This window comes from Pinus tabuliformis, chromosome 1_2 (assembly GCF_031772625.1).
Source record: "Pinus tabuliformis cultivar Carrire ecotype Pingquan chromosome 1_2, CPIR1, whole genome shotgun sequence".
NCBI classification, from domain to species: domain Eukaryota; kingdom Viridiplantae; phylum Streptophyta; class Pinopsida; order Pinales; family Pinaceae; genus Pinus; species Pinus tabuliformis.
In genome coordinates, this window is record NC_142298.1 from 494,043,634 (window position 1) to 494,115,722 (window position 72,089).

General features: G+C 37.8%; 1 pseudogene; it reads right to left on the reverse strand.

Moving 5' to 3' along the window:
* Window positions 1-15,848: 15,848 nt before the first annotated feature.
* Window positions 15,849-43,523, reverse strand: LOC149206482 (UDP-rhamnose/UDP-galactose transporter 5-like; annotated as a pseudogene).
* Window positions 43,524-72,089: the final 28,566 nt, after the last annotated feature.

The following is a 72,089-nucleotide window of genomic DNA, read 5'->3' on the forward strand; positions in this document are numbered from 1 at the left end:
GCATTTTGACTTGAAACCGTACGGGCCTTCTTCGAATTAGACTTTACAGTTTTCGTGCTGGTCATTCCTATCACGCCGTCCCCGGCATGAGAGTCCTTGTTTGATTTAGGAGAGGGAGGAATCGAAAATTCTGGTCTAGGAGCATCAGGGATTTTATTGTATAGCATGCTAGACTGAGTATAGATTAAGTCTAAATATTGCGCACGAGCAATGACTTGCTCTTCAGTGACGACTCCTCCCTTTGCCACATCTTCTGTAATAGAAGGTAACAATTACTTAATAAACCATTCAGCCAATAGCTGATCAGGAACATATGTTTTTACCATTCTGCGATGACGTCGCCACTCATGAATATGATCGGATATGTGAGTGGTCGTCGTTTGCTTGAAATTGGTAAGAAGCTTTGTTCCCGTTTCGTACCTTATAGGTAACTGAAAATGGGTTAAAAAGGTTGTGGCTAGGGTACTAAAGTTATCAAACAAAGCTCTAGGTAGTTCGATATACCATTTTTCCGCGGGACTAGTTAGTGTTCGCTGAAAAAGGCGAAGCTTGATCAAATCATCGTTTAGAGTGTTAGATGAACACCACAGGTGAAAGGTCATCACATGATTCGATGAGTCTTCACCCAAATTTCCATTAAATTTAGGAATATCTGATGGAAGTTTATGAGGAATTGCTGGCCACCAAGGGGCGTAAGCGATTGGATCGTTTGTTAGCCGATTTAGATCTGGTAACTCTAAAGTTGGCACGAAGGGCAACTGTTGATTTAGGTTCGGCGAAGCATACCGAGGATAAGATGGGATTGCCTGAGCAGTGGGTCTTTGCATACCAGCATAGTGCATTTGATGCTGATAATTTTGGTAAGGTTGATGGGCATAACCATTATGAAATGGTTGATGTTGACCATTTTGAATATACGATTGCCCATTACTTGCAAAGACTTGGTGCTCAGATCCTTGGTAAACTTGTTGGAATTGTGGTTGTTGATATTGTACCAGCCATGGTTGTGAGACCATGTGTTGTTGTCCAATACTGGCTGTTTAACCAAGATGAGGGGTAATGGTACCCGTTTGAGCCTGGGTCACTCCAGTTAAGGAGCCACTAAACGATGATTGTGGTGGCGTCATAGAGACAAGGGGCTGTTGGATTGTGACCTGAGAGACTTGAGGTTGGCATACATCAGGTAACGCTTGTACTTGTGACACCGTCACAATATCTGGTGTAGTGGGGATATTTGACATAGGCAGACTTTGTTGCGTTGAGTATACAACTCTTGGTTGTTGAGGCAGTATTGGTATCCAACCACTGGATGTAATTCCAGCATAACCTGAATTCTGTTGCGAACTCTCGTATGTTTGACCTCCCAGAGGAGACAATGAAAGGGCATATTGCCCCCCATACGGTGGTAATCTAGTGCTTAAGGGAATGACTTGCCTTTGAGGACTAGACTGCCCAAATTGACACTGCGAAGGATCAATTTGCTGAGACTCAACATAAGAGATTCCAGATATTATTCTGGATGAACAAACGGGAACAGACCATACTGTCAAAACAACCCCTAGATGGATTCCATCCAGCGATTGAGAGCTAGTTGCGACAGATGGTACATCGGCGAACATTGTCGGAGTAGCAACAGGAAGTTCTACCACTACTGTGTCAGATGACACAGTCCTAGATGTTGACGGTTGTTTAGACATATCTAGTCTATCCAAAAGATTTCCTAGTGATTCTATAAGAACTTCCGATAACGGTAGACTAATTTCCAATGAAGAAGGATATAGATTGATGCCAACTCCAAAATGCGATGGAGTACTAGATGGTGGATCCTCCACAATCTCTTCTATAGCAATCAAACCAGGTGGAAGAGGTAGACGGTCAGGTCCGTAAAATATTTCCGGTGCCGAAGAAGGTATAGATTCTGCAGTGACAGATGTTTTGGGAATAACACCTTCCAAATCAGTCGTAGATGGAACCGGTTCAGGTATACTAGGATCAGTTCTGATGTCCTCTAGTTGCTGCAGAAATTCTTCTGTAACGGCAGGGATACCAGAAATGTTTGGAGTAACCGGAGTCTCCGAGGGTGTCGGAACACTTGTTCCAACTAGACTAGGGGACTTTGAACCGTTTAAACGAGTTCGCTTTGTCCGGAATAGTTTTGATTCTGGAGACAAAGACTGTTGACTCGTAAGTCTCCGCAAACAACGGGGTTTTAATTTACTTTCCTCAAAGATTGCAGATCACTTGATCAACTAAAAATAAACGGGAAATTTTTTCTGAATTAAATGAATTTTAGATGCTTTGACACAACTTGCTTTTTCAATTTTTAAGAGTCATGAAAAAAAAAAAAGATGACTCTAGTCGCCTTCGATTTTTAATGAGCCTGAAGTAAGAAGTGCTCAAATGGACCTTTTCCTTTAAGGAGTCTGAAAAGGAATGAAAGAGACTACTCTGGAAATCTAGACAGAGGGATTACCAAATCAATCGCAAAATTGTAGAATAATTTTTATGGTACGGCAGTAAATCTTCCCGAATGCTGTGTTCAGTGCATTGCAATCGGTAGGGCGGCAGACATGGCTTCCTATGGATAAAGGATATAGCCTATTGTGGTCTCCCAATATATACTCGACAATACATGGGAGCACAAGTCTGTATTGGCACTTGTCGTCTCAAAGAGAAGGAATCACCCAACCAATGGTGAAAGCGACAGTTACCAGGCTTTGCGACGTCGGAATACGTCTCTAGCCTAGACTTCTAGATGTTGTGCGTTAGGTTCCAAAGCGTTTTTAGGTTCATTAAATTTATTTTACAGTTGATCTTTCTTAAGAAATTTTCCTTTCACGTTCACCGCGTGATATAGATGTACAATTCCTAAAATGCAATCGAAGATGATAAACAATCATTTAATCTTCTTTCTGCAATGAAAATCCTAGCTACTAAAGAAAGAGAGATGATATTCTTTCAAACATAGAGCAGAGAGCACACGCTATATGCACAATCCTAAATCAAACCAACAAGAAGTCTAAATGCAAATGCACATGCATGTATTTGTTTTTAGCTTTCTTAATGTGTGAATGACAAGAAGAATGCTAATCACAAATCTAAATTATCTTTTCAAAGCAACAGTACTAGCAAGTTTCTCTTCAAAAACGAAAGGAAGATTATGACGACACTTTGCTATTTTGAATTGAAAACTACTTTCAACACTTGAAAAACTACTAATTCAAATCAAATATAAGAGTAACTGTATAATCGACCATCAAGAACAATAGAATTCTTTTCTTTGACTGAAAACGACACTTGCGACACTTTCAAATCAAAAGATGACAGTTTGATTATGCTACATTTTTGTAAAAGAGAACTATAAATGGCACACAATACATAAAAACATTCACAATTCTTTGTAGTATGGAGGGGAATCATGCAAAAGAAGGGAGTTTCTATAGTGGTATACTGATCACAGATAGCAAAACTCCTGAATAAAGCTGAAGAGAGTGAACACAGAAACCAAAATCTCAGGGCAGAAGAGGTCTTGTCTGATCAGCGCACCTGCAAAACAGGAAAAGTGCGATGCAGCACACCTACTACACATGGGAGGTGCGATGCATCCAAATTCCCAAGAGGAGAAGGTGAAATGGTCCAGAGACGAGACTTCAACTGGGTTCCAAGTCACAGTTTGCATCTTAGTTCAGGGATTTAGGCTGAGCAAGTGATGTTTAGTAAATATAAATCACAGGGGTTGATCTAATGAGGTTACTAGAGCCACCACTAGGGAAATTAGAAGGTTTTCAAATCGATTGTTCAGTTTATAAACAAAACCCGGAGATAGACTGAAGCAGCATTGATCTACTTTGCACTTGCATATCAAATGTAGTTCGAAGGCTAGCTGGCTTGACTTTAGGCTCCAACTATAAGTTTATAAAACAAATAAATATAGACAAGCAAACAATCTATTCGCTCCCCAGTGGAGTCGCCATTTTGTTATCGGGAAATCTAGTGTCCACTCGGAGCTGCTAGTCCCACTAAGACTGGTAGCTATCTTAGAAACAAACAAACTAAAACTACTTTCGCTTTCCTTTATGAGAAGTAGACAAGATGGGAACAAAGGACACCAACCTCAGTCTTGCGTTTATTTCCTTGCTTTGTTCCTCTCCGTTCTGACAGATGCTTGCCGCTTTTCCTTCGTCTACACAGCTTCAAAGAGCACCTGTGGAATCAAAGCAACATAATATTATCGAAGAATAGACATCTATAATCATAAACAATATAGGACCAAATATATATTGACCACACAAATGCATATATCATCAAACATACAAGAATGTGGAGGAAAACTTGAATAGCTTTATTAATATCAAGAATAGCAAAGAGGATTACAACCAATTGTTCTGACCCAGCATCATCCTCCTAGCATGAAATCCCTTATTCACCTCATGAAAAGCTTAGATCACCCAACACTATGATATTCCACCAAGAAACCAGCAGCACTTCCTTGCAAGATACAAAATTCCAGCCTCTAGATCTCTTGGATGAGGGATCCATATATAGATGATTGCAAGGGGGTGATTCAGCTTCTGGGATTTTGATTAGTGTCTTCTCTCTGATAGTTCTTGATTCCACTTGGAGATTGATGATCTCTTACTCATCCCTGGGTGAATTCAAAGAGGCAAGTGTCATAGGAGAAGTTTCTGGAAGATTCTATGATCATCCACCTCGCAAACTGTCTCTGCCATTTGTCCACTCTCGCCCATCGCACCCTACAGAAGGGCTTTTCAGTATGCATCGCACCCTTCACTCTAGGCAGGTGGGATGCATCGCAACCTTAGCACTAAGCAACCTGTATTGATCTGAATTTGAAACTACTTGAAATTTCTTTGCAAGGTATTCAATTCAGAATTAAACATGTTTAAAAGATTTCCATGTCTTGCAGAAAGAAAAGACATGAAATTTGCAGCTGTTCATGACCCATTTAAGCATAGAAGAGTTATTTCCTTTTACTGTTTAACACATTAAAACGAATTTGATCTGCAGAATAAATCAACCACAAATGCAAAAGAAGTTGATAAAGCAGTTCACCCCCTCCAGGGCTACGTTTGCTAGGTCCAATGCTCCCAACCGGGCTTGTCCTTGTTTTTATTAAATGCTCAAATTGAAAATACAGCTGAATAGAAGCATATACAGGAGAAATAGATGGTAAAAATGGATTCAGAACACTTGAATCCTTCAGGATTGACTATTGGATCACCTCCAACGGATACCTGCAACCCTATACAGTCTTCACAAAACTGGGCCCTGTTGGCTCCTAGAACTTTCACGGCTCCAAAACCTTTGCAAATGACCTCAGATGGCTGTAAGACCTACACCAATGGCTTTAGAAGGTCGAAATTACCCAAAAAAAATAAAAAATAAAATAAAATAAAATAAAATAAAATAAAAATAAAAATAAAAATAAAAAAAAATTCATCCAAAACTGACTTTCCTAGCCAAAGTTATGGCCATTTAATGTTTCTCCAGTTTGCCCCTAGAAAAACTCCAGCTAACTTTAGTTAACTCCAGATAGCTCCACCAATTATGGTGGGTCCGCCAAATTTGACGCTCCTGCCAAAATTCTGCCAGCTTAACTGTAGTTACATTTAATGTTTGGGTGGTTGCCTCGGATTTCGTGCAGGCGGAATATTCTTTTTTTAATTTTTTTTTGAAAAATTAAAATTTCTAATGTTATGGACAAATTCTTCTTTTTGCCATAACTTCCTCATACGGCGACCGTTTTTCGAACCGTTTGCGGCACCGGAATCGGGAAGACGAGCACTTTTCAATCATTCAACTTTGAACTAGTTCTAATCAATTTAAATTTTGAGCATTTTACGACACTTAGGACATGAGCACCTGATCACGCCTCCCCATTGGGAAGCTTTTGGACCCCAAAAGCCTTCAACTACCTGTTAAAGAGGTGAGGGTACAGCTCCCTCACTCTGTCCACCTCCATCCACTTTGCCTTGTTCGATTTGCTGCCTTTGAAACCAACCTGAACATAATCTACACTGCCCCTCCTTGAAGTGTGTGTCCTTCTGTCAAGGATTGTATCTTCTTTCAGCTCATCTAAGAATTCTGGTGAGAAATCTTCTATAGATGGCAGTTGAACAGCATTTTCATGATCAGCAATCAAAGGAGGTTCATACAAACGTAAGTTCTCCACATTGACAACATAATACATTTGCATGTAGGAAGGCAAATCTAATTGAAAAGCATTATTTCCAACCTTCTTGAGGATTTTGAATGGACCATAACGAATAGGCTTCAGCTTTTTACCTTCTCCTTGCATCCTTTCCTTACTAATGTACAACCATACCTCATCTCCTTCTTGAAACTTGTGATCGACTCTATGCTTGTCGTGTCTTTCCTTGTACTTGCCTTGACTCTTCTCAAGCTGTTCTTGAATTTGCTGATGTATTTGCTGAATTCTTTCAATGAATGAACGAGCTTTGTCAATGTCACTATGTCCCTCAATGGCAACATCTTTCGCAAGAATGAAATCAAGAGGTGATTTTGGCAAGTAACCAAAACAAGCTTCAAACGGTGAGGTGTTTGTGGAAGAGTGCTTGGCACGATTGTAAGCATGTTGTATGTAGTGCAAATTTTCATCCCAAAGCTTGGGATGCTTGCTGCAATAACCTCTCAAGAGGTGCACAATGGTTTTGTTCACAACTTCGGTTTGTCCATCTGTTTGCGGATGGAAAGCAGTACTTTTCTTCAACTTTGTCTCCATCATCTCCCATAGGTTGGACCAAAAATTCCCCACAAATCTGGAATCCCTGTCACTAATAATGGAAGTAGGCAAACCAAAGTGAATCCATACATGATGAAAAAATAATTCATCAGTTTGTTCAGTAGTTGTAGTTTTCTTACAAGGCATAAGTATACACATTTTGCTGAAACGATCAACTACTACATATAAATAATCATGCTGCTTTCGAGATTTTGGCAAACCTCCTACAAAATCCATAGAGATGCTCTCCCATGGTCTAGAAGGTACCGGCAAAGGAGTATACAAACCAAGCTTCCTGTTGCTAGGCTTGCTTGTAGCACATAATGAACAACCTCTTATGAACCTTGAAACAGAATCTACCATGCGAGGCCAATAGCAATACCTCTGTAGATGTGCAACTGTTTTGCTCACACCAAAATGGCCAACAATAAGAGAAGAATGAGCTTGTCTTATGACATTTATCCTCTCCCCCTGTGGTATACACAACTTGCCCAAATGAAACAGCAAATTGTTATGCATGTGATAGTCATTTTCCTCTACATGATTTCCTTTACTCAAGTTAGCATACACATCTTTAAAGTCAACAACAGATGCATATTGTTCTATGTAACTATCATGTACAATGGAATCATTCTTAAGTAAAGTAATAGCACCAATAATAGGCCTTGAAAGCATATCAGCAGCCTTATTCAAAGTACCTTTCTTATACCTTATTACCAAATGGAACTGTTGCAAGAAGCCCATCCATCTGAAGTGTCGTGACTGTTGTAACTTCCTTGGTGATTGCAAGTACTGTAAGGGCTGATGGTCGGTATGTATAACAGTTTCTTTGCCCATCAAGTAGTGTTTCCACTTTTTGATGCTTTGCACCAACGCATACAACTCCTTATCATATGTAGGATAATTTACAACAACACCATTAAAAGTTTCAGAATGAAAAGCAATAGGCTTACCATGTTGTAGAAGAACTGCACCCATAGCATAATCACTAGCATCAGTTTGTATCTCAATGGTTGTCTCAAATCCGGTAATGCAAGGACTGGAGCTGAACTAATCTTCTCTTTCAAAGATTCGAAAGCTTTTTGCTACTTGCCTCCCCATTGGAAAGCATGCTTCACACTTGTCACTGCATGCATAGGAGCTGCTATAGAAGAGAAGTTAGAGATAAACTTCCTCCAATATTGAGCTGCACCCAAAAAACGTCTTACCTCTGTTATGGATTTGGGAGTAGGCCACTTCACAATAGCCTCAATCTTAGCAGGATCAATTCTCAAAGCACCTCCTCCTACTATGTGTCCCAAATAAACCAAAGAATTCTTTCCAAATTCACACTTTGACATTTTAAGAAATAATTGATTCTTCTTCAAAACATCAAGTACTCTAACATGCATGACATGATCTTCTCTAGACTTGCTGAAAATTAAGATGTCATCTAAGTAGACAATAACGAAATCATCAAGAAAAGGATGCAAGACATCATCCATTACCCGCATGAAAGTTGCAGGTGCATTGCACAAACCAAATGGCATCACAAGCCACTCAAAGTGTCCTTGTTTGGTTTTAAAGGCTGTCTTCCAAATGTCACTTTCTTCAATTCTTACTTAATGATATCCACTACGCAAGTCTAGCTTAGTGAAATATCGAGCATCTTTCAGCTGGTCTAGCAAATCATCTATCCTTGGGAGTGGGTAACGATTCTTTACCGTTATCTTGTTCAAGGCCCTGAAATCAACACACATACGCCAAGTGACATCTTTCTTTGGAATCAATACAATCGGTGACCCACATGGCGAAGTACTTGGCCTTATGAAACCCTTGTACAACAAGTCCTTGATTTGCTTCTTTATTTCAACATTCTCCATAATAGACATGCGGTACATGCCCATGTTTGGAAGAGGACAATCTGGATGCAAATGGATTTCATGCTGAATCTCCCTCTTAGGAGGCAAACCTGTTGGCTCCTGAAACATCTCATGATATGCATCAACTACATCATACAGATCTGATTTAAGTTTTGGATCACAATTGTCAAATGACTCATGATTTACATCAACCTTGGGCTTAATCATAAGAAGAACAAAATTCTTACTTGAATTGACCAGCCTTTTTACCTGTCCTGCATTCACCATCGCTATATTTGTCTTCTTGCGATGAGCTCTACCAATGAACTCTTTGCCATCTTTGAACAAATGATATTTGTTTTCATGGTGATGAAAGATAGCTTTCCTGTCAAACAAGTAAGGACTTCCCAAAACAATTCCTGCTATATCAAAAGGTACCACATCAAGTTCAACTGTGTCAATAAAATGTGCAGTAATTGCAAAGCGCAATGTGCACTTTCTTGAAACTTGTAAATTTGCATCCTTGCAAATCCATCGAAGTGGATATGGCTTCGGATGTGGAACGGTCTCAAGTTTAAGCTGCGTGACCAAGTCCTCTGATATAAGGTTTGCTTGTGACCCACTATCAAAAAGTGTGTCAATTTTAGTATGTTTTGAAATCACCCTCACATGAAACAATTCAATTCTTTCTTCCTCATTAGGAGCTTGTACATGGCAGTTTGAGGTACTAGTGCTAGCTTGAGTTTCAATTTCTTTTCCCTTCAAGTTTTTCAAACCCATGGCTGCAATTTTGGTTTCATCACCTGAATCTTCCCCTAAATCTTGTGGTGTAGATGTAGTAGCAGCAGTTTTCTGTTTCCCTTTGGATTTGTTAAATTGAGGTCTTTTTTCAAGATATAATTTCCAACAGTTTTTCTCCTCATGGCCTGGTTTAGAACAGTGTTTACAGATCACTTTCTCACTCTCCTGTTTGGAAGATGCATTCTTTTTTCTCTTTCCCTTGGAGGTTTTCTCTTTGTTTTTCCCCTTGGGGGGCTTGTTTCTACCCACTTCAAATGTGTTTTTTCCCCTTGCCTCTAAATGGGTAGCTTGGAGACAAACCTCATACAGGCTAGTAGGGTTAAACATCAAGATGGTGTGTCTAAGGTAGCTATGCAAGCCACCAATGTATTTCAGCAAGGTTTCCTGAGTCTACAAATCTACCCCTAACAAGAGAGCTCTTCTCCTAAATTCTTGGGTGTAGTCTTGGACACTCTGACGCTTAAGTTGTCTGAAATTTTGCCAATTCATAATGGCCTTCTACATGTGAGCAAGAGGATAAAACTATTTTTTAATGGCTAACAAAAATTCAGGCCATGTTAAGGTAACCTTACCAAATTTCTTGATCTCCTCTTTAGTCTTGGCCTCCCACCAGACCAATGCTGCTCCATCCATTCTCAAAGAAGCCAACTGAATCTTTGTGGCATCATCATGCATATTTTGGATCCTCAAGTAAACTTCCAACTGCCTAATCCAGTTGTCAAGCTTTTCTGCATTCACTTCACCATTAAACATAGGTAATTCAAATTTTACATCAAGCTTCAAAGAAGGAATTTTTCCAGAGGATCTATGCTTATGAACAGAAGAAGACGAAGATGAAGAGGAAGAAGGTGAAGATGGGGGTGGTGGATCACCATTTCCTCCATGTCCTTTCTTGGAATGATCATCATCCTTCTTACCTCCTGAAGAGCCCTCTCCTTCATGTGGATGTTTGGACCCTTCTCCAGCCAATTTCTCATTTCTTTCTTGGTACAATATCCTCACCATTTCAGTGAGGTCCAAGAAAGCCTTTTTGAAGACTCTTTCTTCTTCTCTTGGATCTGTCTCTGTAGGAATTTCTCCTTCATGTTCAGATATTGTTGAAGCTTCTGTTGAGACTCTTGAGGGTGAAATTGAAGGTGGAGGTGATGGCTCTCTGGCCTTCCTTGACTGAGGATTCTCTCGTTCTCTAGTCAATTGTCCTTCCCTTCTTTTAAGTTTCAACCTAGTAAGCATCAATACTTTGCAAGACAGTTAGAAGATCTTTGCGCAAAAACCCTGGGCTCTGATACCAACTTGATCTGAATTTGAAACTACTTGAAATTTGTTTGCAAGGTATTCAATTCAGAATTAAACATGTTTAAAAGATTTCCATGTCTTGCAGAAAGAAAACACATGAAATTTGTAGCTGTTCATGACCCATTTAAGCATAGCAGAGTTATTTCCTTTTACTGTTTAACACATTAAAATGAATTTGATCTACAAAATAAATTGACCACAAATGCAAAAGAAGTTGATAACGCAGTTTACCCCCTCCAGGGCTACGTCTGCTAGGTCCAAAGCTCCCAACCGGGCTTGTCCTTGTTTTTATTAAATGCTCAAATTGAAAATACAGCTGAATAGAAGCATCTACAGGAGAAATAGATGGTAAAAATGGATTCATAACACTTGAATCCTTCAGGATTGACTATTGGATCACCTCCAATGGATACCTGCAACCGTATACAGTCTTCACAAAACTGGACCCTGGTGGCTCCTAGAACTTTCACGGCTCCAAAACCTCTGCAAATGACCTCAGATGGCTGTAAGACCTGCACCAATGGATTTAGAAGGTCGAAATTACCCAAAAAAAAAAAAAATTCGTCCAAAACCGACTTTCCTAGCCAAAGTTATGGCCATTTAAAGTTTCTTCAGTTTGCCCCTAGAAAAACTCCAGCTAACTTTAGTTAACTCTAGATGGCTCCGCCAATTATTGTGGGTCCGCCAAATTTGGCGCTCCTGCCAAAATTCCTCCAACTTTACTGCAGTTACATTTAATGTTTGGGTGGTTGCCTCGGATTTCGTGTAGGCAGAATATTCCTTTTTTAATTTTTTTTTGAAAAATTAAAATTTCTAATGTTATGGACAAATTCTTCTTTTTGCCATAAATTCCTCATACGGCGACCATTTTTCGAACCGTTTGCGGCGCCAGAATCAGAAAGACGAGAAATTTCTAGTCATTCAACTTTGAACCAGTTCTAAGCACTTTAAATTTTGAGCATTTTACGACACTTAGGACATGAGCACCTGATCATGTATGGTCCCGTTTTGAGCAGTTTTGAGTAGTTTCCTGTGGAGAACTTCTGAGAGATGATGTAATCAGCTAACCTTGTTCCTCTAGGGTATGGAAAAACACTTTTAGGGACTTAGGAGCCCTTGGTTTATGGACATGTTTGTTTGGGGTTGCAGTACCCAAAAATGTCTATAGCAATCCCAATCATCAATGCATGACCATATCAACCACACAAATCATAACCTCATGCATGGAAACAACCATTAATCCATTGTACACATTGGCACATGAAGCCATCAACATGCATAATAAATGCCTAATCAACTACACATACGCATGAATGCATATCGTCGAGAATAAGCAATGAATTCTTGTAACCAACCTACAAGTTTGATACATGTAATCAAACATAAAAGAATTCAGCCTAACATACAAGGATGTAATCAAGATGCACATAATCATGTACCCAATCATATACTCCTAACGACGCATTTCATAAAATCAACATCAAGTTCCTCATGCTAACCTTACTACGATCATTATAAACATGTTGCAATGCAACAAGCACATGGAATGCAAGTGTAAGAGACACACATAAAACTCACATGCATGCATGACTAAGAATCTTCACCCAAGGATAGTGCAACCATGCTCTGATACTAATCTGTAACATCCCCTCCTCCCAGGTCCATCCAAGCATCCAACAAGCCAGGAAAACATGTGATGAGAGAGGTCACTATAAGGGATTCAATCTACTTGGTGACCTTAAGGAAATCAAATCCATAGAACTCATCAAACAAACCCATCCACATCAGCAATTACACCGCTAGGAGACATGTCAACCACCCAGACATCAGGTCCCTAGCTTCCACTGATGTTTTAAGCCTCTTAACCCAAAGTCACTCTTATGGTATAAGCAAGATAGTGACCAACAACTCAAAGTCACTCTCATAATCCTCTGTGCTAGCGACTGTGGAATTTTCTCAGTAGACCTATTCCAGTGACCACGAGATTTGAGCAACTTTTGTAGCCCGGAATCCTGACCTCTACCCAGAACTTGCTACAACCTTCAAAATCCATCAAAGACATGATAACAATGACTAATTCTGAGCATCCCCAACTAGGACTGACATTCTGTCAAACACTTGGCATTAATGCAATCTACAGGTCTAGGATACAAGACAGAGCATACATGAATGAAAGAACTTATGAAACATAGCCAGAAGGATCACCTCCTTCTCCATTGAACTATTATATCCTCAATTAGGTCTTGCATCCATCCATTTAACAATTACAAGTAAATACATGAAATAACCATGACATGACCCAATCATTTAACAATGCTTATAACCAACATAAAATCATATAAATATCAGAGATATGAAGACCATTTAATCCACATATAAACCAGTGCAAAAGTAAGAGAACTTAGCTTTTATTAGTCATAGAAAAATCTAACTATGTTTGAGACTTCCATGTACCACCTGACCATAGACATGGCTAAACCCTCTCTCTCTTTCAGCGAGTCATGCATGTTCCATATTCATGAATGTGGGATCTCATAAAACAACGAATCCAAGAACAACCAAGGGAATCCAGAGGTTAAACCACCTCCACCCTCACCAAACTATGATCACACCAAAACCAGTGGCCTGATCACAACCGAATCGAACTTGGGAAGCCATCTGGAATCTATCACTATCCTTGAGTATTTTTTTATCTCCTTGTCTCTCAGGTTTTACCACAATCCAATCCTAGATCACTAGGCCCTAAACCAAGACTAGTCTCTCAGGATTTACCGCAATCCAAACCCAGGTCACTAGGCCCTAAATTGAGACTCCTCCCTTGGGCTTTACTATGTATCCTGCCAAGGCTGGTCAAGGTATTCCTAGGCCTTTGGGAGTGAAACTTGAGACCACCTCTGCCCCATATTCCAAAATCCATTCAGCAAACCAAAGCTCAAAGGCTGAAATAAACATCCCAACATCATGGCATCTAGAAAAAGGCAAGGCTAGGATAAAAACGATTTCCAGAACCTGGAAAAACCATTCCATTGTCAGCAAGAGAAACATACACAACCATGCAAATACATGCATGTACAAACCAACTAGGAAATCACACATGCAAAAGGTTAACTACAATTATTCCTGCTGAAGTTTCTTGATCCTACTCTTCTGCCTTGATCCTTCCTTTCCTTCCTTTCCCTTTTCTTGCTTTTCCTTCCTTGATCCTAGCTATTGTGCTCCAAGAAAAATCTGAGTGACGAAGAGTGGGAGAGAGAGAGAGAATAATGATACTAATCCAAACTTGAACTGAAAAAATGTTAGGAAAATATTTCCAACTGATCCTCAGAAGCTTTTTTATGAATGAGGCATCTAATTCTTCATTTTCCATTATTTTCCTTCAATTTCCTCGTCACATGCAACCTGTGAACTTTCACCTTAATTTTCTCCTATTTTCCTTTATTTTCATAAATAAATGGGCCAAAAATTCATTTTTTTCTTTTAGTGCCTTTGTCTTAGCCTTTGCCAATTTTCCTTAGCCAAAACACACATCCAGTGATCCTCACTAGGATATATTTGTGCAACATTCATCTTGGAATAAGTGTCCCATAACCGTGGTCTTATTTTTTCTTTATTAACTTTTATTACATGAAATTTTCACCAGGGCTGTTATAGTAGGACTGGCTCTCTTTCCCTGCCAAATGTGAATAAATTATAGATGAAAGAGCATGTAGTGCTAGATGAAGCTATTCCATTACCTAGCCTCACAAATTCTCACCACAATTCATGGATCCCATTGCATCCTAAAACTGGAGGCACTCCATTTCTCATCCCCAGCTCATGGAACTGAGAGTTAGAGGTGCCAAAGATCCTAGAATTTATGATTCAGTGACTTTGTTTAGAGAATGTGGACATTCGTGGCCAAAGGATTCCACATTCACTGATCCCTTTTCGAAGGCACAAAGGCGAAGAATTGAATCGTGCAAATGATGACAAGAATATTTTATGGGGTCACAAGGAAGAAGAGGACGTTGGTTTAAGTAAAAAAATGGAACACAAGCATTCAACCTTTTGGACCTAGAAAACTATGAAGATTCTCTCTCATATTGGGATGCACCACTTCAACTACATATTCTTTGTTGACGTGAATGTCATCCATGGTCTCTCACCTTCCATAAATGGGTTAAGACTCAATGTTAATTTGAGAAGGAAGGAGAGAAGAGATGGAGTTGTATACATAAGGATAAAAATTTGTTGATGAGGATGAGAATTATCATATTGGGAGTTGTAGGTTCAAGGGTTATGTAGAGCATCAAGTAGGAAGAATGCCCAGTGGGGTTTTGAAAATCCTAGCCAGTTCATCTCAGGGAACTCCAACTACAGGGGTTATTCTTAGATTTACCAACGTCACATATAGCAACAGTTCCCCTTTTCAATCGCAGAGGGGTAGGGATGATCTTGTCAATTTCATCTTTGAAAAATTACCAAAAGTGATATTACCACTATTTCCATCCCTTTATCGAGAAACCTTAGTAAACATTCATTCATAGCATAATTGAATTATTTCCTTAATGATTCTCTTATGATCTCAAATTGAATCATTCTTCCCTTATTTATATAATTGTCTAAGAACTACATCTCACAAATGATTCTTATGTGCTTATTAGATATAGGTATTTTGATAAATTAGCAGAAAATGAATTGGCAAGAACATATTATGTCAAAACAAGATTCACGAGAGAAGCACGTACACATACACTTTCCTACAATTCTGAGAAAAGAGACTCGAATCTCTAATACTAACTGAGAAGTGACAAACATACAATAAATAATGAGTGTTTTTCAAGAAAAAGATGATGATGTAGAAGCCTTTCTTGCATGAAATAAAACTGCAAGGATGACGAATTAAAGATTTTATGTTTTACTTCCTCTATCTTTGAAAGGGTAGCAAACTTATACAAATTCATGCTCTTACAATAAATTTGTGGAGAAATTGTTACTATACCACATGGCACATTTTCAATAATCTCTTAAATGTAATGCCAACCAAGACAAATATCTATAGCAACAACAAATGAAGCCCAAATGAATCCAACAAGAAATGTGTATCATTGGGCAAACCTAAGTTATCAGGTGTAGAATCAACCTAAGCAGTAACATATTCTAATTTGCTAAATTTTGCCAAGCCCTCCATCTTTGGAATCCCCAAATTTAAGGTTCCTTTCACTAGAAATTAGATACATATGTTTTTCTTTACCGCCAGGATTTAACCCTTATTTGCGAAAAAAGATGAATTCCAATACAAGGACAAAGATAGTCTTCATATGACCAAGAACTTGAAATCAGATTGTTGTGAACTGGTTAATGCAGATGAATTGGCTAAGATTGATGCCAACTGCGATCAAGCATGAGATTGTAAGGAAGAGTTGAACAATGATGGCACACAAGATTAGTTATAGAACTCTAATTAACCTAATGATGGAGGAATATCATGTGCCCAAGTTTTTAAGCTTATGATTTCACTTATGTAACAAATAAAAAAAAATACTACACTTAGAAAAATAAGATAGGAATTATTCCCTTTCCATCTTACCGTAGAAGTTGTGGAATAATCATAAAGATCCACTCTTTTCTCTACGATCCAATAATCAAGAAAATGACCTAAAATGAGCAAGGTAGCTAATTGCAATGGCGCAGAATGTCCAAGAATATGAAAAGAACCCAATGTGTATTTGATTTGAAGGTAGTGAACATACTATGTATACAAAAACAGAAAAGAGCTTTGTATCACAAAATAACAAAACATTTACTAGCCTAATCAACAAAATTGGAGTACCTCAAATGCAAACAACAACAAAATATTGTATGTCTTTGACATTAATGAAACATAGAAAAGTGTTGTCAAAGGATGATTTAAAACATGCATATTGTTGCATAGAATTTCTCCATATTGTAATCACAACAACTACAAATCCTTTAGTATTGACAATGACATCTGTGATAGTACATATTGCTACACCAACTAGCACTACTATTATACTTAACTTGGTATCTCTTGAATAACGAATATTTTGAAAGAGAACTTCAAAAAAGAAGGATACATGTATCATGCTCAACTTTTCTATCTGCACAACAAATAGAATCTCGTATAAGAAACTAAATCTTAACAAAAACAAGGCATTACATTCAAAACAACAAAATATATTTATCATGCTCAAAACTGCAATACAAAGTGAACCTCATAATTTTTTTTAGATATTTAAATAATAAAATTCAATCTGAGAAAGAGATTGTAATGAACGAGTTATGAACCATTCAATAGACTCCGCCTACAGGAAGCATGCTTATCTAAGGCCCCTAATGTTTTATTAAATAGGATACATGCCAATTTGCAAGAAGCCATATGAATGTGGGATTGGAATAACATTGCATTAAAATACTCCCAAAAAATTAATAGTTCAACTTATGTCATTTAATAATATGATTAAATTATTTAAGCAAAGTCTTTCGGTAGAAATCACATAAGAGAATTTTTTGTCCGACACGTTTCGAACCAACACACAAGTAGAATAAGAAAAGTATTAATTAGATTAAAATTAAAGAAGAATTTAAAATAGTATTTAATTAAATTTAAATTAATAAAAAATTAAAAATAGAATTAAGATTGAAATTAGATAATTAACATAGTATATATTAAAAGTTTAAAATAAAAAGGAATTAATATAAGGGGGTTGGGGATAGAGGGAAGAGAATAGGAAAAAACAAGGGGTTGGGAATAAGGTAACAAAGAGGACCGAGTGAAAGGTGAAGGGGGAGGGTAACTGAGAATGGGTAGGCCTAACATAAAAGTTAGGAGGATTAGGAATAGAGGACAAAAAATCAATAATGGTTTTCCAAGAATTGTTCAATTGATGTCCATGTTCTCTATTAAAGTTGTTAGGATGCTTTTCAATTTCTATAGCTTCCGTAATGATGTGGTTTGAGTTGAAACATGTAGAGGTGAAGACTTTGGTTTTCACAAAAAAAATAAATGCTTAGTATTGTAGGAGTGTTCATTGATAACGGATTTAGTGATTCAGTTATGGTAGGTGTCATGCATATGCTCTTTAAGACAGGCTTTGAAGGATCTTCCAATTTGTCCTATGTAAGACATTCCACAGGAGCAAGGGATCTTGTAACAGCCTTGGTTAAAATTCTATGTAAAAATATATAAGACCACGGTCATGGGACACATATTCCAAGCTGAGTGGTGGGAAAATCATCCTAGTGGGTGTTTATTTGATTTACTATGGCTAATGATATTGGAAAAGATAATGGAAAAGGATTTGGAGAGGAAAATAGTCATCAAATGGAATTTTATTTATGAAAATAATGGAAATTAAGAGAAAAGGAAGGTGAAACGTCATAGGTTGCATGTGAGGAGGAAAATGAAGGAAAATAATGGAAAATGAAGAAAATAGAGGCCTCATTGATAAAAAGGCTTATGAGGGTCAATGGGTAGGGTTTGGTTAGTGTAACCTTTTGTTCGTTCAGTATTGGAGCTCTCTCATCATTCTCTCTCTCATACTCTTAGATACCTAGAGTTTTCTTGGAGGACTTTTGGAGGGTGTGGTAGACTTGGATTTTGGATCAATAAGGAAAAGGAAGAGCAGGAAAGCACAAGAGGACATCATGATCATCGGCTACAGTGGGTTTTTCTTGCAGGTATCGAGTTGCATGTATATTTTCCTCACTAGTTTTGGAATTTATGACACATGAACATGGTTTATTAGTTATGATCTATCATTGGCATGGAGGATTTCCTGGATTGACAATGGATTTTCCTACCCTTTCCATTTCATGGATAGCCACGATGTTGTGGGTTTAGTTTTTTGGTTTTCTGGTTTTTTCTCATGTATCCTTTAGCTTGGGTTGAGTTATTAGTTCTTGGAGACCTGGTTGGACAAACACTCTGGAAGCCCTGTAACATCATGGGTTGAGTTACTAGTCCTGATAGACTTAGTTGGACAAACAATCTGGAAGCCCTAGGAGGGTTGAGTTAATAGTCGTAGAAGCCTTGTTTAGATAAACACTCTGGAAGCCCGGCGAAAATTGTGGGTTGAGATACTAGTCCTGGAAGCCTTAGTTAGAAAAAATGTTATGGAATCCATGGAAGGCTTGGATATAGACCAATATGATGATGGTTTTGTGATGTACGACTGTGCTGTGGAATCAATGTTTGATGGGTTGAGGTTTTTGGCCTATGGAAGTGCTAGATGGTTTCGGATCGATGTGTTCTATGAGATCCCACATTCATGCTTGGAATATGGCACGAGGGTGAATGACTGAAGAGAGATTTGGCTCAGCCATTCTACGGCCGAGTGGAATGTGGTAGTCTCATACCGAGTCGGATTTTGCATCATTAATAAGAGGTTATATCTTCTTATTATCTCGTGAGTATCATATTGTTTTATATGTGGATTATATGGTCATTATTTCCTTACTATTTTTGTTGTTATGATGCTATTTATGAATATGTATTATGACAGTGGCTACGTATGGATCCCATCATGTTTTTACTTCTATATGAATGAAAAATGTATTTATGGCCTAATGGATGAAACTGCAGCTAAATTTCTAAGGAAACAATGCCTCATAGTGAATCTCAGATAAGTATGAGACCCCTATGCTCATATTTGTTATTTAGACCTATAGATTACATATTCATGATATGTTTGATGAAACGACTGTCATGGCTAGTAGGGGTTGAATCAAGTTCTTATTCAAGTGATTGAATTTATACTGTCATTTCCTTGTTATTTTACTATTCTAAATATGTCATTCAATTTTGGGCAGTGACTTGGGTTATGGGCTTGAAAAAGTGGCTCAAATCTCAAGGACACTGGCAAAACGCTATGCAAAATAGTGCTCGGACATTGGCTTGTGGCTTGCAGGCTTGTGAGAGTTTCTAGAGGCCCCTAGATGCTGGCATGCCCATCGCATGAGAGCGTCCATAGGTGAAGTGGTCCAAAAGCTTAGTGGGACCCAAGGGCTAGTTGGAAGAAAGGTTCGATTGGTTCTTGAGGGTCCTAATGCTGATGTTGAATGTCTGTATGGTGTGTTTCCATGGATTCCACTTCATTAACATGACTTAGGAGGTCAAATCATATCATAGTGGCCTGTCGTCCTATGTTTAGCCTCATTGGCTAGTTGCTTGGGTAGATGTGGGAGGAGGGTGCTAAAGAGTGGTACCAGAGCATGGTTCACGCCTTGGACTGGATGGGACGTGTGTTGGTCATGCATTCATGCCAGTTTCATTCCTTATGCTTGTAGCCCATGTTATTGTTGCATTTGCATGGTGTTGATCATGGTTGTAATGAGGTTGCCATGTAGAGGTTGATGGAGTTTTCGTGGGATGTGTTGTCATCACTGTATGGTTGTATGCGATTTGTTATGCATGTCAGTGTCTTCATTTTGCTATGCATGGCTTGTCATGGTGAATTTTTTTATGCATCAGGTCATTGTATGCAATTAGTTCATCTTGGGGCTATTGGTATGTTATGATGCTAATGTATTGAATGAAGTAAAACAGGAGATGTAGAACATCAAAGTGAAGTTGCAACATTATACCTCGAGGCAAGAGAATGTCGTCATACAGGTTTGGATGTTGGGCATGTAGTTATGTTAGTTAATGGATTGCTATATGCATTAGGGTTATATACATTAGGTTTATGTACATGTCTATTGATGTTATGGTTACATACATGATAGATACTAGTTGATTAGTGTAGTCATATGCACATGTGTCACATCGCCATGAGTAATAGTAACCTATGGTTGTATGCATTGCTCCAGTTGTTTTATGTTAGATAACTTGATGATTATGCTATATGTTGTTGATGAGTATGCTATAGGTTTACTTGTTGTGGTTATATGATAGTGATCTTGATGATTAGTTTATACATTTTTTTTGTTATATGCTAGTAACTTGATCATTATGGTTATTACATTAAGATCTTGTTATTATATGTATCATACTAAGTTGTATTGCTCTATGCAATGGTTAGGGTTATGGCATTCAGGTATGAGTTAATACGTTGTGTTATTATGTCGTACTAATCTCAACTGATGGTGCATATGTGATTATTATGTATGAATGATAATTGTGTATGAGTTTATGATGTGAACATGTTAGTTTGTTACTGGATATCATGATCTTATTTGTGCTTGAGATGATGTGTTGTAAAGCTATATCATGATGAATGAATTGATTCTACAGACAAGATAACCTACACTGAGATACATTAAGGTATAGGCTTGCTTATGTCATCTACATTTTGCCTGAATGTTTGATTGTGTCGTCTATTTGGTGTTTGAGTGTTTGCTGTCTCTCCTAGCATCTAGTTGATTTATTTAACATGGTATGTTTGCAAGTTGGATGAATTACATAATATAAGTATGTATTCCAATGATCTTGTTTTAAGATGATTGTACTAATACATATGTGTTGAGACAATTTATATGTACTTGAGTGTAGTAGATGATAGTTGAAGCATTATGTCTAATGACTATGAGTTGACTATGGATTATGAAATGATTGTTAGTATTGGTAAAGGTTGATTTCAAATTTATAGAAATGATTGCATTGATATTTGGAACACGTGGTTGACATGTGTGAGTAGTTGTAGGGAAACATGCTTGGTATTAGCATGAAAAGGTAATAATTGATGTGTTTATATAAATAACAGTTGGGTGATATGAAAATACATATTAAGCCTCGATTGCAACAAGGTAAAAAGGTAAAAGAAAGGAATTGGGCAAGAATTCCTTTGGCTATGTTTGGAAACCCTAATTCCAAACGAATGAGTGCTTTGCATACATGAAGTTTTCTTAACGTTATTCTTGTTTGACATTATGTGGATATGTGATAGATTCACGAACATGTATTTGACAAGTATAACAATCGGTGTCTAGTTATATCTAGATATGGCAAAGGATTGGAGTCTCTTGAAAGATGACATGGATGTGTTTAGTTGCAAGCAACGTGCTTAGCACAATGAGGTAAGGTAACTGGTGCATTGTTATGTTTATTTATACACTGACAATTGCATGTTTATGGTAGTATTATGCAGGTGATTGCATGGAAAAATATAATGCCATGGAATCTTGAAGAAGGATCAGGTTGAGCTTTCCCTAGGAACCATGGGGATTGATTCATGGCATCTATTGTTAGCCTTATGTTTTTTGTATTTTGGTGATTTGTTGTGCTTGATTGCGGTTTTGTTTGCATCTTGCGCATGATCATGCCACTTTGTTTGTGGTGTTGTATTGTTATTGATTTTCATGGTTTTCTTATTTTTTGTTTCTTGTTTTTCCTTTTATGTTTTGATTTTTGAGAATTGGTTGGGAAAAGAGTTAATTTAATGGAACTCAGGGAGAGATGAATGAAACATAGCAGATAATGTAAGACCCGAATGGAGATCATTATATATATAAGGGAAGCTGAAAGAGTATGAGAACCGATTGAGTTGGTTGGGTCCATTGGTGTAAATCGACAATGGTAGGACAGTCATGGGAAAGGTAATTAATAAAGGTTAAGATGAATGGATTTGAGCATCATATGCCTTGGCTATGTTGGGAACTGTTGTTCTCGATGTTGCGCATGTATTACATGCATAAAGGGAGTTTTGTTAACCCAAAACTCATGATATTTGGAAATTATGTTATGATCATTATTATGATGATTTTTATATATGTATACATGTATGTATGTATGTATGTTGTGTCCAACAAGGTCGTCATGGATCATGGTTGTTTAATGCTAATGTTTATATGTATGTACGTGTGTATGTATGTCATTATATGACCAGATCATGATTCTTTTATGATAATGTTTATGTATATGTATCTATGTATCTATGTATATGCCACTATCTGATAGGGTTTTCAGGAATCATTCTTGTGGATGAGTGGTTTCTCACATGGGTGAATGGAATGAAGAGGTTCTTGGTATTACAAAGAATCAAGTGGGAAGAGTAGTCCTAACAAATATATGACGTCAGTGTCATGTGGTTATGAGTTGATATTATGTGATTATATTATGTTTATGTTATGGGAAGGCTATACCAAGGGATACATTAGCGAAATGAAGGCGGTGTTGTCTGCAACATGTCGGAACAAGCATGGATAAGATACTGGAAGCAAGGTTTCTTGGTAGAGACAATGTGGTTTTGGATGTATGGTACTATTGTTGTACATATGGTGCTATGTGCATGTTGCATATGTAGTATTTTGTACATATGATTTTGTGTTTCGATTGTATATATCGTGTTATGTGAATATTTCAAATGCAGTGTTGGGTATAGATGGTGTTATGTACAAGTTGGATATGCATTGTTGTGTACATATTGTACTGTGCACATGATGGATATACAACGATGTGTGTATATGGTGCTCTGTGCATGTTAGATATGTAGTGTTGTGTACAAATGATGCTATGTACATGTTGGATATGTAGTGCTATGTATATATGGTGTTCATGCATGTTGTACATGTGGTGCTATGTAAATATGGTCTTGTGTGCATGATTGTACAAGTGGTGTTGTGTATATGTTGTACAAGTGGCATTGTGTGTACGTGGTGTTGTGTACATGTCATTCCTGTGGTACTATGTACATGTGTCATGTACATGTTGTGCATATGGTACTATGTACAAGTGGTATTATGTACACATTGTACATGTGGTGCGGCGTACATGTGGCATTGTGCAGGTGGTGTTGTGTACATGTGATGTTGTGAACACGTTATGCAGGTGGTTCTTTGTACAGGTGGTACTATATACATGTTGTACATATGGTACTGGTGTACATGTGGTATTGTGTTCATGTCGTGCACGTTGTGTTGCGAGCATGCGGTACTATATATGGGCATTGTGTAGTTGTGGTATCATGACATGTATTGATTGTGTGATACTCTGTGTATCTGCATGTATTGTGTGGTGTTATACATCGGATATAGATGTATGTTGTTGTGTCGTACATCGGATATAGAATTATGTATGTGTTGTGTTTTACAACAGGTGTAGGTTTATTTATGGATTGTGTTGTCTCGTACACTAGGTGTAGGTGTATGAGTTGTATGTTAGGTGTAGGTGCATGTATTGCATGTTGTCTGTGGTTTTATGTGTGTGATGCTACATGGTTGAGGAAAGGGAACTGGGTGTTTTTTCAGGTGTGGCTACTGATTTAGAGTGCGTACAGAATAGGGATGAACGTAGAAGCCAAGGATTGGTCAAAGGATAAGTATCAGTATTTTACTTCAATTTTATTATGCATGTGATTTATGATTATGGTATATGATGATTGGATGTGACTTATGATTATGTTTTATGATGATTTCATGTAATTCATGATTTTAATTTATGATGGTTGTGTTTTGAGCTAACCTGATGTGATATGTTTATACATGATGATTTGGACAAGGATGCTAGTTTGACTTGTTGGGATAGGAAGCGAACAAAATTGCAAGTATACCTTATTGACAAGCCACCAATGAGGTGTGATTTTATCTTATTTAAATTTATTTCGAATCTAATGGGAATTATATTCTTGGTACAGGAAATCATGAACATGCCTAGTTGGGTGGTTGAAACCAACTACAAAAATCAACAACAACAGTGAAAGAAATTGCAACATAGAATAGTATGATGGTAAAGCATTCAAGAGCAGGGTCATTATAGGACAATGATACCCAATAGTCTCCATTGATTTCCATGAGCATGCTGTGACTGGTATGATGGTTTTAAGGCAAGGATATGCCTTTATTTTTGTATCTTCCGATGCGAGGAAGTCTTGCCAAGGGATGGACTGCTTGGAATGGGGGTGCTACCAGAGCTTGGAAGGTGAGTGAATGCATAGAAGGGGGTGACTAGATTTCCTGAGGGATTCTGTAGCAGAGAAAGGAAGACCAGGGATGAATTTGTTTGGGTCATTATAATTTCCAAATGGAATCAGATGTTAATTGGGAGTGTGCCTTGGAATAATGAGCCGATAATTGTTCATTGAAGAGGACAAGTGGCGTAGGATTATAACGCTTGACATTGGATGCATATTTGACTTTGGCAGTGGATTCTAGATGTCCTGGGAAGGAGGTGAATCCTAGTATTACTTTGAGGGTCGAGGTGTGAGCCTTTGGATTCCATTGTTGCAGATGCAGGCATCACATCCTTTTATTTTCTGGTTGAGAAAATGTACATATGTGTATATGTGTATATCGTTGTGAATATTGTATCGAGCTAGATTTATAAAACTCCATAAGTAGTATGATTATTTCTTGGCTCAAGAAAATGTGTATAATTATATATGCATTGTAAATACCATAATGAGATATGTTATAAAGCTCCAAGATGCAGTATGTTGTCATGTTTTCGTGATGTTTTTCTTTAGAGTAGGTCTTTCATTGTAAATACTGCAAAGAGTTCGATTATAAAGCTCCATGGATAATATGTTTTGTTTTTAGTAGTCTTGCTAGTTATAGGCGTCATCGAAGACCGAGAATGGTGTCCCCCTACGGAGGAGTGTTTTGTAACAACCCTGGTTCAAAATCCTTGTAAAAAATATATAAGACCACAGTCATGGGACATGCATTCCAAGCTGAATGGTGGGACAAACTTCCTATTGGGTGTTAATTTGGTTTATTATGGCTAAGGATATTGGCAAAGGAAATGAAAAAGGCTTTGGAAATGAAAAGAGGCATTAATTGGCATTTTATTTACGAAAATGATGGAAAATGTAGCTCTATATAAGTCGATTACGGTGGAAGAACTCCTTTTGGTAATCAAATATTTTGCAAGAGATAAATGTCATGTACCAAACAGACGGATGGTGGAGTTAGTTATACATTTCTTTGATAATATGAATGGGGAATTGTTGGCGATGGTAGAGGAGTCCAGAATCGAGTAGAAGATCTCTGGATCTATTAAGTCGACCATTATTTCTCTAATTTTGAAGGACTCGAACTCACCCTCTTTTTATGATTTCTAGCCGATTTCTTTGTGCAATATTATTAACAAGATCATTTCCAAGATTATTGCCGAGAGGATAAAATATTCCCTCTTGAAACATATCATTGGAAAACAATTTGTCTTCGTTCCAAATTGTTCCATTCATGATGCTATATCCGTATCCCAAGAATGCATCCATACAATGCATATGAAGAAACTTGAGGTGGTGGTGATGAAGATCAATATTCTCTTTCATAAAAATATGAATCCTAATGAGGCTCTAGGCCTCCTTATTTATACAACTAAAGTTTCCAACAACTTAATTAAATATAGGGAGGTTTGGCTCCCAATATTAATATTAATTGGTTCTTAACTATCACTGGCTCGGCTCCCTACAACTCCAAGCTAGTGAGATTTGATTGATGGATCTTCGAATGAGTGAGGATTTAATGAGGAAGGCCCATCTCATATAATCTCTCCTTCTTGTCTCATTCAAGCTCTTGCACCTTAATTAGCCATAATTTTCTCCCAAAAACCTGTAATCAATGCACATTAGACCACTAGATATAACATTGTACTTTTACTCATCTCATTAAGAAAACTATAATTAAAACATGTAAAGAACTATGAGAAGAATTGATTTTAGTAAGCTTGGAGGCGTATTAAGGTCCATATATTTTACCCAATGATAAGCCTCATCATCACCCCCTACTGAAAGTGTTTTTCATCCTCTGAATAACTCAATATATGTCCATGTCTTTCATTGCTCTAGTGGTTTCCCTCACATCCCATGCTTCTATTGTAGTATCTACTCGATCGGTGAAGAAGACCAATCGATAGAAAGGTTCCCTTCTCTACTTGGACTAAAAGCTGCATATGAGGGAACTGAAGGGGTGACTAAACAATTATGCTACATAAATTAAAGGAGGCCTCATATACCTTGACCATGCCAACAGGGCATGCAAGGGTCATCCTATGCATATTACAACCCTAACCAAAACACATCCATTCCCTCTTGGGCCCCCCTGCTCATCCCTCTTGGTCTACACCTTCTCCCTGGTCTTTTAAACCTTAGTACCATTCCCAACCAACCAACCAACCATTTCATCCATATACCCCTCCACAACCTGAGTGGAATGCACCACCCCAGGGGTGGAGGCCCCCATACAACAATGCTCCATATTTATTGCCTTCACCTCCTACTCAACCACAACTTTTACACCCTGCTCCACCTAAACACCTTAGATGCCTGCCCAACCAAACCCGAACCCGAACAATAGACAGGCACAACAGGTCTACAGTGGAGAGACATCCTACCCTACTTATGCTGTGGAAATTCAGGAAATCAACCTTAGGTCTGGGAGAGTGCTCCCATATAACCAACCTCCATCTCCACCTAGGGAGAGTGAAGAGGAAAGAGAAAAGGTATGACTAGAGTGAATCCTCCACCCTTTCCTGAAAGATTAACTCATCCAATCCAACATACCCTAGAAAAAAATGAACTTCTAGGTGAATTGAAAAATCTATGTGTCAAAATCCCACTTCTCCAAGCTATTAAGAATGTACTTATTTACAACAAGTTGATTAAAGAGAAGTGTTTCAAACATCCAGGGAGGCGAAAAGGAGACACCTCTACCATTAATGTCATTGGATAATTGTCTAACTTAATGTTGGGGCAGGGGATTTTCCCAAAGTATTTAGGCCCTAGAAGTCCTGTAATAGATGTACACATCAATGCCACCATTATCCCACATGCCTTGATTGATCTTGGGGCTGCCATTAATGTAATGACTAAGGACACCATGCTCAAGCTGAATCTCCAGAGTTCATTAAGAAAGACCATGACAACATGTTGGGGAGGCTTCATGATTCATTGTGGTAGTAGAGGAGAATGATGGTGCACTAAGCCTATACATTGGCCCCATCATTCTTTGGTAGTTTTGAGGGCCTCGAGGTTGTCAGCTACATGTCTTCTTACCTTTGTTCATCGTTATAGTGGATGGACCAACTAATTAGGGGAATGGAAATGAGTAGCAGTTCATCGTTATAGTGGATGGACCAACTAATTAAAGGAATGGAATGAGTAGCAAGAAAAATGTGTCATAAGAGATTCAGTGGATGAGGAGAATATATGCATGTGGATCAATTAATTGATGAACTATGTATGTGAAAAGAACACCTAGATAATTGGTGGTTACATTAGTGACCCATGTAATCTGTTAGATGGGTTCTTTTTATATGGACATTGATGTCATACATACAAAGATAACAACAAGGGTAATATATATATATATATATATATATATATATATATATATATATATATATAATGGAGTCAAATGTTATTTCATGTAAATGGACATACAACTCTAAGACCTAGTAAGTCATGCATCCCCATAGGTAATTACCAATAAAGTATGGGTTGACCTAGGTGATAGGGGGGATGTGGGGTAAAAAATATCCCGTGTAAAAATTTTTTCGGGGGTAAGGGCTAGAGTGAGAGGGGTTCTCACTTAGCAGTAAACTTGATTCGGGATAGAGTCAAAGTTGACTAGGTAAACAATGATGGTTTTGGGGCAGATAGTATTGTGCACCCATGGTTTTTTGTCCATGGTATTGCATGTAATGGAGCGTATAAAAAGGCTAGGAAGACATTCACTGTAATGTAGGCCTCGAGGTGAGCAGTGAAGCCTCACTTTGCTGTCTTTGCCAAGTTTTTGGCCAAGGACAATGAGATTTCATTGAGAGGGTTTTGGCCAAGGATAATGAGATGTCATTGAGTTGGGTTTTTCTGTGGATTAGGTTTTTGGCCAAAAATAATGAGATCTTATTAAGGATTTTTTGGCCAAAGATAATGAGATCTCATTGAGTTGGTCGTCTTGGCTAGGTTTTTGGCCAAGGATAATGAGATTTCATTAAGAGGGTTTTGGACAAGGATAACAAGATCTCATTGAGTTGGGTTTTTCTGTGGATTAGGTTTTTCGTCAAGAATAATGAGATCTCATTGAGAGGTTTTTCTCCAAATATAATGAGATCTCATTGAGTAGGGCTTTTCTGTGGATTTATGTGTATTCTTGCTGGTTATTTTAATAGAAACAATGAAATATCATCGGGTGAATAACAATGATTGGACTCTTATTTTGATACGGTCGTAAATATTTTTTTATGGAGCAGTGAAATCTATAAATTACTGGAGTTTTATTTTGAAAATATTTTAAATTGAGCAGGTTTAATCTATAAATTAGATATGTTTTTTTCATGTACCGCCTATTTGTATTTGTTTTTCCATGTTTATTGTGTACTTTTTTAGCTAATTATAGATAACTCTTAAATGATTATAATTATAAAACAATTTGAAATTATAAATATGATTTTTTTTAATTATAAATATAATATAATACATTGTAATCTAACTAAGATAGATAAACGAGGGTAAGAAATAATTGCGAGAAAAGAGTGCGCAATTGTTTTAATGCACTGGTAAATTCTCTTCCTCTTCCATTCTTTTCGCACAATTTTTATCTCGATTGTAAATTATTATATTTATGATTTATAATTTTTACTGTGAAGTTCCATTACATGTAAAGATGGCGATCTCTGTGTTATAGTGATGGGTGCAAGAATAATAATATTGTCTTTGATAAATTTCCCCTTGACCTACAAGTGTCATTGTTATCCCTCAAATAAGACTGGTTTTAATTAGTTGTTATTATCAAACCCCTATCTTGCCACCATGTCTGAGCCTCCATTACGCAACTTCTTCCTTCATTCTCATCTCGTCATCTAGTGCCTAGCTGCCAGATCACCAGGCAATTCCATCTTCTTCTTACCGATGAAACACGTGGCACGTCCAGGTGGTTACCACCTTTCGGCTGCCCACGGTCGTTGTACTTGGATTCCAATGATGGATCCCTGTGCTTCGAGGGTCAGGGGGAACCCAAACTCGACACAATAATTGGTGATCGATGGGATCAATTGAAAGATTAATCAGGAAATGCAAGTTGATGCTTTCGGGGTGTGAAGTTATTCAGTGATGTATGTGTCACACATTTGTTTTTTGTTGATGATATTTTAACTTTTGGAATGGCATCTGCTCTGGAATGGGAGGCATTATTCCATATTTTTCATCGCTTTGGTTTAGCATATGGCTTGAATGCCAATGGAAATAAGTATGTTCTTATTCACGCGAATGGGAATACTGTTGTGATAAGACAAATAATAAACCTTTTTGGGGTTCTCCATAAACCACTTCATGAGGGATTCATGTATTTGAGATACAAGCTAAATCCAAACAAGTACTATCTACATGACTCGCACTGGCTATTGCAAAAATTTAGAAAGAAACTGGGTTGTTGGACATACAAAACACTTTCGCTTGGGGGAAGATTCACCCTCATATAGTTGGTTTTATAGTAGATGGCAGTATACTAGATGCACCTTTTTACTCTACACGTGCACATTAGCAATCAAATAAATTCACTAATGGCCAAATTTTTGTGGTCGAGACCAGAAGATAATCATAAATTTCACTTAATAAAATGGGAGGATATCTCCAGGCCTTGTAGCATTGATGGATGGGGAATACTAAATGTTAAAATCTTTTGAAAAGCACTGATTATTAATTCCATGTGGAGATCTTCTTTTGGGAGGGCATTGTTCACGGGATTTTCAAAGAAAAGTACCTAAATTGTTTTTCCTTTACAATATGGTTTCACAGAGGAGAAATTGGCATAAAACAAGGTTCTTATATTTGGAGGAGTTTCCAGAAAGCCAAACTATGCTTTCCACAATGTATTTGATGGGCCTTTGGAAGGGCAAATCAAATCCTTATAGGAAGAGATCACATCATGGGTGTTAACAAGGAGGGGAGACTATTGATTTGTGTATTGGAAGCGTTGCAATAATGAGGTATGTTTTACTTGGAACAGGTGGTGTTTGCATGGCACAGGACTCAACTGATATGGAAGAAGGAAACACAACTCAACATGATGGGACATATAGCACAGGTTTGGAATGAATATGTAACCAGTTTAAGGTAGGTTGGGCTTTGCATGAATGTAGTTGGTGATTCCCTCGGCTGGGATGGGGGTCAATTAAAACAATCCGTGGTGGTGGAGGAAGTCTATAATAATCTCTCGATGCGGGGTCAAAAATACGCTCCTCAACCTTGGTTTAGAACATTATGGAAGTTAGCCACACCATTAAAAGTGAATTTATTTTTATGGCTGGTATGGTACCATAGTATCCTTACTTGGAAATTTTTTGCAAACAAGGCTTCACTGGATCAAGATGTTTCGTCCTATGTCAGGCAAGTGAAGAATCAATATCACACCTGTTCCTTCATTATAGTTTCACTTTATATGTCTGGTCCATTATATTTTCTTCATGTAGGTTACCCTTCGAGACCTTTTTATCCACATAGCATTATCTGAGATGGAGTACCATTAGGAGTGGGAACAGTCCCTTCATTACCATGTTCACTCTCTAGGAAATATGGAAGACTCACAACCACTGTATCTTTCATGGGCATCTTGGCATTGTCAACCATGTATGTGCTAGAATTATAGCATCGATCAATCATCTGGAACCAAAGAGCCCTCGCATTCGGGACTTGTCTAAGCGAAACTCAACCCCTCACATTATTTTACCAGTGCGATACTTTGATGTAGTGGCACAAAGGGGAAAATGTGGGTGTGGTGGTTGGATATGCTTGGATGCACATACATGTTACATGTTGCATTGAATTAATGGATGCGACAAAATCACTAGGGCAGAAATGATGGCACTATGGGGCATGTTGTGGTTTTCTAGGAGAATTGGCATTCAAAACATACACATATTCGGAGACTCACAAACAATTATCAATGGTTTTAAGGGAGAATCACAATTTGACCCACTGGAACTTCAGGGATGGAGGGAGTGCATTGATGCTTTACTTGGTATTTTTGGGAGCTATATGTTGACACATATTTTTATGGAGGCTATTCTAGTTGTTGGAAGTCTATCCAAAGAGTGGTTTCATGATCTGTAAGGTACCATGTTCTACAGTACCACCACGATAGGCATCCGGCGAGAAGATGGGAAATTTGAATTACTGTAGCTGATGGATTTTTGGGTGTTTTAATGACTCTTGGTATGATGTTTCATTGATGAATATTTTTAGACTTTCTTTGTTGAATCTTTATGAAATTTGAGGGACATGACATATTTAGTTTGAAAAATAATGTTTTAGCTATATGGTGGAGAAGGATATGTTATTAAAATCCCCATTAAAATGGTTGCAAATGTTTTTTTTTTCATCTTGATTAGGTTGAATTTTCAGGGAGGATGCAAGTGATCGTGTAACTGGTTTATGACTTAATATATATATATATATATATATATATATATATATATATATATATATATATATCTATATATATATATATATATATATATATATATATATATCCAGTTAGTTTTTCTCTTCAGAAAAAAATTAATAATAATATACAAAAGAAGTTTAAGAATCTTTGGTTAATGTAAAAGAAAATGATCGGTATATCGGTCTAGAAATCATCACATCATGATCGTTGGGATCTTTCTGGATATCATGAGCGTTGGGATCCGTGACCAAATAAAATCTGGTAAGATTGTTAGGTAAACTTGACTTGGGATAGAGTCAAAGTTGACTAGGTAAATAATGATGATTTTGGGGCGCATGGTATTGTCCATCCATGGTTTTCTATTTGTGGTATTGCATATAATGGAATCTATAAATGTCTGGGAAGACTTCAGTGTAATGTAGGATTGGAGGTGAGTGGTGAAGGTTCACTTGGCCATCTTGGCCACGTTTTTGGCCAAGGATAATGAGATCTCATTGGGTTGGGTTTTTCCCCGGATTTGGGGTTTTCCTAGATAAACATTATAAATATAATATTTATGTGTATTGTTACTCGTTATTTTATTATTCCTCTCTATAAATCTTGGTAAATCTCAGTAATTAATTTATCTCTCTGCGGTAAATTCTTAACAATGCATAGGTGTAATGATTTCTGTTGTTTCTATGGTTTTGTTTCTGATGCATAAAGTTTGATAATATATAGATCTACCTGCGAAGAAGCCAAATCTAGTTAGATTTGGTGTAAATCTACAATTGAGAAGAATGTTGGCATGGTGCATCCATACAACTGTGCAAAGGAGAATTTGTGAGTTGACCTCATGTTTAATTTGAAAACTCGGTGAATGCAAGGTATGAATGGATCTTTGGTAGCTAGATCTCTAGACCATGTATTAGTATTTATTTCTTCAATTGGATTCACTCATTTGGGAAGCAAAGATGTGCACTAAAAATTTATGGATCTGATTGGATTGGTTGAGAGAAGCATCCACGTTGAGCGGATATGGATCAAAGCGGATTGGAGGAGATGATTTGCTTTATCTTGCTGTTAAAAGGTATGATTTTTCCCTTTGTTAACCACAGTCATGATTAGAAAAGGTTTGAAGCTATCAAAAAGTGTGGATCTATTTAGAAAAACCTAGATCTGAACAGGAAGCATTGTGATTGGAGCATTTGAAACCGAGACCTGCTAGGATGCAATTTGGGTGTCAAAAGATTTGATCTGGGTGCAACATGTATGGTGACAAGGGTGCTCGTGGATGCCATGGTGAGTTGTTGGAATCGCTTGATCCAGAGCTAGGAGAAATTTTGTATCTAATTGTTATGATGGAGGCGTTGTTGAGGCTGAGGCATAGGAGTGGCGGTTGTTGATTAGCTCTAGAATGGAAGGCATATCAAAGATTCAGTTCCCAAGACCTGAAATCCAAGGATGCAGAGGGTAAAATGGAGCTTCTATGGAATGATTTTGTGAATCCCACTGTGTGTGATTAGTGGTGGTTGTTGGCAGGGTCAAAAGGGACGAAAGATGACCCAGGAGAGAAATAAATTTGAGCTGCTGAGGATTGTTCAACTGGCTCTGGAACTGCACGCCCACCTGTGTGCTTTTCAAGAGGCTCGGGAAGGTATTGAACTGCCCGACCTTGTCAAGGATGTCAGTCACATTTAGGAACATTGGCATGGGAGCCGAAGCCACAAGTGTTGAGGCGGGCGCGATGGAAAGAATACAAGAGAGAAGGTGATTGTGAAGATCATGATGCATATGGGGACCATTTTCTCCATATTGAAACTCAAGGATTGGGACCTTCAGTGTACATGAATCAAGCAATTGATGATGGGAGGACTACCATATATGTTTTGGCTTGGGAAAACGCAAGGGTATTGCAATGTGTCGGGGAGGCTTCATGATTTGTCATGGTAGTGGAGGAGAATGATGGTGCGCCAAGCCTATACATTGGCCCCATTATTCTTTGGTAGTTTTTAGGGCCTCGAGGTTGTGAGCTACATGTCTGCTTACCTTTGTTCATCGTTATAGTGGATGCACCAACTAATTAAAGGAATGGAAATGAGTAGCAAGAAAAATGTGTCATAAGAGATTCAGTGGATGAGGAGAATATGTGCATGTGGATCAATTAATTCATGAACTATGTATGTGAAAAGAACACCTAGATAATTGGTGGTTACATTGGTGACCCATGTAATCCGGTAGATGGGTTCTTTTTATATGGGCATTGATGTCATACATACAAAGATAACGACAAGGGTAATATATATATATATATATATATATATATATATATATATATATATATATATATATATATATATATATATATATATATATATATATATATATTTATATTTATATATATATATATATATATATATATATATATATATATATATATATATATATATATATATATATATATATATATATATATAATGGAGTCAAATGTTATTTCATGTAAATGGGCATACAACTCGAAGACCTAGTAAGACATGCGTCCCCTTAGGTAATTACCAGTGAACTATGGTTTAGATCTAGGTGATAGGGTGTATGTTGGGTTAAAAATATCCCCTGTAAAATTTTTTAGGGGGGTAAGGGCTAGAGTGAGCCGGGTTCTCACTTAGCAATTTAGGTAAACATAGTTCAGGATAGAGTCAAAGTTGACTAGGTAAACAATGATGGTTTTGGGGCACATAGTATTGTGAACCCATGGTTTTTTTGTCCATGGTATTGCATGTAATGGAACCTATAAAAAGCTAGGAAGACATTCACTATAATGTAGGCCTCGGGGTGAGCGGTGAAGGCTCACTTGGTCGTCTTCAGTAGGTTTTTGGCCAAGGATAATGAGATTTCATTAAGACGGTTTTGGCCAAGGATAATGAGATCTCATTGAGTTGGGTTTTTCCGTGGATTAGGTTTTTGGCCAAGAATAATGAGATCTCATTGAGTTTGGTTTTTCACTGGATTTATGTGTATTGTTGTTGGTTATTTTGTTATTCCTATGTGTAAATATCGATAAATCTCAATAATTAATTTATGACTTAATATATATATCCAGTTACTTTTTTTCTTATGAAAACAAATTAATAATAATATACAAAAGAAATTTAAAAATATTTGGTCAAGGTAAAAGAAAATGATTGGTATATCGCTCTGGAAATCACCACATCATGAGCGTTGAGATCCATGACTTGATAAAACCTCTCGTGCTGACCTCCCAGAGAATCCCTGCCGAATCCAATGGCACTCTAGAATATATGCAAATTGGGCATGAAATTTGTGAATGCATAATATAGATAAACTTGCCCCGTCAGATTTAAACTTCTACTTACTGTTAGTTTCCAAGCATTCAAATGATAGATCAAATAAATCAACTTGAATAAATATACTATAATTAAATCATACCTCAAACTTCTATATACAAATTTCACTAGAATTCTTATTCCCCAAAAGCATTCTATTCTAAATATCGTCGAGTGAATATCAATTGTTGTGTGGTACTCTAGGGAATCTTCGTTCACATATGGAACATTCATATTTTTCTGACCACTGCCTTATTATCTTATCCTAGAGGGTAGAGTCAATTAGAAGAGGGGTATCGTTCAAATTTAACCATACTTGGTTGTTGGATGATTCTTGTACCTCCATGGTCAAGGACTTCTGTAATGCAACCATGGGATTTGGACAAGGGTCATCCATGGATAGTATCATCTATAGACACAAATGATTGAAAAGTTGGACTAGAACATGGGAGAGACTTAAAGACAAATAATTATCATTGGAATTGGAATCATTTTTGGTAGAGATAGGTGAGTCTGGGAAGACCTTTACTACATAGGTGCCCTCTTCACATATACTTAAGAGGCTAGATGTTTTGGAAACTAGGAAAATGTAGATCCTAGATGTTGGGTCCCTATAATACTAGTGATTACCCCATTACTATTGTAGTTATAACCCCTATTTATATTTTTGTGCCCCTATTACCCCCATATTGTTATTTCTGTGCCCCATAGAATCCCTCTATTGTTATTTTTGTGGCTTTATATTATTATTGTTAGGTCGGCTGGATTATATTGTGACTCCTTAGACTCCTATATATAGAAAGGAGGTTTTGTCATTTGTATCATCCAAGAATTGTTCATTTATGTAATGTAAAGGAGGTTGCCCCCTCGAAGAGGCTGAATTCTAAGGCGTTGATCTCTCTTTTCTATCTTTTTGTGAGCTGGTTTCATAACATTTGGTATCAGAGCTTTGGATTCTAGGGTTTCGCTGCTCCAAACAGGTCATCGTGGCATTTTCGCTATAACTTTTTTTCTGTGACGTTTCAGAAGTCGAAAAAAAAACCCATTTGAGAAGAAATCTTGCTGAACCTTGGGTCCGAATTTCAGAGCTTTTTGCATGATATTTGCGGAGATATGATCTGAGGAAGTTGGTCTTTTTGCAGACTCCTGAATTACATTCAAAACAGGTGACCTGGGGAAAATCGTCATAACTTTCTCTCTGGGGATCGGATTGAAATTTCGTAAGAAGGTACAGAAAGAGGACGGACTGTAGTTTTGTGTGGGTGTTTTTTAGATCCAAAGGTCGAAACAGTGACTCGTGGCACGTCGTACAAGTTCGCTCTACTGAACTAGTCTATAATCAAGTCACTGTGGGAGATTTCGCATAACTCTTCCTTGGAGAATCCAATTTGGGTCAGACTTGTGGCATTGGAAAGAGGACATAGAGGGCTACTACAGGTCACAAATTCAGAACTAGATGATTAGAAAGTACAGAGATACATCAGAGGCAATATCGAGCTCCTACAAAGTGAAAAAAGGTGTGTAGATTTTCTTAAATTTTTGCTTAAGCTTGGTTTGAAAATTTATTTTGAAGGAATTCAAAGGGCATAGTAGAGCATTATTATCGGTAACTGATGCCCCGAGGAAAGAAAATGCAAACACCTAGTAAGGAACCTGAAAGCTCTAGCATGACTCATGAAGAAGAGGAAGAAATGCTACATGATATATCAAAATTACAAGACCAAGTGCAACAAATGTCCCTCACAAAAAGGAACAGAAGCTAAGATGGATGGTTTAAAGAAAGGTGTAGAAGCTAAGATGGATGTTTAAAGAAAGGCGTAGAAGCTAAGATGATTGAAGTGGAAGCTAAGATAGATGATTTGAAGATAGATTTGAAGACAGACATGGAAGAATTGAAGAAGTTGCTACAAGAAAGGGTCACTAATGGTGAAAAGGTAGTAAAGGAAACTCATGATGAGAACAAAAGAAATGTTAATCATGATTCCATAGACTCTAATGTTGGATCGAAGACTCACCATGTTCCAAAAATCGATATGAGGAAGTTTGATGGCAAGGATCCCGCCACATGGATATTACAGATGGAGCAATTCTTCGATCTCAATAATGTGCAAAACACACAAAAGGTACGTATGGCAACTTTATATTTGGAACCAAATCAGTTTGTATGGTATCAATGGCTTTGTTCTCGTAAACAATTTATCACTTGGGCAATTTTTACGGAAGAATTGATAGCACATTATGAGGATACAAAAAGCAACACTTTTTTTAGCCAATTGATAAGTCTCAAACAAAAGGGTTCAATAATGGAGCACATTGAGGAGTTCCAAAAATTGAACATAAGGGTAAAAGATATTCCAGAGGAGCATAGGATTGATGTGTTCATAGGGTCTTTAAAGGATAATATCCAACATGATGTGCGCCTTTGGGAACCTGATTCATTAGAGAAGGCATTCAGGTTAGCAAGAAAAATGGAAAGCAAAATTATGGCAACTAGGAAGCATACCATTCACAACTATAAAGACGGAAGTGTTGTTGCCCATAGTCTTCCACAACCTACAAGGTTGACACCACAACAATTGGAAGAAAAAAGAGCAAAAGGGCTTTGTTACAATTGTGATAGCAAATACACAAAAGGTCATAAGTGTGCTGAGAAGAAATTATTCTACATAGATTGTGAAGAGGAAGAAGAAAAGGAGCAAGAAAGGTCAAAAGAAGAGGATATATTCCAGGAACAAAGCCTAGATGAAGAAAAAATAAATCCGACCATATCTTGTAATGCATTGGCGGGAATTACCACTCCTCAAACCATCAAGATAGAAGGACAAATCAAGAAGAAAAAGGTAATAGTGTTGATTGATTCAGGAAGCACCCACAATTTTATTCATTGTAGGGTAGCAAAAGAATTGAATTGCTTCCTATATCCAGCACCAGAGTGTCAAGTGATGATTGCAAATGGAGGAACAATAAATTGTTCTGGAAAGTGCCATAATATCAAGCTATCCATGGGAGAATATGTATTGACTAGCCCAATGCTTTCCATTCCAATGGGAGGTGCTGATGTTGTACTAGGAGTCCAATGGCTACAATCCTTGGGTACAATAGCTTTTAATTTTCAAGAACTTTTCATGAAATTTTCTATGGAAGGAAAGGAAGTTGAATTAAGGGGTATTGCAGGGAAACCAGGAAAGATAATCAGCTCTAATGGCATGACAAAGCTTCTAAAAAAGGAGCAAAGAGGTGTAATTGCACAATTATGTTCGCTAGATGTTTCCACATTGGAATCATCTATTTCTCCAGATCTCCAAAAAGTCCTGGACAATCATTCCAAGGTATTTGAGACTCCCAAAGGTCTCCCACCTATGCGTGATCATGATCATGCTATTCATCTGATTCCAGGAAGTGTTCCTCCAAACATCAGGCCGTACAGATATCCCTATGTCCAAAAAAGTGAAATTGAACGTATGGTTGCAGAAATGCTAGAGGCTGGTATAATTCAACCGAGTCAAAGTTCTTTCTCAGCTCCAGTAGTATTGGTGCACAAGAAGGATGGATCATGGCGCATGTGTCCAGATTATAGGGAGCTCAACAAGCTCACTATTAAAGATAAGTTCCCCATTCCTGTCATTGATGAATTACTGGATGAATTGCATGGATCAATTTACTTCACCAAGTTGGATCTTCGTTCGGGATATCATCAAATCAGAATGAAGATTGAAGACATTCCAAAAACGGCATTTAGAACTCATGAGGGTCATTATGAATTTTTGGTCATGCCTTTTGGCCTTACCAATGCACCTTCAACATTTCAAGGTTTGATGAATTCAATTTTCAAACCATTCCTTAGAAAATTTGTGTTAGTATTTTTTGATGATATACTAATCTACAGCAAGTCTTGGAAGGATCATGTTGAACATGTTGACAGGGTGCTACAACTATTGGAGGAGAAACAATTATATGCAAAAAGATCCAAATGTTTCTTTGGAGTCCAGGAGGTGGAATATTTGGGTCATATTGTATCTCATGAAGGAGTTAAGGTAGACCCTAGCAAAATTAAAGCCATTAAGGAATGGAAAATCCCCACATCCATAAAGCATCTGCGAGGATTTCTTGGGTTGACAGGGTATTATCGCAAGTTTGTTAAGAATTATGGGAGAATAGCAGCACCTCTAACAACATTATTGAAGAAAGATTCATTTTCATGGACTCCGGAAGCAACAAAGGCCTTTGAACATCTTAAAGAGGCAATGTGCCAAGCACCGGTCTTAGCTACACCGGACTTCACAAAAACCTTTATTGTGGAATGTGATGCTTCAGGAAATGGAATTGGTGTTGTTCTAATGCAAGATGAAAGACCCATTGCTTTTGAAAGTCGTCCAATCAAGGGAAAGTTTTTAAGCAAAGCTATTTATGAGAAGGAAATGTTGGCAATACTCCATGCACTTAAGAAATGGCGACCCTACCTAATGGGAAGACACTTCAAGGTAAAAACGGATCATGATAGCCTTAAATACTTTTTAGAACAAAGATTATCCTCTGAAGAGCAACAAAAGTGGGTCACAAAGATGTTGGGTTATGACTTTGAAATCATCTACAAAAAAGGGAAGCAAAATGTGGTGGCAGATGCACTCTCAAGAAAGGATGAGGATGTGGAAGCATTGTTGTGTGCCATTTCTATTATCCAACCAGATTGGATAAACGAAGCAAGGGAGGAATGGAAGAATGACGAAGAAGTGTGGGCACTTATTCGAAAGCTACAACAAGATTCCAGTACTTCTGATACATTTAGCTGGAAAAATGATTCGTTATGGTACAAAGATCGCTTATACCTCTGTAAGAATTCCCAGCTAAAACAAAAGATTCTTATGGAATTGCACACTTCTCCCTTAGGAGGGCACTCAGGATTTTTAAAAACTTACCACAGGGTTAAGAAGGAATTTTTTTGGGATGGCCTTAAATCAGATATTCAAAAGTTTGTGGCGGAATGTTTGGTTTGCCAACAAAATAAAGTTGAAACAATTAAGACACCGGGTCTATTACAACCTTTATCCATTCCAAGCCAACGTTGGGAGGAGGTTTCAATGGATTTTATCACAGGTTTACCCAAGTCTGAGGGAAAGAGTGTCATCATGGTGGTAGTTGACAGACTTACCAAGTATGCACACTTTTGTGCATTATCACATCCATTTAAAGCCAGTACAGTTTCTACTGCATTTATGGAAACAGTTCAAAAGCTACATGGAAACCCAAAGATTATTGTAAGTGACAGAGATCCCATTTTCACTGGAAATTTTTGGACAGAATTATTTTCTTGTCTTGGTACTCAGTTAGCTCATAGCTCATCTTATCATCCTCAATCTGATGGGCAAACTGAGATAGTAAACAAATGTTTGGAAGGATATCTTCGTTGCTTTGTATCTGATAAACAGACACAATGGGTCAAATGGTTGCCTCTGGCTGAATGGTGGTATAACACTTCCTTCCATACAGCAACAAAAATGACCCCATTTATGGCACTTTATGGGTATCAACCACCATCCATCACATCATATTTAAGAGAAAATTCTAAGGTTCAGGCAGTGGAACATCACATCGAACATCAACAACAAGTCCTCCAACTCTTAAAGGATAACCTCGTGTTGGCACAAAATAGAATGAAACAACAGGCAGATCAACATCGCAGTGAAAGAAGTTTTGATGTAGGTGATTGGGTATTCCTACGGCTACAACCATATAAGCAAATGTCCCTAAAGCAAGCTAAGAAGGATAATAAATTATCACCAAAGTATTATGGTCCGTACAAGGTGTTGCAAAAGATTGGTACTATGGCATACAAATTGGAGCTTCCTGCAGCTTCTCGATTGCACCCAGTTTTCCATGTTTCATGTTTAAAGAAGGTTATAGGTGACAAGCTCCCAATTCAAACAATATTGCCAGAACTTGACGAGGAAGGAAAAATTATATTGGAACCGGAAGCAGTCACAGAAACAAGAACTCGACAGCTACGAAATCGATCAATTTCAGAGTATCTTATCAAGTGGAAGAACTTATCCGCTGAAGATTCCACATGGGAGGATGAGAATTTTATGCAGAAGTATCCAGAACTACTCAAGCGTTGAGGACAACACTTTTTTGAAGGAGAGGGGCATGTTGGGTCCCTATAATACTAGTGATTACCCCATTACTATTGTAGTTATACCCCTATTTATATTGTTGTGCCCCTATTACCCCCATATTGTTATTTCTGTGCCCCATAGAATCCCTCTATTTTTATTTTTGTGGCTTTATATTATTATTGTTAGGTCGGCTGGATTATATTGTGACTCCTTAGACTCCTATATATAGAAAGGAGGTTTTGTCATTTGTATCATCCAAGAATTGTTCATTTATGTAATGTAAAGGAGGTTGCCCCCTCGAAGAGGCTGAATTCTAAGGCGTGATCTCTCTTTTCTATCTTTATGTGAGTTGGTTTCATAACACTAGAAGTCTAGGAGACCACATGGAGGTTGAAGAGTATAGCCATATGGATTCCGGTGGGGGACCATAACACCAAATTCTTCTACGAATATGTCAATAAGAGGAGGAATCACAATTCCATTTGGAATATCAATGGGAAAATGGTAACATGGTATATTCAGATGAGGAAATTCGAAGGGAAGCGGTCACATTTTTTAAAAACTTGTTTACAGCTAGCGAGGGGATTAATTATGAGGACCTTTTATGGGGAGTGGAAGAATATCTCATCATGTTTGATGTTGTGGAAAATGTAGCTCTATATAAGTCAATTATGGTGGAAGAACTCCTTTTGGTACTCAAATATTTTGCAAGAGATAAATGTCTTGTACCAAACAGATGGATGGTGGAGTTATTTATACATTTCTTTGATAATATGAATGGGGAACTATTGGCGATGGTAGAGGAGTCTAGAATCGAGTGGAAAATCTCTGGAGCTATTAAGTCCACCATTATTGCTCTAATTTTGAAGGTCTCGAACTCATCCTCTTTTTATGATTTCTGACCAATCTCCTTGTGCAATATTATTGACAAGATCATTTCCAAGATTATTGTAGAGAGGATAAAATCTTCCCTCTTGACACATATCACTGGCAAAAAATTTGGCTTCGTTCCAAATTGTTCCATTCATGATACTATATCTGTATCCCAAGAATGCATCCATACAATGCATATGAAGAAACTTGAGGCAGTGGTGAGGAAGATCAATATTCTATTGCATAAAAATAGGAATCCTAATGAGGCTCTAGGCCTCCTTATTTATACAACTAAAGTTTCCAACAACTTACTTAAACATAGGGAGGCTTGACTCTCAATATTAATATTAACTGGTTCTTAACTATCACTGGTTCGGCTCCCAATGATGCTCATGACTCGACTGCCTACAACTCCGAGCTAGTGAGATCTGATTGAGGGATCTTCGAATGAGTGAGGATTTTATGAGGAAGACCCATCTCCTATAATCTTTCCTTCTCTCATTCGAGTTCCTGCACCTTAATTAGCCATAATTTTCTCCCAAAAACCTGTAATCAATGCACATTAGACCACTAGATATAACATCATACTTTTACTCATCTCATTAAGCAAACTATAATTAAAACATGTAAAGAATTATAAGAAGAGTTAATTTTAGTAAGCTTGGAGGCGTATTAAGGTCCATATATTTTACACAATGATGAGCCTCATCATCACTCCCTACTGAAAGTGTTTCTCATCCTCTGAACAACTCAATCTATGTCCATGCCCTTCATTGCACTGGTGGCTTCCCTGACATCCCATGCTTTTGCTGTAGTCTCTACTTGGTCTGTGAAGAAAACCAACCCATAGAAAAGTTCCCTTCTCTAATTGGACTAAAAGTTGTGTATGAGGGAACTGACGGGGTGACTGAACAATTCTGCTACATAAATCAAAGGAGGCCTCACGGACCTTGACCATACCAGCAGGGCATGCAAGGGTCATCCTATGCATATTATAACCCTAACCAAAACACGTTTATTCCCTCTTGGGCCCCCCCTGCTCATCCCTCATGGTCTACACCTTCTCCTTGGTCTTTGTCACCTTGATACCATTCCCAGCCAACCAACCAACCATTTCAGCCATATACCCCTCCACAACGTCAGTGAAATGCACCACCCAAGTGGCGGAGGCCACCACACAACAATGCTCCATCTTTATTGCCTTCACCTCCTACTCAACCATAACATTTACACCCTGCTCCACCTAAACACCTCAGATGCCTGCCCAACCAAACCTGAACCCGAACGATACACAGGCACAACATGTTTACAGTGGAGAGACATCCTACCTTGCTTATGCTGTGGAAATTCAGGAAATCAACCTTAGGTCTGGGAGAGTGCTCCTGGATAACCGACCTCCATCTCCACCTAGGGAGACTGAAGAGGAAAGAGAAAAAGTATGCCTACACTGAATCCACCACCCTTTCCAGAAAGATTAACTCATCCAATCCAACATACCGGAGAAGAAAATGAATTTATGGGTGAATTGAAAAATCTATGTCAAAATCACACTTCTCCAAGCTATTAAGGATGTACCTATTTGCAACAAGTTGATTAAAGAGAAGTGTTTCAAACATTTGGGGAGGCAAGAAAGAGACACCCATATCATTAATGTCATTGGACAACTGTCCGACTTAATGCTAGGGCAGGGGATTTTCCCAAAGTATTTAGACCCTGGAAGTCCTGTAGTATATGTACACATCAATGCCACCATTATCCCACAAGCCTTGCTTGATCTTGGGGCTCCCATTAATGTAATGACTAAGGACACCATGCTCAAGCTGAATCTCCAGGGTTCATTAAGAAAGACCACGACAATGTGTTGGGGAGGCTTCATGATTCATTGTGGTAGTGGAGGGGAATGATGGTGCGCCAAGCCTATACATTATCCCCATCATTCTTTGGTAGTTTTGAGGGCCTCGAGGCTATGAGCTACATGTATGCTTTCCTTTGTTCATCGTTATAGTGGATGGACCAAGTAATTAAAGGAATGGAAATGAGTAGCAAGAAAAATGTGTCACAAGAGATTCAGTGGATGAGGAGAAGAGATTCAGTGGATGAGGAGAATATGTGCACGTGGATCAATTAATTGATGAACTATGTATGTGAAAAGAACACCTAGATAATTGGTGGTTACATTGGTGACCCATGTAATCCGGTAGATGGGTTCTTTTTATATGGACATTGATGTTATATGTACAAAGATAACAACAACCGTGATATATATATATATATATATATATATATATATATATATATATATATATATATATATATAACCGAGTCAAATGTTATTTCATGTAAATGGGCATACAACTCTAAGACCTAGTAAGACATGCATCCCCTTAGGTAATTACCAGTAAAGTATGGGTTATACCTAGGTGATAGGGGGGATGTCGGGTTAAAAATACCCCGTGTAAAATATTTTGGGTGGGCGGAAGGGCTAAAGTGAGTGGGGATCTCACTTAGCAGTGTAGGTAAACATTCGGGATAGAGTCAAAGTTGACTAGGTAAACAATGATGGTGATGAGGTAAACAATGATGGTTTTGGGGCACATAGTAGTGTGCACCCATGGTTTTTTTTCCATGGTATTGCATGTAATGGAGCCTATAAAAAGCTGGGAAGACTTGATTCGAGATAGAGTCAAATTTGACTAGGTAACAATGATGGTGACGAGGTAAACAATGATGGTTTTGGGGCACATAGTATTGTGCACCCATGGTTTTTTGTCCATGGTATTGCATGTATTGGAGCCTATAAAAAGTTGGGAAGACATTCATTGTAATGTAGGGCCAAAGATAATGAGATCTCATTGAGTTGGCCGTCTTGGCCATGTTTTTGGCCAAGGATAATGAGATCTCATGAGTTGGGTTTTTCTGTGGCTTAGGATTTTGGCCAAGAATGATGAGATCTCATTGAGAGGTTTTTTGCCAAAAATAATAATGAGATTTCATTGAGAGGGTTGTGGCCAAGGATAATGAGATTTCATTGAGTTGGGTTTTTCTGTGGGTTAGGGTTTTGGCCAAGAATGATGAGATCTCATTGAGAGGTTTTTTGCCAAAAATAATAATGAGATTTCATTGAGAGGGTTTTGGCCAAGGATAATGAGATCTCATTGAGTTGGGTTTTTCTGTGGGTTAGGGTTTTGGCCAAGAATGATGAGATCTCATTGAGAGGTTTTTTGCCAAAAATAATGAGATCTCATTGAGTTGGGTTTTCCTGTGAATTTATGTATATTGTTGTTGGTTATTTTAATAGAAACAGTGAAATATCATCTGATGAATAACAATGGCTGAACTGTTATTTTGATATGGTCATCAATATTTTTAATGAAATAGCGAAATCTAAATTAGTGTAGTTTTATTAAATTAAGGAGGCTTAATCTATAAAATAGATAATTTTTTTTCCATGTGCGGCCGATTTGTATTTGTTTTTTTCCATGTTTATTGTGTACTTTTTTTTCTAATTATAAAACAATTTGAAATTATAAATATAATATAATACATTGTAATGTAACTAAGATAGATAAACAAGGGCAAGAAATAATGGCGGAGAAGCAATTTTTCTAATGCAATGGTAAATTCTCTTCCTCTTCCATTCTTTTCGCAAATTTTTATCTCGATTGTAAATTACTATATTTATGATTTATAATTTTTACTGTGAAGTTCGCTTCAGATTACATGTAAAGATGGCGATTTCTGTGTTACAGTTATGGGTGCGAGAATAATATTGTGTCTGATAAATTGCTGTCCCTCAAATAAGACTGGTTTGTAAATATTCTAATTCGCTGTTATTGTCAGATCCGTCTTGCCACCGTGTCTGAGCCTCCTGTACCCAACTTCTTCCTTCATTCTCATCTCGTCGTGGGGTGCCCAGCTGCCAGATCACCGGGCGATTCCATCTTCTTACCAATGAAACACGTGGCACGTCCAGGTGGTTACCACCTTTCGGCTCCCCACCGTCGTTGTACCTGGCTTCCAATGATGGATTCCTGTGCTTCGAGGGTCAGGGGAACCCAAACTCGACACAATAATTGTTTACAATCCCACGTCACCCAACCGCTGGAATGTTTTGACGGTGCCGTAAGGAATGCCAATCGTTCACAGAACTGTTTGATGGGGATCGCTTTTGTGAGAAAATTGGGCGAATGAAAGATCGCGCTAAGTGGGCCCAATTCTCACGGGATGACCTGGACTCTGATATACGATGCAAAGGCATGTAGACATGTGTAGAAAGATCCGGGACCTGGATGACATGATTAGGCCACATAGCTTTCTCAGGTCATCCAGGTCAGGTAGCTTTCTCCACGTGTCTATTTTTGCATCATAGATAAGCGTCCACTTTATCCCATTAAAATTAGATCCACTAAGTACGATCCTGCATGGCAATCAATAAATTCCATGCTATCTGGCTTTAAAATGATCGGGAGCTGTATATGCCCACCATTAAATTTTACTAAAGCCTAAATTGAACATAGGCATATCCAACCGCCGTCCAATTAAAACCCTATAACATGAGAAATAGCATGGGATGGGAAATATGGCTCGCCATCTTGCATGCGCCCACTTCTGACAATGGCGTAACCCTATAACATGAGAAATAGCATGGGATGGGAAATATGGCTCGCCATCTTGCATGCGCCCACTTCTGACAATGGCGATCCCGATCAAACAATTCTTTAGAACGATTGACATTTCCTCCGGCACCGTCAAAACATTGCAGAGTTTGGGTGACGTGGGATTGTAGGCAATTATTGTGGGGGAACGGTTTTGGGTTCCCCGTGACCCTCGTAGCACAAGGATCCATCATTGGAAAGGAGGTAAAACAACGCTGGGCTGCGGAAAGGAGGTATCCATCTGGACGTGCCACGCGTGTGTCAATGCCCAGTGATCTGGCAGATGATGGGCACGAGTCGTGGATGAGATGGGAATGAAGGAAGAACTTGGTTTCAAGGGGTTCATACAGGGTGGAAAGATAGGTGTTTGACGAGAACAATGAATGGAAATAGTTGCAAACCATTCTCAACGAAATAGTTTTAAGTTATGAACAACTAGTTGTAAGTGTCACTTACTATTCTCTATTCTCGCATCCATCACCTGCATAAGGGAACATCCTGTAACACAAAAATATGACCATCTTTACATGGAATAGAACTTTGAGGAAAAATAATAAATTGTAACTCATAAAAATAATAATTATATGAAATATGACACTGCAGTTCTCACATGGAAAACTGACTTAACAACAAAATTGTGTGAGAGAAACGAAGAGGATATTATAAAAAAACCGTCACGGGCCTGCATGTTAAAAAAACCGTAAAAAGCCTAATCTATAGATTAAACAAACCGAATTTAAAATAGTTACAATCGTATCAAAATACAATCGTATCAAAATAAGACTAAGTCATATTGAATTTAAAATATTTACAATATCAAGTTTAACTATGATAGATAGTATTGTCGCTTGAAAATAAATTGAATCAACGGACAATCTTTTCATGCAGCAATTATAATTAAATTTAGATAGGGTAAGTAAATTTACTCGAAGTTTATTGATTTCGTTGACCTTTTCAATAGGTTTGGACATTAATAGTATGAGTCATTAAGAAATTAAATTTGCAATTTGCTCTTGTCTTAGTGGATGTCTCGTAAGCGAAGCTCATATTAATGATAGTGAGAGGGTTAAACCAAGAATATATAGAAGATAGAAATAGAATATGATTCTTAGGAAAGTAGAGAGGATAATTATAGAATCTGACCATTAGGAAAGTAGAGAGGATAATAACTAGCAATTGTACCAACTGTTGCAAAGAAAACATCTTAAGGCATAAATTTGAGAAGAATGATGATATATAAAAAAAACCATTGAAGATAGAAATTAGTAAACAAAATGTCATTCAAAGCTAGAAGATAAAGACTAATCACTTACATTATTCCAAATTGACACATTTTATAACCTTCCTAAAATAGGTTGCCTTTTAATACTAGAAGATGCTCTTTCAAGTTCCAATAGAGGATATTTCATAGATTTTGAAAAACCAAATTAAATCATTTTCATATTAGATATTGAAATGATCATGATATTAAGTAATATTGGAAGATAATACCTTCTCACTCAGTACGTACGAAATCATAGATATAATTTTTTTTTCAATTTTTTATTTATTTAAAAGTAACAAATTTGTATGAAATCAATTAAAAACTTTTTCTATTTATAAATTTCTTAATAATATTAAAAAATTAATATAATTATTCAAAATAATAATATTTTATTAAATTTATTTTAAAATGAGATAAAAATATAATATAGCTTAGTAGATGTAAATTAAGAAATTTATTAAAATTTATTTGTAATTATTTAATTTTAAATAATATAATTATTTGAATGAAATATAATAAGAAAAATAATTTTCTATTGAGAGGTACTATGGTGAACTTTTATGGTAGCAACCATGAGCTTTCCTTTGTTCAAAATGATATTTTGCGAGACTTGGCTATGTATGTAGGTAGATTTTGTTTCAAGTAGAAGATGGTGAGTAGATTTTGTTTCACGTAGAAGATGGTGAGTAGATTTTGTTTCAAGTAGAAGATGGTGATTATGATTGCTTAACTGTTTTGGGGATCAACATGAAATGTTGCATCATGTAGTGATTATAGAATAGAACATCATTCACATTCTAAAACTATGTCAAACCACTAATATCCATAGAGTCTTGAGAAGAGAAAAGTCTCATTCGAGAGAGTAAGAACTAAATTTAATATTATCACAAATAAATTAGAGATAATGATATGCGTTCATCATGGGAAAATATGCATCGTTGGAAGAGGAAAATAAAATCTCTATAAGCTAAGTGCATTTCTCTTTATCAAATGGTGTAAATAAATAAAAAATCCTAATTTTCTATCTCAAATGTGAGATTATTTATTGGATTAGTTGTTGAGGAAATTAAAAAAGAAGAAATTTCCCAATACATGACAATGTATAAATGTTTCTTATGGACTAGGACTTCAAAGTCTATAAGAGTTAAGAGGAAGCCAAATCACATCAAAGACAACCTATTTCTTTTGGCACCAAAGTTGACTAGAAATGGTTTTGTTCATAAGTGATTAATGTGTGATCTTTATCTACATAACATTTTTACAGTTAACCAACCATTTACTGCCTTTAAGGTTTGAGATGTAATTCTTTGGTGTTGTTAAGTGTCTATCTAAAATATGTATGAAATGTTTATGACTGTGATAATACCTACCTTTGGCTAATTACATCAAAGCCACCATAATTTCGGTTGGGACTTTGGCTAATTACATCAAAGCCACCATAATTTCCATTGGGATAAAAGTGTACCGGAAATGGTTATGATCATAAGCGATTAATATGTGATTTTTAATGTGCATAATAATTTGGTTAGCAATTTTCCACCTTATATGTCCTTTGTGGAATTCAATTATTTTAAGTTCTAGTAAAATCACTTGCAAATTCATTTGTCAAATATTAGCTTTCTTAAAAATACAAAACCAAAAAATAACTAAAATCATCTAACTAAAACCCTATTTTATTGAATAATTAATCTCAATGTTTTTTTGGAAAATACTTCTATTTTTTTTTCAAGTATGAAAGCAATTTATAGATGGAAAAGATTTGGGTGGAGTTGGAATGACTATCCCCGTACTCCTAAATCTAACAAACTATATTAAAAGGATTAACCGAATTTTGCATAAAACCCAAATATTGATAATGCCTTAGATTTTTCTATTTTTTTTCCCTCCCCTCTCCCTTCAAACTATATTAAAAACATTAACTGAATTTTGCATAAAACCAAAATATTGATAATGCCTTAGATTTTCCAGATTTTTTTCCCTCCCCTCTCCCTTAGATTTCTTGTTTTTTTACGGCTTCCATTTTGCAAACCTTCCCACAGCTAACCATCCGAAGCACAGTGGTTTATCTCCCCAACCCTTGTTCCTTGGGGGCATGGTTAAGTCAATAAGTCATTTATAACATTTGTTTCGAGTGCATTAAAAGTCCATGTCCAACCCTTCCAAATTATTTGTTTGATTTGTATGGAGTCCATAATTATCCTAGGCATTATTGGTATTTTTTTTGAGTTGTATGGGGTCCATAATTATCCTAGGCATTGTTGGTCGATGGACTGTTAAACACTTTACATTTTTCAAAGTTGTTTGATGAGGGGTAGGCTGGAGTGTTAGTTGTATTTGATTCATAAAAATTTCCTTTCTCATTAATCAAAACCACCTTGAAAACTATTTCTTTATATTCTTGGTATAATTGTGGGTTGTTTTTTTCCTGATAAAAAAAATATATAAAAGAAACCTAAAAGGACAGATTTAGAAAAAACCTGAGAGGTTATTATTTATTCATTTAAAATTATTATTTTGCACAACCCTCTATATTAATTTTCCTTTTTAAATAAAAAAAAAAGGTCTATATGTTCTTTTGAATTTGATACGGAGAGAACAAGTTGTCCGCGACTTTATATTGGATGTTTTTGTTGCCTGCGGTTTTATATTGGATGTTTTTGTTAAGTGAATATAGTTCTTTAACCAGTTTTTATGATATTTGGCTTTCCATTTTCAAGTAAAATTACATTGATAAATAAAAGCAAAAGACAGTGGTATGGTACGGTTGGCTCTTGTTCTATCACTTTGAATCTTCAACTTGAAGCAACACCTAAAGTTAGCCATGATATGTTCGGCTTGCTCCGGACTAAACTCACAGTCCCTATTTCAACATGAACCTTGCAGAAGCTACACTGCATATCACTTTGTGAAAATTAACACAACAACTTTAAAAATCTGGTTTCCCATTGAGACCACTGGGCGTCATGTTGATGGTTGTGGACGAAATTCTTTAGGCTAAATATTTGTCAATATCTTTATGTCTGTCTGAGAATATGGAGAGAGGCCAAACATGTTTAAATTATAATGATGTAACTTTGGATCTTTAATATTATACGGAAGTTTTGGGTTTGGGACCTTTATCCCTCGATAATCTACTACCGACATGCGGAGGTGTGAAGCCACATTCTTCCTTGTTTGAGCAGGTCTTCGCGTGGTCGACGAAGGTTGGAAGCACACAATCTATTTCAAAACCGGGGAACCCAAATAGTGGAAGCATTTTCATATGAAATATTCAAAATAGGGGAACGGAAATAATGAAAGCATTTTCATATTAAACGTTTTAGGATACATCTTAATCGTTAGAGATCCACAATTTTTTTTTTCAAATATGTGAAAGAAAAGGTGGCGAATATAGTCAAACCTCATCTTCTGCATCATAGTGGATTCTACACAGGACAAAGCAGAGGTGGATCTCCTAGAGTCCTTATTTCACACAAGAAAACTTTAAACACACAAAATATTTTCTTACGGATATTTTCTTTATCGCGAAGACTTAAACACACAAAATAGACATTCACTATGCCTATTCAGAAAAACTACCGAAGTGATTCGATCTGCCATGGTGAATTGATTTGATTGATGTGGTGAATCTTTTGCAGTTGTCGAAGATTAGATAGCAAGAATGCTTCCTTGAGTAGGGAAATGGTTGAGTAGTTTGAAAAGTTAGTTATGACAATAAGATATTTGATCCAAAAGTAAAAATCATTTGAATCATCTAACATCTAACATCAAATCAGATGAAGCATAATGATGACATCAAAGACTTGAGGGAAGTTCTTTCCAAAGGGAATGCCTTACGATGTAATAAAGCATAATTATGACATCAAAGACTTGAGGGAAGTTCTTTCCAAAGGGAATGCCTTACGGTGTAATAAAATATGACTATTGGGAAAATAGAGAAGATCTAAACTTTGTTGATTTGATATCTATCAATAATTAATAATTTGTTATTATTAAAATGAAATATAATAAAGGTTATGTTTAAAATAGAATACATAGAATATATTAATTAAAAGAATTAGAAAAATATAATAAATGGGATGAAGGAACAAATTAATAAAATAATGAATTTGGTCAAATTTATTTTAATACTAAAGTGGAAAATGGTAAAATATATTATTATAAATTATTAAATTAGTATTAAAATTATATTAAATTAGAATAATTAGAAAAATATGCAATGTGTTCTTTGTTTTAGTCGAAGTCTAGGAATAATGGTTTTCATGTTTATCTACATTTTGGGTTTCACCCATCTTCAGGGACAGAAAGCTCATATTAATGATACTAAGAGTGCTAAACCAAGAATAAAGAAGCGATAGAGATAAAATATGACTGTTACAAAATTATAGAGGATAGTGATAAAATATTGTCGTTGGGACAGAGATAAAATATGATCATTAGGAAAATGGAGAGGATGTCAACGCTTCTGATTTGATATCTATTTATAATTAATAATTAATAATTTGTTATTAATAATTAATACTTACGTCGTAAGGCTTTCCCCTTTTTGAAAACAACTCCCCAAGTTGCCACGGTGTCCCTGTGTGGAGCATCCCATTAAATGTTAGACGATTGAAGATTTTTGTGCCCTTAGATTAATAGTTAGGAAAAATAGTTGCGCGATGCTAACAGTTAGGGAAAAAATGCATACAACCTTCATTGATATAGAAACTTGAACAATAGTCATTATTGCGCCACAAGTGTAACACCCCCTTCTCTCAAGTCCAACCAAGAAGCAAACTAGCCAGGAAAACATGTGATGAAATAGGTTACTATAAGAATCTCCTTGGTGACCTTAAGGAAATTGAATTAATGGAACTAATCAAACAAACCCATCCACATTAGCAATTAAACCCCCATGATACATCTCAGCCACTCAGACATCCTGTCCCTGGGTTGCACTGACTTTTTAAGCCTCTTAACCCAAAGTCACTCTAATACTATAGGCAAGACAACGACCAACAACTCAAAGTTGAACTGATAAGACTTTGTGCCAACAACTGTGGATTTTTCTCAGCAGACATGTGCCAGTGACCCCGAGATTTCAGCCACTTTTCTAGCCCAGAATCCCGACCTCTTACCATAACTTTCTACAACCTTCAGAATCCATTAAAGATATGATAAAAATGTTGATAAATAAAAAAACAACCTCGGTACTAGGCTAGATCATCCCCAACTAGGAATGACATTCTGTCAAACACTTGGCATTAATGGAACCTACAAGTCTAGGATACATGATAAAGAATAAATGAATGAAAAAACTTATGAAACATAACCAGAAGGATGACCTCCTTCTCTGTTGAGCTATTATATCATCAATTAGGTCTTTCATCCAACCATTTAACAATTGCAAGTCAATACATGAAATAACCATGACATGAACCAGTAATTTACCCATGCTTATAACCAACATAAAACAATATAAATATCAAAGATATGACAACCATTAAATCCACATATAAACCAGTGAAAAATTAAGAGAAATTAGCTTTTATTAATCATAAGCAAAGCCAACCAGGTTTGGGACTTCCACGTACCACCTGTCAATAGACATGTTTGAACCAAATCTCTCTTTCAGTTATTCACCCCGATGCCATATTCCAAGCATGAATGTTGGATCTCATAGAACAACCAAGGAAATCCAAAGGTTAAACCACCTCCACCCTCACCAAACCGTGATCACACCAAAACTGATGCTCTGATCACAACCGAATCGAACTTGGAATGCCATCCAGAATCCATCACTATCATCGAGGAATTTTTTGTCTCCTTGTCTCTCAAGCTTTACCACAATCCAATCTTGGATCACTAGGCCTTGAACCGAGGCCACTCTCTCAAGCTTTAACACAATCCAAACCCGAATCCCTAGGCCCTATCCCGAGACTCCTCCCTCAGGCTTTACCATGTATCTCGCCAAAACTGGTCAAGGGATTCCTAGGCCTTTAGGAATAAAACTTGAGACCACCTCCACCCCGGATTCTGAAATCCATGCAACCTCACATGAAACCTATAACCTTTCACCTTACTTTTCTCCCTTTTTCCTTTATTTTCATAAATAAATGTGCTAAAAATTCCTTTTTTTCCTTTGTCTTAGCCTTTGCCAATTTTCCTTAGCTAAAACACACATCCAATGATACCCACTAGGATACCTTTGCCCAACATTCAACTTGGAATAAGTGTCCCTTAACGGTGGTCTTAATTTTACTTTATTAACTTTTATTACATGAAATTTTCAACCGAGCTATTAGAGAATGATCCCCGTTGGGGAACATTGAACTCGGTGTTAAACCACACCATGACCTTAGTAAGACCACTGAAAATAAAACATACTACTTGTGGAGTTTTATAACTTAGCTCGTTGCAATATTTGAAATCAATGAACTGCTCCAAAGAAAAACATCATGAAAACATGACAACATACTCATAACATACCTCATTGGTAACTCATCAATAAGGTACACTTAATGTCTAGGTTAAGAGAATTTCCTTTATTCATGCACAACATTGATAACAATCCTTCCCAACATAGCCAAGAAGTCCAACACCTCAAATCCATTTAATTTACCATTTCTGGTTACCTTTCTCATGTTTATGCTTCCACCATCCATTTACAATAATGGACCCAACCAGTCCAACCGACTGCCATAGTCTTACCTTCTACTGTGCTTACTCATGCATCGAGCTTCATTTGGGTCTTACATCATTTTTCAGGTACCACAAAACTTTCCCCAAGCTTCATCAACTCTTCCTCTTCCCCAAACTAATTCCCAAGACTCAAAACATAAAAGGAAAGCCAAGAAATGAACAAGAAGAAAATCATGAAAACAAATAATGATACGACGTTGCAGCAAAGTGGCATAGCTATGCACCAGACACACACAAAATCACAAATCAAGCACAAAAATTGTAAAATACCAAAAGCACCAGACTAGCAGCAGACACGATGACTCAATCCCCATCGTTCCCAGTGCTTCCAAAGGAAAGTTCAACGTGATCCTTATTTTATATTTCATGGCACCTCTCTTGCCATGCAACTCCATGTATCATACTACCATAAACACATAACTGTTAGTGCATAAATAAACATAACAATACTCGAGTTACCTCATATTGTTGTGCCAAGCATGCTACTTGCAACTGAGCACATCCACACCATCTCTCAAGGGACTCTAATTCCTTAACAGATCCACATGTAACTAGAGACCAATTAACATATCTTTCAAGTACATGTTCATGAATCTAGCACATATACACATGATGTTAGACAAGATTAAGGTTAAGAAAACTTCATGAAGGCAAAGCACTCAATCATTTGGAATTATGGTTTCCAAACATAGCTGAAGGAATTCTTGCACAATTCCTTTCTTTGAGATTTTCCTTGATGCAATTGAGTGTTACTATGCATTGTCACATCACCGATTGTTAGTGATATAAACACAAGAACTATTACCTTGTCAGGCTAATACCAGCATGCTTCCTATAACTACTCACACATGTCAACCACATGTTCCAAATATCAAGACATCATATCTATCAATTTGAAATCAACATTTAGCAAGACTAACAATCATGTCATAATCCATAGTCAACTCATAGTCATTAGACATAATGATAGAACTGTCACCTACTATACTCAAGCACATATCAACTGTCTGAACACATATGTATTAGTACAATCATCTCAAAACAAGATCATTTGAACAAAAACTCATATTATGCAATTCATCAAACATTCAACCAACTTGCAAACATAACATGTTAAATAAATCAACTAGATGACTAATCAACCAGTCAAGAACCAAATATACAACATAAGCAAACTCGTACCTTAATGTATGTTAAGGGAGACAATCTTGTATACATAATCAATCAAGTTAGCATGATATAACTTCTCAACACATCAACTTAAACATAAATAATATCATGCTATCCATAACTATCACTAACTAACATGTTCACATCCTAACTCATAAACAATTATCATTTATGAATAGAAATCACATATGAAAAGTCAATCTATATTAGTACAACACCATATCTCAAATATGTCGGCTCATACATGACTATCATAACCATAACCATCTACATAGGCCAATCCAGCTTAGTTTGATACGTATAACATCAAGGTATAAATGTTGTAACCCTAATCATCATTCTAACTATCATTTAACAACAACAAGTTAACCTATAAGATACTTCATCAACAACATATAACATAATCATTAAATTATCTAATATAAAAAAACAATATCAATGCATACAACTACAGGTTACTATCATTCCTTACTATCTGGCGCATGTGCATATAACTACACTAATCAGCTAACATCCATCATTAATGTAAACATAACATCAAAAGAAATGTACATAAACCTAATGTATATAAATGTAATGCATATAACAATCCTTGACTTACATAGCTACATGCCAAACATACAATACTTGTATGACGATCTGCTCTTACCCCAAAGTCCAATGCTGTAACCTCATTATGATGATCTGCATCTCCTATTCTATCTCATCCAACACATTAGCATCATAACATACCAATATCACCCTGATGACCTAAATTTCATACCATGATTTCACAAGGCATGTTTGACCTATTATTCATGCATAACTGTAACCAAGACCATACATGCATGACAAATGCATATAGACATATAAAACTTAAGTACCAAACCATATTCACATCAATCTAGCTAGATTCCTGCTATCGGGAAATCTAGTGTCCACTCGGAGTTGCTAGTCCCACTAAGACTGGTAACTATCTTAGAAACAAACAAACTAAAACTACTTTCTCTTTCCTTTATGAGAAGTAGGTAAGAGGGGAACAAAGGACACCAACCTCAGTCTTGCGCTTAGTTCCTTGCTTGGTTCCTCTCCCTTCTGACAGATCCTTGCCGCTTTTCCTTCGTCTACACAGCTTCAAAGAGCACCTGTGGAATCAAAGCAGCATAATACTATCGAAGAACATAGATCTACAATCATAAAAAATATAAGACCAGATATATATTGACCACACAAATGCATATATCATCAAACATACAAGAATGTGGAGGAAAACTTGAATAGCTTTATCAATATCAAGAATAGCAAAGAGGATTACAACCAATTGTTTTGACCCAGCATCATCCTCCTAGCATGAAAGCCCTTCTTCACCTAATGAAAATCTTAGATCACCCAACACTATGATATTCCACCTAGAAACCAACAACACTTCCTTGCAAGATACAAAATTCCAGCCTCTAGATCTCTGGGATGAGGGATCCATATATAGATGATTGCAGGGGGGTGAGTTAGCTTCTGGGATTTTGATTAGTGTCTTCTCTCTGATAGTTCTTGATTCCACTTGGAGATTGATGATCTCTTATTCATCCCTGGGCGAATTCAGAGAGGCAAGTGTCATAGGAGAAGTTTCTGGAAGATTCTATGATCATCCACCTCGCAAACTGTCTCTGCCATTTGTCCACTCTCGCCCATCGCACCCTACAGAAGGGATTTTCAGTATGCATCGCACCCTTTACTCTGGGTAGGTGGGATGCATTGCACCCTTAGCACTGAGCAACCTGTATGGTCTAGTTTTGACCAGTTCTGAGCAGTTTCCTGTGGAGAACTTCTGGGAGATGATGTAATCAGCTGACCTTGTTCCTTTAGGGTATGAAACAACAATTTTAGGGACTTAGGAGCCCTTAGTTTATGGACATGTTTGATTGGGGTTGCAGTGACCAAAAATGTCTATAACAGTTGCCCCCTAAAGCATGAGGTCGTTAATCTTTTGATTTCGGGTGAAATGCTTTATCATGAGGATCCAAAGTTTTTTCGAGCTGGAAGGCGACCTGTAATAAGATACAATACAATACATTATCTTCATAATATTTTTCATGATCTAGCTGAGATGGGCATTCCCATGCTCAGCTTTATAAATTCATTTTCATGTACATAAGACAGACAATTGTCTGTGTGGCAAACTAATTATTCTAATAGAGCCATCATCCTTTGATTCAGATGATCATCTGTGTAGCAATGATGTACATTTGATGTCTTTATTTTCTTGAATATATCGCAGCCCGAATGGATGAAACTAGATCCGGGGTCTTCAAACTCATCCAATCTTCACTCGAAGTACAAGTCGATCCATGTGAAAGATGTTCTGGAGTCGAACATGAAAAGACATCGCCTGATTACCAGCCAATGATGTAAGTTGTTAACAAGTGCGAGAGGAATCACCGATAATGATGATGACCCTCAAGGTACTACAGTACAATTCACGTGGTGCAAAAAAGGGACTTGGTGTCAAACACCACGCAAAATCTTTCGGTCGAAGGCCATTGATGTAAACCTGTTGCTGGAAGTGAGAAACTTGTCATTGAGGTATGCAAGCTTCAAAGTACTGAAAGGGTTGTTCCTAAGTCGACTTCTTGGATAATGAGCTGATGTCAACAAGAAGCGACCCGTCGTAGGAGGGTCTTAATGAATCCCACATCTACGACATGGAACAGAGTAAATGATTTTGGAGGTGAAAACGATCTGATGATACAGGGTTCACGGTGGCAGTCATGAAAGAATGGAGCGTGAATGTATTACAGCAGATGGGACACAAGTGAATTCTCTGAGCAACTTCTCTTGAACATATCGGTGACACTGACATGGATTGGTAGCGTTAACCCCAAATATGGATGGTGCGGTAGATAATGGTGATATGACTGGTGAACGGAACAACCCAACCTAACTCGGATGTGGAGTGAAAGTGTCATGCTCAAGAGCGACTTGCTACCAATAAAGTTTCTTCAAGTTTTCTTCCAAATTTTTCCCCAGTCATTGCTAACCAGTACCTCTTTATTTTTATCAAGCTTGAGGAGGATAACATATGCTTTTTCTATAATTTTCCCTTCGGGCAAACCCGTCACTATGTTTTAACGAGCCTAGCGACAGTGAAACTCGTTCTCGTCTGAATAGACAAGTTTGTCGCTATTTGGTTTTAATGAGTTTAACGACAAATATAACTCTGTCCTTTTCAATTTTAGAGAGTCTAAAAGGGACGTAAAGGAAACTCCAATAATCCTTTTTCGTCATATAATCCCTTAAGTCCGAAAAAGTATAAAATAATACGAAAGGGATGAATTTTCGGTAATTTTAATGAGCCGAACAAAACAAGCGCTCGATCTTTTTGTGTAATAATCCCTCAGGTCCAAAAAGATTAATATCTAGAGGAGGGATAGCACTTTCGGTAGCTTTAATGAGCTGGAGAGGCCAATTGCTCAGCAATCTTTTCATATTTTACGAGTCAGGTGAAAAGAGCTTAAAGGAGACTTGTCTTTTGAGGAAAGAGTGATAATTTCAGGTAGCAGCTGATTCCAGGTAAGGTTTGGAATTTTCCAGTCACGGCAGTGTCACAAGGATGGCTAATAGGATCACTCTTTGCAGTTGTTCCTCAAAAGGGGTAAACAATCAAATGGAGGTGAATGATCAGCTAAAACAGAGTGGAGGTGATGGTAAGAACACGACCATAGCTCAAAAAGCTGATGATAATGCATTCACAATCGTTATTTTCTGGGGATTGGTTCATTTTTTAATGAGCTTAAACTCTGGGGGAACGTTTGCTCATTGCTTAGGTTTAATATTTAATGAGCTTGAACTCCACATAAAAACTGCTTGTGATAATGGTCATTGATTATTTGATTTCACCGCTAACCACTTTTTTCCTTCAAATGTTGTACTGCCTGTTCAATTGCTTCATCAAACCGATTAGAAATGAACAATATATGTTTGAAAAATGAGTTAAAACACTAATATTTTACTCGAATTACGTAAAAAGCAATTTAAAAGTGGTTTTTACCCCTCATTTTACCATTTCATTTGAACTTTGGTTTGTTGGAGCTCTGGAGGTGCTTTTATCCCTTGATTTTCACCAGTTGATTCTAGGAGATTCTGTGGACGATTCTTGGCGCTATCTAGACCGGGTAGGAGCTAAACTTGAGCTCTTCAGTTGCATTCCTTCCTTTTTGAATTCTGAGCATGTTTCCCTAATTTTTTGAGCCCCTGGGTTTGAAAAATTTGCCCTGGCTCCATCGCACCCTTTCTATATCGAAAGGTGCGATGCATACTGGCTTGGCCATTGGCCAGTCAGTATGCATCTCACCCAGTACAATGCTAGGGTGCGATGGGCGCGATAAGGGAAACTTTTGCACTATTTTCTCATGGAATTTTTGCCCGTTTTTTGCCAAATCAGGGCCCTGACTTTTCTCTTGCTTGTTTTGCAGAGATTCATCAGATCAAAATGGTTGTTACATAGCAAGAACGCGAGCATGAAGAAGAGGACATGCTTGCTTTACATGATCCGGTTACGGTAACTGCACTGCGGGACTGTGGCCTGTTCAAGTTTTTCTGAATCTCTAGCATGAGGCAACAAATCAACTTGTTGCAATATCTTCTTGATGCATGGGATCCTACCAACCAGGTGTTTCAGATCAGAGGAAAATCTATCCCCTTGACTGTCGTGGACATCTATTTTCTGACCGGTTTATCGAGGCGTGGTGCCCCTCTTTCATTATCGGGTTCCGCGCATGGGGCGAATCCGTGAGAGATTATATTCGCTGGTCTTGCAGAGAGGGATCTTAGCCGAGTAGGGATGGCAAGATCAACATCCGAGATGTCAACGACCGGTCCTTGAGGACCATTCTGTTCACTTTTGCTAGACTGGCTGGTAGTGCGGCTCTTCACGTGGCTAACAGGTCCTATATGCAGTACGCCTTGGAATGCCTTGAACCAAAGGTGTTCAACTGGTGTGACGTAGTACTCCTTGTGATGAAAGAACAACTGAACAAGGTAAAAAGCGGAAAATCTAAGAGCTTCAGCTATGGTTCTATTTTGACCACTTTCACCTTGGAAAATATCCCACTGATGCAGCCGCAATACATTTCACTTGGCTTACCTCCACTGACTGAGCCACGGATGCAGAGATGGGTCGACCTTATGGCCCGACATGCTGGTCAGTCCCAGGTTTCCTTTTCTGCTACCTTCTTCGAGCGGTTCAACCGTCAGGAGATGGTTTTTTCCGAGTATCCATATGCTGGTATGGATTTCCGAGGTGACCTGGATTTGGTGTTGCCAGCTGGTGAGCAGTGGGGTGATATCGGTAAATTCTCTAACCATATCTCTGTTCATTGTTTTTTATAATTTTCTCGTGATTTCTTCTATTAAGACTAATCAAAACTCATGTGCTCATGCAGATATTAGACCAGTTTGGCCAGCAGTACATCTGAGAGCACCAACTGCCGCTCCAGTAGGAGAGGCTGTGGGGAGGGCTATCCTTCGCGACCTTGATGTGGCCGAGACTCTTTCAGCATTGCAGGATGAGGTCGAGGGCCTCACTCTTGGTATTCTGGAAGTGAGGACTGACGAGCTGCCTCTGAGGTTGCAGCTACATAATACTGTCATGCCGAGTCGATGGACTAGGCTTTTACGCATGATTGCACAGGCGATGACTTGTTATCACCAGCATCATTAGACTAGGGTGCCCCCTAGCATTTTGAGTTTTGGGTCATTTGACTGATTTTGTCTTGGTTGCAGAACATTATGTATAAACCATAAACAGTTATGTATATATTTTTTATTTTCGGAGCTTTATTTTGGTTAAGTTATGTGATCTTGATGCAAATATTGATGAGATGCTTCTTTTATAAATGTTGCAAATGTCTATCTAACGCATAATTTTCCAATGAGTCCGTTAATGTGTTTAAGTTTCTGGAAAAATGCTGATATTAAATAGAATCAAACTGCCTTTCCAAAATCTTGACCCTTAGTAACATGCAATAGATAGCTGGATTCTGTACGGAGTAGATACCATTGAGCTGTAGGATGACGAGTTGTGAGTCTAGCCTGATGATGAGTTGGCGTATGCCACGTGTGATGGCATCAGAGAGGAGCTCTATCAACGTGCTTTATTCAACAATATTGTTCGTTGATCGACCAATACATACCCCTCTGAATCTCACTAACTCGCTGCTTGGATCGAAGATGGCCTAGGCTGCAGAAGATAGGTTCCGCGAACTACAACTCGCTCTGTAGTCACATCCAAAAAATGATTCCAATAGGTCCGATATCTGCAACAACGTAAAAGCGGATCACTTAACCAAAACAATTACCCTTAGTGAAAACAAAAATGTAACAAAAGCATAGGGGTTACTATCTTGAGTCAAGCATAGTAACGCTTAAGGTACAACCCGTTGCGGGGTTGCGCCAGTGGAATCCCATCATAATCCACTAACTCGTAGGCTCCTTTTGCTAACATTCGCTTAACAATATAGGGGCCCATCCATAAAGACTTGAATTTGCCTGCTCCCAATTTATCGGACCCCTGGTCATAAAGTAAGACCAGGTCACCTTCTGAGAAGACATGGGGTTTGACATTCTTGTCAAACTGCACCTTGACTCATTTCTTATGGGCTTCGTTAGCCAAAGCAGCATCACAATGGGTTTCATCCAATTAGATTAGTTCCAAGAAACGAGCCTCCTCTTCTGAAGTTCCGGGGAGAAGGTCGACCGCGAGTTTGAGGGACGAGATTTCACACTAACTTGGCAAGATTGCTTCCAGGCCATACACCAGTTGAAATGGTGTAAACCCAGTTGCATTCCTCGCCGATGTCTGGTATGCCCACAAGGGTGAGTACAGGATCAGGTGCCAACTCCTTTTATGGACTCCAATCATCATTTGTGGCATCCGCTTTAGGACATTGTTGATTGCCTCAACTTGTCCGTTGGCTTACAGATAATATGGAGTAGGGCTGTCGTGGGACAATCCTAATTTGGCAGCCAATTCAACCATCATGTGATTGCGAAAATGCGATCCATGATCTATGACTATGGCCTGTGGAACGTCGAATCTGGAGACTACATGATTGAAAAAGAAGAGGGCAACTGTTTCGCCGCTATTGTTTAATGTAGGCATCGCCTCGGCCCATTTGGTAAAATAGTCTACTACAACAATGATATACCCATGCCCCTCGACCGAGGTGGGGTTACATGTCATGAAATCTATGCCCCATTTGGAAAATGGTCCAACAGCAACTACTGGTTGCAGAGGTGCGGGTGGTATTCTGGTTTTTTGATCAAAGATTTGACATGCATGGCAACTTCTGACCGCGGTTATGCAATCTTTGAACATTGTTGTGCCGTAGCATAACCAGATTGATGCCCCCCACACGTGCCTGAATGGCAATCATTCACGACTTTTTCGGCCTCCTCGTGGGTGAGGCACCTCCTCAGAACTATATCGACACCACGACGGTAAAGTGTATCACCGATGATCATGTAGTCTTTTGCTTGGTATCAAATGCGTCGTTGTTCCGAGCGGGAGGTATTAGACCTATATGTTTGGGTTTGGAGATAGATTATTATGTCTCCATACCATGGATTTATTGAAGATATCAAAAACAAAGATTCGTCCATGATTACTTCTTTTGACGTTGCATCGTTAGACGATGATGGGAGATTGCATAGTAACTCCGCGAAAACTAGGGATTTCTTCGATTTGGATTTTATAAATTATAGATCAAACTCTTGTAGAATTTCTATCCATTTTGAATATTTTCCCCCCAACAACTATCGCAACAATATATAAGTCGTGGGGTTGCAATCTGACAAAATGGTAGTTTTTCGAAAGAGGACATAGTGTCGAAATCTCTATATCACTTGAACAGCTACGAGAGCTAGCTTTTCAACGTAGGAGTACTTGCTTTCTATATCATTTAAGTTTCTACTCAAATAATATATAGGATGTTCAATTCCATTGTCTTCTTGAACTAAAACCATTGCGATGGTCATATAAGCTATAGCCAGATACAGGTTAAAGTCTTTTTGATAATCAGGAGCGTACGTTAATGATGATTTTATTAGGTATTCCTTTAAAGCATCAAAGGAAGCTTGCGCGACCTGATCCCAGACGAAGGGTACTTCTTTTTTCAATAGACGAGTATAACCTTTAGCAAGTTCGGCGTAATTTGGAATGAACCTCCTCAGAAAGTTTGCTTTCCTTTGGAGTTTCTGAATCTGAAGAAAATTTGAAGGTGGAGGCAAATCAATGATTGCCTAAACATTACATGGGTTGAGACGAATCCCATCCTTTGAGACCACAAAGCCAAGTAAATGACCAGAACTGACATAGAACACACATTTGTGTGGATTGAGTCGTATCTTGTAGTGTCGGCAGCGTAGAAATATCACTCTCAAATGCTGTGGATGATTGGTCCGCTTTCGCGAATGAGCCAGAAGATCGTCGAGATATGGTTGAACAATGTTTTTGATGTCATGGAAGGCATAATTCATTGCCCTCTGAAATGTTTCCCCTGTGTTCTTTAAACCAAACGGTAGCTTGCAATATGAAAATGTGCCCCACAGACAAATAAATGCAGTCTTTGACTGGTCCTGTGAGTGGATATTTATTTGATTATACCCGGAAAATCCATCCATAAATGAAAAGATTTCACATCTGGCGCATTCATCAATTATCTGGTCAATGAAGGGTATAGGGTAGTTTTCTTTCGGACAAGCCTGATTTACATCCCTATAATCGATGCAAACTCTAATCATTCCTTGTTTTTTCATTACAGGAACAATATTCGATACCCAATCGGTTAGAGGAACCGGGTAAATAAAACCAGCATGGAGAAGTTTTTCAACTTCTGCCTTGATGATAGCAGCTTTCTTGGGGTGCACCTGGCGTAGCTGTTGTCTTACCGGTTTGACATCTGGATACATCTTAATTTCGTGTTCAACTATGCTCGAGTCAATGCCTGGAATTTCATCATATGACCAAGCAAAGAAATCTCTGAACTCGTGAAAAAGAGCATAATATACTTCCAGTTTTGAAGGAGAACAAGATTTGCTGACATGAATATTCTCTACAACATCTGTTTTAGTCAAGATATTTATGGCGATAGTATCTTCAATATTGGAAAAGTTTCGCTCGGAATCTACCGTGTTTACAGTGTTTGACAGAAAATCAAAAACTGAGGGATGATGAAGGTCACTAGGAGTATCTTCCTTGTAATCCAGAAGATGGGAACAATGGTGTTAATCTTCCCACGGTGCCCAGTCAATTATCATTGACTGAACAATTCCTTCGTCTGTAGAATGTACTTGCAACCAAGGATCTGAAGGGGTACCATATTCCTTAGACCTATCTATCCAAATGCTTGATGAGCGCAGATTTGGGTTTGCCTCCCATGTCGAAAATATTGATTGCTACAATATTTCTATTGGGCTTGGAGGCAATACTTGCAGATGATCCATGTTAATATCGTTTTCAGAGATCTTTTGAATAGAAGATATCATATTGCAAGTTCCCACTGTTGCCACTTCCGCCAAATTGATTGGAGGTGGTAGGGAAAAGTCCCCATTAATATAGGGTCTTTTAGTAGGCCTACTTCGATATTTTGAAGTGAATGAGGGCTTCCGTGGATCATCGGAATGCTTCCTGTAACTTGTGAACTGTTGGGGAGAAATGTTTGTTGGTCGACGATTGTAATTCCTCCTTGAAAGGGAAATGCAATCTTCCTGAAGTAGGTCGACACAATGGCTGCCATAGCATATATCCAGGGCCTTCCCAGTAGGATGTTGTAATCGAGGTTTCCGTCAATTACTTCAACATCTATTTCTACTGTTTTGCCCCCCAGTTTGACTTGCAAGTTACTTAAAATACCATATGGGGTGTATGTTCGTCCATCAAATGCTTTTAATGTTGTCGAAGATCGTGACAAGGGTGGAGATCCTAAAGTTTTCCAACAACTCATTGACATAATACATGTAGATGCCCCCTCATGAATAATTGTTTGATGAACAGTTTTGTTGAGGGCTTTCACTTGAATAAGGAAAGCTAGTTGAGCTGGTAACTGAGGGTCATATCCTTTGTGATTAAAGGACACAAGATTGGAATCCGTTGGGTCAATCCCACCTATTGCCGATAATAAAGCCTTCTTTTGGGAGGGGCAATTTTGTAGTACCTCAAGTGTCGACATAGCAGATGGCGATTGGGCCAGATCCTCCACTATATTATAATGCTGTGCTGCTCTGGCATGAGGATTAAATGTCGATTTGTGTACTACTCCCTTTGGCAGCTTTATTGTTAGTTCAGGAATGATGGGTGGCACAACTTCAGTCGAAGTTGTTATCGAACTACTAGGTTGATCATTGGCCTTGTTGTCCGACAACTGTGGATTCCCGTAATCTTTATTCCTTGTTGATATCAAAGCATCATTTTGCTGCTTTGAAACCAACAACATTAGCACTTGGGACGGGGAAGCGTTGTCGCTAGCAACCAGATTTGTTCCTGGATTTGGAAACGGATCAGTCAATACTGCCGAGGTTTTCTAATTCTTGAAGAATTTTCTAAGCTCAGCTTTATATGGACACTCTCTTGTCCAATGATCCTCATCGCATATAAGGCATGGACGATTTGGTTTCCTATCTCCAGAGGGGTTTGTAGAAAATTTTTCAGGGGACGAATCCTCCTGTTTCTTCTTCTTCCCTTTCTTTTTCTTCTTGCCTCCTGGTTGCTTGGTTTCTTTGCCTTTGTCAGTCGATATGACATTTACTTCCAGGGCGAGAAGTTCTGCATTTGCATTTTGACTTGAAACCGTACGGGCCTTCTTCGACTTAGCCTTTACGGTTTTTGTGCTGGTCATTCCTATCATGTCGTCCCCGGCATGAGAGTTTTTGTTTGATTTAGGAGAGGGAGGAATGGAAAATTCTGGTCTAGGAGCATCAGGGATTTTATTGTATAGCGTGCTAGACTGAGTATAGATCAAGTCTAAATATTGTGTATGAGCAATGACTTGCTCTTCAGTGATGACTCCTCCCTTTGCCACATCTTCTCTAATAGAAGGTAACAATGACTTAATAAACCATTCAACCAATAGCTGATCAGGAACATATGTTTTTACCATTCTGCGATGACGTCGCCACTCATGAATATGATCGGATATGTGAGTGGTCGTCGTTTGCTTGAAATCGGTAAGAAGCTCTGTTCCCGTTTCATACCTTATAGGTAACTGAAAATGGGTTAAAAAGGTTGTGGCTAGGGTACTGAAGTTATCAGACGAAGCTCTAGGCAGTTCGATATACCATTTTTCCGCCGGACTAGTTAACGTTCACTGAAAAAGGCGAAGCTTGATCGAATCATCGTTTAGAGTGTTATATGAACACCACATGTGAAAGGTCATCACATGATTCGACGGGTCTTCACCCAAATTTCCATTAAATTTAGGAATATCTTATGGAAGTTTATGAGGAATTTCTAGCCACCAAGGGGCGTAAGCGATTGGATCGTTTGTTAGCCGATTTAGATCTGGTAACTCTAAAGTTGCCATGAAGGGCAACTGTTGATTTAGGTTCGGCGAAGCATACCCAGGATAAGATGGGATTGCCTGAGTAGTGGGTCTTTGCATACCAGCATAGTGCATTTGATGCTGATAACTTTGGTAAGGTTGATGGGCATAACCATTATGAAATGGTGGATGTTGACCATTTTGAATATACGGCTGCCCATTACTTACAAAGACTTGGTGCTCAGATCCTTGGTAAAATTGTTGGAATTGTGGTTGTTGATATTGTACCAGCCATGGTTGTGAGTGTTATGAAACCAGCTCAAGAAAATATAGAAAAGATAGATCAACGCCTTAGAATTCAGCCTCTTCGAGGGGGAAACCTCCTTTACATTACATAAATGAACAATTCTTTGATGATTCAAATGACAAAACCTCCTTTCTATATATAGGAGTCTAAGGAGTCACAATATAATCCAGCCGACCTAACAATAATAATATAAAGCCACAAAAATAACAATAGAGGGATTCTATGGGGCACAGAAATAACAATATGGGGGTAATAGGGGCACAACAATATAAATAAGGGGTATAACTACAATAGTAATGGGGTAATCACTAGTATTATAGGGACCCAACATGCCCCTCTCCTTCAAAAAAGTGTTGTCCTCAATGCTTGAGTAGTTCTGGATACTTTTGCATAAAATTCTCATCCTCCCATGTGGAATCTTCAGCGGATAAGTTCTTCCACTTGATAAGATACTCTGAAATTGATCGATTTCGTAGCTGTCGAGTTCTTGTTTCTGTGACTGCTTCCGGTTCCAATATAATTTTTCCTTCCTCGTCAAGTTCTGGCAATATTGTTTGAACTGGGAGCTTGTCGCCTATAACCTTCTTTAAACATGAAACATGGAAAACTGGGTGCAATCGAGAAGCTGCAGGAAGCTCCAATTTGTATGCCATAGTACCAATCTTTTGCAACACCTTGTACGGACCATAATACTTTGGTGATAATTTATTATCCTTCTTAGCTTGCTTTAGGGACATTTGCTTATATGGTTGTAGCCGTAGGAATACCCAATCACCTACATCAAAACTTCTTTCACTGCGATGTTGATCTGCCTGTTGTTTCATTCTATTTTGTGCCAACACGAGGTTATCCTTTAAGAGTTGGAGGACTTGTTGTTGATGTTCGATGTGATGTTCCACTGCCTGAACCTTAGAATTTTCTCTTAAATATGATGTGATGGATGGTGGTTGATACCCATAAAGTGCCATAAATGGGGTCATTTTTGTTGCTGTATGGAAGGAAGTGTTATACCACCATTCAGCCAGAGGCAACCATTTGACCCATTGTGTCTGTTTATCAGATACAAAGCAACGAAGATATCCTTCCAAACATTTGTTTACTATCTCAGTTTGCCCATCAGATTGAGGATGATAAGATGAGCTATGAGCTAACTGAGTACCAAGACAAGAAAATAATTCTGTCCAAAAATTTCCAGTGAAAATGGGATCTCTGTCACTTACAATAATCTTTGGGTTTCCATGTAGCTTTTGAATTGTTTCCATAAATGCAGTAGAAACTGTACTGGCTTTAAATGGATGTGATAATGCACAAAAGTGTGCATACTTGGTAAGTCTGTCAACTACCACCATGATGACACTCTTTCCCTCAGACTTGGGTAAACCTGTGATAAAATCCATTGAAACCTCCTCCCAACGTTGGCTTGGAATGGATAAAGGTTGTAATAGACCCGGTGTCTTAATTGTTTCAACTTTATTTTGTTGGCAAACCAAACATTCCGCCACAAACTTTTGAATATCTGATTTAAGGCCATCCCAAAAAAATTCCTTCTTAACCCTGTGGTAAGTTTTTAAAAATCCTGAGTGCCCTCCTAAGGGAGAAGTGTGCAATTCCATAAGAATCTTTTGTTTTAGCTGGGAATTCTTACAGAGGTATAAGCGATCTTTGTACCATAACGAATCATTTTGCCAGCTAAATGTATCAGACGTACTGGAATCTTGTTGTAGCTTTCGAATAAGTGCCCACACTTCTTCGTCATTCTTCCATTCCTCCCTTGCTTCATTTATCCAATCTGGTTGGATAATAGAAATGGCGCACAACAATGCTTCCACATCCTCATCCTTTCTTGAGAGTGCATCTGCCACCACATTTTGCTTCCCTTTTTTGTAGATGATTTCAAAGTCATAACCCAACATCTTTGTGACCCACTTTTGTTGCTCTTCAGAGGATAATCTTTGTTCTAAAAAGTATTTAAGGCTATCATGATCCGTTTTTACCTTGAAGTGTCTTCCCATTAGGTAGGGTCGCCATTTCTTAAGTGCATGGAGTATTGCCAACATTTCCTTCTCATAAATAGCTTTGCTTAAAAACTTTCCCTTGATTGGACGACTTTCAAAAGCAATGGGTCTTTCATCTTGCATTAGAACAACACCAATTCCATTTCCTGAAGCATCACATTCCACAATAAAGGTTTTTGTGAAGTCCGGTGTAGCTAAGACCGGTGCTTGGCACATTGCCTCTTTAAGATGTTCAAAGGCCTTTGTTGCTTCCGGAGTCCATGAAAATGCATCTTTCTTCAATAATGTTGTTAGAGGTGCTGCTATTCTCCCATAATTCTTAACAAACTTGCGATAATACCCTGTCAACCCAAGAAATCCTCGCAGATGCTTTATGGATGTGGGGATTTTCCATTCCTTAATGGCTTTAATTTTGCTAGGGTCTACCTTAACTCCTTCATGAGATACAATATGACCCAAATATTCCACCTCCTGGACTCCAAAGAAACATTTGGATCTTTTTGCATATAATTGTTTCTCCTCCAATAGTTGTAGCACCCTGTCAACATGTTCAACATGATCCTTCCAAGACTTGCTGTAGATTAGTATATCATCAAAAAATACTAACACAAATTTTCTAAGGAATGGTTTGAAAATTGAATTCATCAAACCTTGAAATGTTGAAGGTGCATTGGTAAGGCCAAAAGGCATGACCAAAAATTCATAATGACCCTCATGAGTTCTAAATGCTGTTTTCGGAATGTCTTCAATCTTCATTCTGATTTGATGATATCCCGAACGAAGATCCAACTTGGTGAAGTAAATTGATCCATGCAATTCATCCAGTAATTCATCAATGACAGGAATGGGGAACTTATCTTTAATAGTGAGCTTGTTGAGCTCCCTATAATCTGGACACATGCGCCATGATCCATCCTTCTTGTGCACCAATACTACTGGAGCAAAGAAAGAACTTTGACTCGGTTGAATTATACTAGCCTCAAGCATTTCTGCAACCATACGTTCAATTTCACTTTTTTGGACATAGGGATATCTGTACGGCCTGATGTTTGGAGGAAGACTTCCTGGAATCAGATGAATAGCATGATCATGATCACGCATAGGTGGGAGATCTTTGGAGTCTCAAATACCTTGGAATGATTGTCCAAGACTTTTTGGAGACTTGGAGAAATAGATGATTCCAATGTGGAAACATCTAGCGAACATAATTGTGCAATTACACCTCTTTGCTCCTTTTTTAGAAGCTTTGTCATACCATTAGAGCTGATTATCTTTCCTGGTTTCCCTGCAATACCCCTTAATTCAACTTCCTTTCCTTCCATAGAAAATTTGATGAAAAGTTCTTGAAAATTAAAAGCTATTGTACCCAAGGATTGTAGCCATTGGACTCCTAGTACAACATCAGCACCTCCCATTGGAATGGAAAGCATTGGGCTAGTCAATACATATTCTCCCATGGATAGCTTGATATTATGGCACTTTCCAGAGAAATTTATTGTTCCTCCATTTGCAATCATCACTTGACACTCTGGTGCTGGATATAGGAAGCAATTCAATTCTTTTGCTACCCTACAATGAATAAAATTGTGGGTGCTTCCTGAATCAATCAACACTATTACCTTTTTCTTCTTGATTTGTCCTTCTATCTTGATGGTTTGAGGAGTGGTAATTCCCGCCAATGCATTACAAGATATGGTCGGATTTATTTGTTCTTCATCTAGGCTTTGTTCCTGGAGTATATCCTCTTCTTTTGACCTTTCTTGCTCCTTTTCTTCTTCCTCTTCACAATCTATGTAGAATAATTTCTTCTCAGCACACTTATGACCTTTAGTGTATTTGCTATCACAACTGTAACAAAGCCCTTTTGCTCTTTTTTCTTCCAATTGTTGTGGTGTCAACCTTATAGGTTGTGGAAGACTAGGGGCAACAACACTTCCATCTTTATAGTTGTGAGTGGTATGCTTCCTGGTTGCCATAATTTTGCTTTCCATTTTTCTTGCTAACCTGAATGCCTTCTCTAATGAATCAGGTTCCCAAAGGCGAACATCATGTTGGATATTATCCTTTAAAGACCCTATGAACACATCAATCCTATGCTCCTCTGGAATATCTTTTACCCTTATGTTCAATTTTTGGAACTCCTCAATGTGCTC